The sequence below is a fragment of the Zea mays genome, chromosome 7 (assembly GCF_902167145.1).
Source record: "Zea mays cultivar B73 chromosome 7, Zm-B73-REFERENCE-NAM-5.0, whole genome shotgun sequence".
Classification (NCBI taxonomy): Eukaryota; Viridiplantae; Streptophyta; class Magnoliopsida; order Poales; family Poaceae; genus Zea; species Zea mays.
The window spans coordinates 142,193,670-142,264,573 of NC_050102.1; the positions used below are offsets into that span (position 1 = coordinate 142,193,670).

Here is a 70,904-nt window from a genome sequence, read left to right on the forward strand (position 1 = left end):
AATCATAACATGTTCTACACAAGAGTTAGATTTATTTGCTACTTCTAGTTTAGCATTTAAATCATCATTAACACCTTTTAAAGTAGAAATGGTTTCATGACAAGTAGATAGTTCACAAGAAACCATTTCATTCCTTTTAATTTCTAGAGCAAGAGAATTTTGTGCACTAACAAATTTATCATGCTCTTCATATAAAAGGTCCTCTTGTTTTTCTAGTAATCTATTCTTATCATTCAAAGCATCAATCAATTCATTAATCTTATCAATCTTAGTTCTATCTAAGCCCTTGAATAAGCATGAATAGTCTATTTCATCATCATCACTAGACTCATCCTCGCTTGAAGAAGCATAAGTAGTATTGTTTCGAGTACCTACCTTCTTCTCCTTTGCCATGAGGCATGTGTGATGCTCGTTGGGGAAGAGGGATGACTTGTTGAAGGCGGTGGCGGCGAGTCCTTCGTTGTCGGAGTCGGACGAGGAGCAATCCGAATCCCACTCCTTTCCAAGATGTGCCTTGCCCTTTGCCTTCTTGTAGTTCTTCTTCTTTTCCCACTTTCCACTCTTCTTTTCCTGGTCACTATCATTATCGGGACAATTAGCGATAAAATGACCAATCTTACCACATTTGAAGCAGGAGCACTTCCCCTTCGTCTTGTTCTTGTTGGGGTGCTCCTTGCGACCCTTTAGTGCCGTCTTGAACCGCTTGATGATAAGGGCCATTTCTTCCTCATTAAGCCCGGCCGCCTCAACTTGCGCCACCTTGCTAGGTAGCGCCTCCTTGCTCCTTGTTGCCTTGAGAGCAATAGTTTGAGGCTCTTGGATTGGACCATTTAATGCATCGTCGACGTATCTAGCCTCCTTGATCATCATCCGCCCGCTTACGAACTTTCCAAGGATCTCCTCGGGCGTCATCTTCGTGTACCTAGGATTCTCACGAATATTGTTCACAAGATGTGGATCAAGGACGGTAAAGGACCTTAGCATTAGTCGGACAACGTCGTGGTTCGTCCATCGTGTGCTTCCATAGCTCCTTATCTTGTTGACGAGGGTTTTGAGCCTGTTGTACGTTTGGGTTGGCTCCTCCCCCCTTATCATCGCGAATCTCCCGAGTTCTCCCTCCACCAACTCCATCTTGGTGAGCATGGTGACGTCGTTCCCCTCATGTGAGATCTTGAGGGTATCCCAGATCTGCTTGGCGTTATCCAAGCCGCTCACTTTATGGTATTCGTCCCTGCACAAAGAAGCTAGAAGAACAGTAGTAGCTTGTGCATTTTTGTGAATTTGCTCATTAATGAACATGGGACTATCAGTACTATCAAATTTCATTCCATTCTCGACTATCTCCCATATGCTTGGATGGAGAGAGAACAAGTGACTACGCATTTTGTGACTCCAAAATCCGTAGTCCTCTCCATCAAAGTGAGGAGGTTTGCCAAGAGAAATGGAAAGCAAATGTGCATTCGAGCTATGCGGAATACGAGAATAATCGAAAGAGAAGTTTGAGTTAACCGTCTTCTTTTTCTCGTAGTCGTTGTCGTCGTCCTTTTGGTCACAATCCGTAGTAGACGATCTCCTTGATGCGCCTCGTCTTCTTCTTCTTTCCATCTTTTTGTTTGTGGCCCGAGCCCGAGTCGGTAGGCTTGTCATCTTTCGGCTCGTTGACGATGGACTCCTTCTCCTTATCATTGATCACAATCCCCTTGCCCTTAGGATCCATCTCTTCGGGCGATTTGTCCCTTTCTTGAAGAGAACGGCTCTAATACCAATTGAGAGCACCTAGAGGGGGGGTGAATAGGTGATCCTGTAAAAACTTGAAACTTAATCCACAAAACTTGATTAGGAGTTAGCACAATTAAGCCAAGTGGCTAGAGAGGAGAGCTTGCACAACACGATAACCACAAAGAGATCAACACAGAGATGGCACAGTGGTTTATCCCGTGGTTCGGCCAAGTCCAACACTTGCCTACTCCACGTTGTGGCGTCCCAACGGACGAGGGTTGCAATCAACCCCTCTCAAGCGGTCCAAGGACCCACTTGAATACCACGGTGTTTTGCTTTGCTTTCTATATCCCGCTTGCGAGTAATCTCCACAACTTGGAGTCTCTCGCCCTTACAAAGTTGTTCACAAAGAAGCACGGAGTAAGGGAGGAATGAACAACGCACACAAGACACAAAATCAGAGCGACAACACACACACAAGTCGCAACAAGAGCTCACAACACAACCCGACGAGTTCACAACTCAAATGGAGCTCTAGTTGCTATCACTAAGAATCAAATGCGCGGAATCGAAGTCTTGGTGCTTAGGAATGCTTAGAGAATGCTTGATCTTATCCTCCATGCGCCTAGGGGTCCCTTTTATAGCCCCAAGGTAGCTAGGAGCCGTTGAGAGCATTCCAGGAAGGCAATTCTTGCCTTCTGTCGCCTGGCGCACCGGACAGTCCGGTGCACCACCGGACACTGTCCGGTGCGGATCTCTTTCCTTATTTGGCGAAGCCGACCGTTGCAGTCTTGGAGCCGTTGGCGCACCGGACACTGTCCGGTGCACACTGGACAGTCCGGTGCCCCTTCCGACCGTTGGCACTTGCCACTCGTCGCGCGCGGATTCCACGGCCGACCGTTGGCCCGGCTGACTATTGGCTCACCGGTCAGTCCAGTGATTTTTAGTCATACGCCACCGACGAAGTCCCGAGAGCAGCAAGTTCGCAGATGCCAGCCTGGCGCACCGGACACTGTCCGGTGCACCCAGACTGAGCAGACTCTTGGCTGCTTCGAGCCACGCTTTTCCAATTTCATTTTCTCTGATTCTAACACTTAGAGAAACATGTTAGTACACAAAAACCAATGTACTAAGTCTAGAATCTTACCTTTGTATTGATTTGCACCTTATCCATCATTTGGCATAGTTTATCACTTAAGCACTTGTGTTGGATACTAAATCACCAAAATACTTAGAAATGGCCCAAGGGCACATTTCCCTTTCAATCCTAATTAGAGGTCAAAGATTCTCCTAATTCTCTTCCCATCTGTTCCAGCCTTAACTAGGACACCTCCCGACCAGTCTCTTCCAATTTGCGGTACAAATCATTCCTCTCGGTTGCAGCTTGTTCAGCAACCACAGCCACCAACTCAGACTGCATCAACAATTGTTGTTGCACCCGCTCAACTTCCTTCAGTCTTCCAGTCATCGCCTCCATTGACTCGAACATGTGGTCCCAATTTCCCTGCACCAATCGATCTCTCTCATCCATCGCCTCAAGCAGGAAACGAGTTTGTACCGACGGTTTTGCTGGTGGAGCCGTCACACCTCCTCTTCCCAACGCCGACTCTGAAGGCTTTGATACCAATTGTGATGACCTATGGCCGAGGGTAGCAGATCTACTCCGACGTGAGCTCTCCTTGCTACGGACGAGGCCACCACGGTGACAACCAAGGAAGAACTCTCCAGGTAAGCAAGACTCAGGAATGATTCGAATCACTGGATTTCTGTTATTCAATTCGTATATGTCTTCTCAACCACCAGATCTAGTATTTATAGAAGTCTATCTTCCTATTACAAGCCTATTAACAGGCCATTAAGCAGATTAACAGGCCGCACACAGGCCCATCTCACAAATATAAGAATACCAATACTACTACTAGGTGATAATGTAACTTCACATACCTAGGCATCTGACATGATCATTGGGAGAGAGAGCTTTCTCGTTGGCAACATGAAGAGGCTGCAAGTTGGACCGTGGTTTCTAGACGCAGGAGGAAGAAGCACCAAAGGAGGGTCACTTTCTGCCGCAATATCGTTCAAGAATCCCCGAAGAAAAAATCCTCGCCAATTGAGCTTAATGCTGTGATCAAAATTGGAGAAATCTTCTGTCCTTTGAATCCCGCCCAAAAGAGAAAGCAATTTCGACATCCAAATTTTGAAATCCATAACTGCAAAAGACACCTCTGTTGACACGTTTTTTAAGCGTCTGAAGTCTACTGTGGGTGTTTTCACATTGCAGCATAGTAGGCAGCAGACGACAGGGCAACTTGCATGTTCACGATGCTTGGCCCCGGGCCATCTGGTCAGCGATAGTAGAAACCAGTTACGTTGCTGGTTCTGTGCTAGATATGGTCACAAGAAGAGATCTTGCTTACAGTGGAAGTGTGGTTGCCGCATTAAATGGGCTGAGAAAGCTGCCATGCCTAGTATGGAGCCGCGCGCCCGACAGTCTGATGGGATGGAAGCCGAATCGGCATTATCACCTAGTATTTGTCATGCGCCTGCAGCTCAACACGCTGGCAACAACAATAGCACTTCAAGCGCCTCCTCAATCATCTCGGAAGCTAGCAGTAATGCAGAAGAGCATTACAGTCCTGCCAATGGACTAGATATGCAGGTAAACCTCCCGGGCTTGAACACAGTCACAGCACAGATGCCAGCTCAACCCACTCGAGAGATGCAGCCCAACTCTGTTGTAGGGCAAGCCCAGTTAGTCAACCAAGGTACCCAAGAGGTGCAGCTCAATCAACACCACCGAGAAAACACTATGCTGACTCCCATAGTCCCATCATAAGCTTTCATAATAGCAACATTGTCCCAACCGTTGAGGTTACCTGGCTAAGTGCGACCATTCCTGAACTGCATAGTAGTTTGCAGTGCCTTCTGAATGAGTTTAAGTTCAAAATCAATTATCTGAACGCAGGCCCGGATCAAGCTCCCAAGCTCACTATCGATATTCTCCCTCGTGTCAAGACAACTTATGAAATGCCTGCCTTGTTTGGAAATGATCACCTCCTCACTTTGCAGAACCATGCTACTGATCCGAGTTCGGCAGCTGAGCCGATGATAACCATGCACAATCGGATAGTCTCCAAGTTCTATACCAGAAGGCCAATTCACTTGAGGAAAAGGAATGTTCAATCCCCTCAACCCCCATCTTCAGTGCCCCCTAGACGACTGAAGTTAGTAACACAGGTAAAAGAGTTACCCCGGATGTCTCTGACAATAAGCTTCGTCGTAGCACCAGGATCAAACTCGCTAATGACAGCTGCAAGACCCAGACTGGAACCCCCAGGTGCAGCTGTTGCAAGGAGGCCCCATCACAAGGGTAAGGCTCGAACAAAGAGAGGGCAATCAAGTTTCAATATTCCCCTTCCAAACTTGATTTCTGATATCACCTTTCCGTCTCTTGACGAGATCGACAAATCCACGAACTTCCCCCCTCTACCAGTGCTGGAACTGCAGAGAGTAGCAGCAAAGACATACGGCCTTGCTCCTGCGGAGGTGGCCACAAAGCTCCTGCTGTCTGAAGAGGAGCCCGCTGATGCTCAAAACAAGGAAGTGATCAATGGATAGCACCAGCCATAGATCCTGGAATGTCCTCAATTGAAACATTAGAGGACTAAACGCCGATGACAAGCATACAGCAATCCGAAACAAAATTGAGGAAAGTGATTGCTCTATATTATGTATTCAAGAAACTAAAATGAGCAACATTGATATGACAATGTTCAAAAAAGGCACCTAAGCGTTTCAATCAATTCGCTTTTGTTCCTTCCTGTGGTGCTTCTGGAGGTATTCTGATGGGCTGGAATGCCTCCATCTTCACCGGGCAGGTCCTTAGCTCCTCAAACTTCCAAATCACTCTTGGTTTCACGTCGATGCACAATGCTAATCAATGGAATCTCACTACGATTTATGGACCGTGCAAAGGGCAGGAGAAACAAAATTTTATTGACTGGCTATACAACCTTCAGATCGCAGATGATCAAGATTGGATGATAGTAGGCGACTTCAACATGTACTGTTCAACAGAAAATAGAAACAGGGAGGGTGGTAATATGACAGATGTGTTCACATTCAATGAAATTATTAGTTCGGTAGGCCTGCAGGAAATTCCCCTCAAAGGAAAAAATTACACTTGGTCCAATATGCAAGAAGATCCTCTCCTTGAACGAATAGACTGGTGCTTTACTTCAATTCACTGGATTAGTGCTTTCCCGAACACTTTGATGCTTCTGCTCTCAAGACCAACTTCTGATCACACACCGTGCAGAATTCAGATTGGCACTTCTATTCCAAAGGCCCAAATTTTCCGTTTTGAAAACCATTGGATCCAACAACCTGGATTCTCTGAGTTGGTTCAGCAGGTCTGGAACATTAACCAAAGAGCTAACAATATCGCCTCAAGAATTGCAGCTAAATTCAAGCTTTTGCGACAAGTGCTAAAACACTGGGGAAAAAGTCTATCTACGATTAATGACACCATAATCTCCTGCAACAATGTTCTCCTTGTATTGGATAGATTAGAAGAGATCAGACCCCTATATACACAAGAGTTCAACTTCAGAAATATTTTGAAGAAGCACACCCTGAATCTACTGGAAAGAAAAAAGATTTTTTGGAGACAAAGGTACACTATCAGATGGACCAAATTTAGAGATGAAAACATGGGTTTCTTTCATGCGGCAGCAAGAGAGAGGTTTAGGTTTAACACCATAACTGGCCTTGAGGATCAAAATGGTACGCTCATAACGGACCATCGCTGTAAGGAAGCAATCATCTGGGATGAGTTCAATAATAAACTTGGGTCTACCACAACGCCAACGATGCTCTTCGATCTGCATCATCTCATTGCCCTAAGACACTTAACCTCCCTTCCACAATCCTACACTCATGATGAGATTGACAAAGTGGTCAAGGAAATGCCAGCAAATAAAGCACCTGGTCCAGACGGCTTTAATGGTGCCTTTTACAAGAGTTGTTGGGAAATCATTAAGCATGGCATATACCAATTGTGTGATAAATTTTTCAGTGGCCAAGTTCAGTTGACTGCTCTTAACAGCTCTTTCATAACCCTAATCCCCAAAGTCAGCAACCCAACAACTATTGGAGACTACAGACCAATTTCCCTTAGTAGTTCAGCACTTAAAATCATCACAAAGCTTATGGGAAACAATCTCCAAAAGATTATTATACCCTTGGTCCACACTAACCAATATGGGTTCATTAAATCTAGAGCAATTCAAGATTGTTTGGCGTGTGCCTTTGAATACATTTATCAATGTCAAAAATCAAAGCATGAATACATTATCTTGAAGATTGACTTTATGAAAGCCTTCGACACCATAGAACACAATACAATCAAGATGATTATGAGGCAACTTGGGTTCCCTAATTATTGGATTAATTGGGTCACAGAGATATATTCTACAGCAACATCTGCAGTGCTGCTCAATTGAGTCCCAGGGAAGAACTTACAACAAAAAAGGGGTGTTAAGCAAGGAGACCCTCTCTCACCGCTACTTTTTGTTCTCGTAGCAGACCTGTTACAGTGCATCATTAACAAGGCTCATCAACTTTGTAAGTAGAGGGACTCTAACTCTCATAAAGAGGATGACACTATGAGTTGGGGCAATTTTCTGTTTATTTCCTCAAACACTACACAATGCCATACCCATCTAAGGGTTGGAGACCCATATTTATAGCCCTAGAGGCTGCACTACCACACCTTCTCACACACACTACACAACAGGATTGTCCTCTAGATGCTAAAGAGACTACAGAGGATAGTCAAAAGCGACTGTTGTCCTTTAGATGCTAAAGAGACTACAGAGGACAGTCAAAAAGCGACTGTTGTCCTCTAGATGCTAAAGAGACTACAGAGGACAGTCAAGCTATCCTCTAGATGCTAAAGGACTACAGAGGACAGTCAAAAGTAGGCTGTCCTCTAGATGCTCAAGACTTATTCCATCATTCTCCCCCTAAGTCTTGGGTGTCGTCTTGTGAGAAAGCTGGGCCATCCCGGGCCTGGAGCAAAGCTCAACAAACTTGATCTTCCCAAGGGGCTTGGTGAGCAGGTCTGCAAGCTGATCCTTGGTGTTGATGTAGCGCGCCTTGATGCTCCCTTCTGCCAAGCAGTCGCGGATGAAGTGGTATCTCAGCCGGATGTGCTTGCTCCGTTCATGGAACACGGGGTTCTTGGCCAATGCCAGAGCGGACTGGCTATCCACCCTGAGTTCCACCGCTCCAGTGTCTCTCCCGAGGAGATCACCGAGCAGTCGAGCAAGCCAGAGTGCCTGAGTTGAAGCTGTGGAGGCCGCTATGTACTCGGCCTCGCAACTGGACATGGCCACCACCTGCTGCTTGACCGACTGCCAGCTGATGGGGCACTTGCCGAGGAAGAAGAGGATCCCGCTTGTGCTCTTGCTAGTGTCGATGTCGCTGGCGTGGTCGCTGTCGCTGTAACCGACAAGGCGTGCCTCCCCAGGGCACCTCGGGTAGTAGAGACCGTGGTCGAGAGTCCCCGCAACATAACGGATGATTCTCTTCACAGAATGCTCATGCTCCGTCGTCGGTCGCTGCAGAAACCGACTAACGTAGCCGACGGAGTATGCCAAGTCAGGCCGTGTGTGGACGAGGTAGCGAAGGCTCCCCACAAGACGCTGGTACTGTGTAGCGTCCACCTCCTCCGTCGTGCTGTCGCGACTCAGCTTCAGCCTCTCCTCCATCGGAGTGAGAGCTGGGTTGCAGTCGGTGAGCCCAGCCAGCTCAACAATGCGCTTGGCGTAGGCGGTCTGGCGAAGTGTGATCCCGGAGTCTCCCTGGTGCACCTCAATCCCCAGGTAGAAGGAGAGATGCCCCAGGTCACTCATTTGGAAGGTGGCCTTCATCTCTTCCTTGAACGCTGCCACCTCTGCATCCTTGGCGCCGGTGATCACCAAGTCATCGACGTAGACACCCACCAGCAGGGCACTTCCTCCATTGCCCCGCTGATAGATGGCCGCCTCGTGCGGGCTTGGCGTGAAACCCATTCCTTTGAGCGTGGAATCCAGCTTGGCATTCCACGCCCTCGGTGCCTGTCGCAGGCCATAGAGAGCCTTGCGCAGGCGCAACACCTTGCCAGGGATCGCAAAACCTGGCGGCTGGTGTACGTAGACCTCCTCCTTTAAGTCGCCGTTAAGAAACACCGACTTGGCGTCCATGTGATGAACGTGCCAGCCCTGCTGGGCTGACAACGCAAGGAGGAGTCGCACGGATTCTATCCATGCCACGGGGGCGAAAGCATCGTCGAAGTCGATCCTCTCCTGCTGCAAGAAACCGCGTGCCACCAAGCGAGCCTTATGCTTGACGATGGCGCCAGCTTCATCCCTCTTCAGTTTGAACACCCACTTAAGGGTGATCGCGCGATGACCATGAGGGAGATCAGCGAGCTCCCAAGTGCGGTTCGTCTCAACCGCGTCCATCTCCAACTGCATCGCGGCACGCCAAGCCGCATGTTTCTCGGCCTCCGCGAAAGACCGAGGCTCACCATCGTCGCATGCAAGATGCAACTCTCCTGCCAGAATGCGAGACGCAGGGCCCGGCACCGACGGGTCGATGAGAAGGCCCTCCACCCTTCGATACCGCAACGGCTCGCCGTCGTAGCACGCGTCGTCGTGCTCCTCATCGCGGGAGAGCGGGGTCACGAGCTCCACTGAGTCGTGCTCGACATGAGCTGGTGTCGGAGAGGATGTTCCTGGAGAGGGTACCGTCGGTGCTGGAGTACGTGGTGGTGAAGAGCTCGCTGTAGCCGGAGTCGTGGCTGGAGTGCGTGGTGGTGAAGAGCTCGTTGTAGCCGGAGCTGGAGAGCATGGCGCTGGAGTCGGTGGAGACTTGGGAGATGGGGTAGACCTGCTCGGAGAAGAGTTGCCTACTCCCCCAGCTCCCTCAAAGTGGACGTACTCGATGGTGAAGTCGTCGTACGTCGGAGTCGTGTCGTCGTCCACCGCCTTGTCCCACGCCCATCCTCGCCCTTCGTCGAACACTACGTCGCGCGCCGTGCGCACACGCTGTGTTCCTGGGTCAAGGATGCGGTAGGCCTTCGAGCCCTCCGCGTAGCCAATGAACACCCCCGGGGTGCTCCTGTCGTCGAGCTTGCCAATGTGGCCAAGCTCCTTGGTGAACGCGAGGCAGCCGAAGACCCGTAGGTGAGAGACCGCCGGCTTGCGCCCATGCCAAAGCCTCGTACGGTGTCATCCCGTTGAGAGCCTTGGTGGGCGAGCGATTGAGGATGTAAACCGCTGTCACCACCGCCTCTCCCCAGAAGACAGTTGGCATTCCTCTCTGCTTGAGGAGAGCCCGAGCCATCCCCACAACCGTCTGGTTGCGCCGCTCGACGACGCCGTTCTGCTGCGGGCTGTATGGCGCGGAGTAGTGGCGCTGAACGCCCTCATCCGCACAGTACAACGCGAACTCAGCCGCCGTGAATTCGCCGCCGTTGTCGGTGCGCAACACGCGCAGCTTGCGGCCGCACTCCGCCTCCGCAGCGACCTGCACACGCCTGATGGCATTCGCAGCCTCTCCCTTGCTACCAAGGATCATCACCCACATGTTGCGGGAGAGATCATCGACGAGCAGCAAGAAGTAGCGTCGTCCTCCTGGTGTGGCTGGTGTCACCGGGCCACACAAGTCCCCATGCACGAGCTCGAGCCTCTCCTTGGCTCGGAAGCTCGACTGCTGGGGAAAGGGGAGTCGTCTCTGCTTTGTCAACACGCAGACATCGCAGAATTGCTCCACATGGTCAAGGCACGGCAGGCCTCGTACCATCTCCTTGGCACTGAGCCGCTTCAGGGCCTCGAAGTTAAGGTGCCCGAAGCGCTCGTGCCACTGTCATGCCCCGTCGTCTCGACGAGCAGCAAGGCAGCAAGGTTGTGCCACCTTCACATTGAGGATGTATAGCCGATTTGGACTCCTGCGTACCTTGGCAAGAAGGCGACGAGAGGGGTCCCAGATCCTCATGAATACATGCTCGACCTCCACGCGCGAACCGTTCTCATCCAGCTGTCCCAAGCTGATGATAGAGTTCCTCAACGCGGGGATGTAGTAGACTCCAGTGAGCAGCCTGTGCTCACCAGATGCGGCGGTGAAGACGACTGAGCCGGCGCCCTTGATCTCTACGCCGGAGGCGTCCCCAAACTTGACGGAGCCTTGGACGCTAGAGTCAAGCTCGGTGAAGAACTCCCGTCGGCCGGTCATGTGATGAGTGGCGTCGGTGTCGAGGCACCATCCTTCGATCATGTCTTTGCTGGAGCCGTCGTCGAGGAAAGCGCGTGCTTTCGACTCATCAAGGTGGAGGAGTGCCGCTGCGGCCGGTGCCGCTGGAGATAGCTCGATGCTTGCATGTGCTAGGAGCAGAGCCTCCTCCTCCGCCTCCGCCTGTGCGACGTTGGCCTGGCCACGTCGTGGCTGTCGACAGTCCCTGGCCCAGTGGCCAAGCTTGCCGCAGTTGTGACAACTGTCGTCTCGTGTCGGCTTCTTGTTGCCGACGGCGCCGCCTTGGGCACCTCCACGGGCACCACCCTCAGCATGTCCTCGCGCCCCAGCCTGGGCGCCTACACGCGCCTTGCGCGGCTTGCCGCGTTTGCGGCCTCGTGTCGAGGAGGACTCCCCCTTCTTCTGGTCACCCTGGCAGGCCTCCCACTGCTCCCGAGTGAGATGTAGCTTCCCGCCAATAGTGATAGGCCCAGAGGGAGCCTGTGGTTCGTCGCCGTCGACCACCTTGAGACGACCTATCGCCACTTCGATCGTCATCGTGGAGAGGTCTAGCAGAGACTCGATCGAGCGAGCGATCTGCTTGTACTTCTCAGGGATGCAACGGAAGAGCTTCTCAACAGCTCTCTCCTCATCGTAGGTGTCGTCGCCGAACTGCACCATCTTCTGCAACAGAGTGTTGAGGCGGAGAGCAAAGTCATCAACATCCTCACCTGGCTTGAAGGCCAGGTTCTCCCACTCCTTGCGAAGTGCCTGCAGTGTGGTCTTGCGGGCACGGTCGCTGCCGATGCGGGTCACAGCGATGGCGTCCCAGGCCTCCTTGGCAGTCCACTTCTGGGAAAGCGAAAACTGCATCTCGGACGGGACTGCAGCAATGAGGGCATCCAACGCCCATCGATCCTCGTGGTAGTCAACGTCGCCGTACCGAACTGCTTCCCACATTTGGCGAACCTGGAGCCGTACCCTCATCACCGCAGCCCACTCGACGTAGTTGGTCTTGGTGAGGGTAGGCCACCCACCGCCGGGACCGATGTCCCTGACAATGGCCTGGGCCATGCGGCGACCATGGTACCGATCCGGGGAGGGAGAGTCGCGCCGCCTGTAGAGGCCGCGATCTCCGTCGACCCGGTCGCCACCGCCGACGCGTCTACGCCCGTCTGGGCTGCCGTCGCGTGCACCCTCGCCCGGAGCGCCGTCAGCGTGTCGGCGCCTATCTGGGCTGCCACCACGCGCGCCTCCATGGGGATGCGCGGCTGCCCACTGTGCCGCCTGCTCTCGCACTGCTTCCCTCGCCAGCCTGAGCTCTTCGTCGGTGTTGTCGTCGACAGAAGCAGAGCTGCTAGCTCTACTGCCGCGCAGAACCTCGAGCTCTGCTGCCGCCACACGTGCAGCATCCGCCGCCTCCGCTGCTTCTACTTCCGCTCTCGTTGCTGCCAGTTCCGCTGCCGCCAGCCGTGCTGCCCTCGCCGCTGTCGCTGCAGCCGCTGCTGCTGCTCGCTCTCGTTCTTGTGCCGCGGCGACCTCGACTTCCTGCTGGCGCCGCGCACTCGAAGTGACCGAGCGTAGGGACATGGTGGGCTAGTGAGGGGTCGCTGCGTGTGGAAGAGGTTGTCTCAGACGAAAGGTTGCTCGTTTGAGCAGGAGAGGAAGGAACAATTGGAGCTCTTGCTGCCGACTGAGTGTGGGGAGAGGCGCGGGAAGGAGATGAGCAAGAGATGTTTAGGCTGCAGGATAGTTTGGCTCTGATACCAATTGTAAGTAGAGGGACTCTAACTCTCATCAAGAGGATGACACTATGAGTTGGGGCAATTTTCTGTTTATTTCCTCAAACACTACACAATGTCATACCCATCTAAGGGTTGGAGACCCATATTTATAGCCCTAGAGGCTGCACTACCACACCTTCTCACACACACTACACAACAGGATTATCCTCTAGATGCTAAAGAGACTACAGAGGACAGTCAAAACCGACTGTTGTCCTCTAGATGCTAAAGAGACTACAGAGGACAGTCAAAAAGCGACTGTTGTCCTCTAGATGCTAAAGAGACTACAGAGGACAGTCAAGATGTCCTCTAGATGCTAAAGGACTACAGAGGACAGTCAAAAGTAAGCTGTCCTCTAGATGCTCAAGACTTATTCCATCAAACTTGGCCTCCTTCAGCTCCCCTTGCCACCCAGAGATGGGGATGCATTTCCGATTATACAATATGCCGATGATACAATTATTGTCATGAAAGCCTCACAAAGGGAGCTTTTTTGCTTAAAAGCTTTGCTCGAGAGTTACGCCCTATCAACAGGGCTAAGAATCAACTACACAAAATCCTGTTTAGTTCCTATCAACACTGACAGTAAAAAACTGAACTTCTTGCTGGTCTCTTTGGTTGCAAGATTGAATCTCTTCCCTTTACATATTTGGGGCTACCGATGGGGACAACAAAGCCAAGGGTTGAACACTATGGACCCATTATGAGCAAGATTGAAAGGAAGTTGACCTCCATCTCTTCTATGTTGTCACATGCAGGGAGACTTCAACTTGTTAACTCTGTCCTCTCGTCTCTGCCAACATATGCCATGTGCACCTTACAAGTTCCAGCAGCGGTCTTGGAGTACATTGACACAGCCAGACGCCACTGTTTGTGGCGTAATTCTGATAGCAATGCAAAATCTAAGTCTTTGGTGGCTTGGAATAAATGCACATGACCGAAGAAAAAAGGTGGTCTGGGGGTCATCAACCTAAGAAGCCAGAACTCGTATCTCTGAATGAAATTTCTTGACAAGCTCTACAACAGGAAACAAATCCCTTGGGTTAACCTGGTTTGGAATACCTACTACTCTGACGACAAGACCCCTCATGCATCCAAGTTCATGGGCTCATTTTGGTGGAGAGACGTCCTTAAACTTTGTGATCTCTTCAGAGGAATCTCCAACTGTAAGGTTGGAGATGGTAAAACTGTTCTATTTTGGCATGATTTATGGAATGACAACATTCGTAGAAACAAGTATCCAAGGCTTTTCACCTTCGCAAAAAATTAAAGCATTTCGGTTGCTTCCTTTTTGACTCGGGGGAACTTGACAGACAATTTCCACTTACCCCTTACTGAGCAAGCAAACACCGAGCTGCAACAACTCCTGGATGAAGTGCAGCAAATTCGAGAATCAGTGATTGAACCAGAAGAGAAAGACTCTTGGAGTTATATTTGGGGGAATAGCACCTACTCATCAACTAAACTTTACCACTACACTTTCAAAAATGTGAATCCTCCAAAACCATTTCTTTGGATCTGGGAGTCCAGATGTTCAAACAAGCTTAAAGTCTTCACCTGGCTGCTGTTGATGGATAGGCTGAACACCAGAAACATCCTAAAGAGAAAGAACTTTAAGGTTCAAGGCGACAACTACAACTGTGCTCTTTGTCAACTTCAAAGAGAAGAAACTGCCTTCCATTTGTTCTTCAATTGCCCTTTCAGCCAAGACTGTTGGAGACATCTGAATATTCAGTGGAACCACCAGTTTGACTTCTTTGCAACCTTTCAACAAGCCAGTGACTTCCACGGTTCACCATTCTTTATGGAGGTCTTTATCATAGCAGCTTGGCAAATCTGGAAGCAAAGAAACAATTTTGTCTTTGACAGGGGACGACCATCTTTCATTGGCTGGAAAAAAGAATTCCGCGCTGAAGCTCTTCTGCAAGCTAACCGCTTTTCTGAAGAGAAATCAACTCTTTTCTCCTCGCTTGTAAATTCCTATAGATAGCAGATGGTTCTTTTCCCTGTGCTTTAGTTAGTTTCCGCCTTCTTCTTTATATTAATAAATATCTACCACAGCAGGGGCTTCCCCTGTTGTACATTTTCAAAAAAAAATTAGGAACTCTTGATCCAGTTCTTTTTTTACCCATAAGAGTTATGATCATGTCCTTATGTCTAAGAGGAGCAACATGCAAATACAACCTAAGATAAAGTTTACCTCGACAGCCTGTGTTGTGACGAGCTCTCACTGGAGCAGCACGTGGAGATGGGCATGAGCAGACCTTCCTGACAATATAATGGCAAAAATAAGCAAAAAAATAATAACACAAACAAAGCAGCAAGGTTTATCGTAAACACACATGAACATGAAAAATAGCAGTTAGGTGTGCATAATCATGTTTTCAAAAAAGTATGTTACAGAGAATTTTCAAATTTGACTATGTTTTCAAATTTCATTTATGGCCACCCTGAACTATATAAAGGTGATGTTCAACACTGCTATTCTCTTTAAGAGTTTTCATAGCAATGCCAAACTAAGACGACACAAACAACTATACAAAGATGACACTTTATTTATTGAAAAATCTTTCCATTTTAAACAAGCTAGCAGTCTAGCACACATGAACTGCAACATAGCCATTCAGCTCATTCCAGTCATTTTATCATGGATGTCCATGTCAAGGATCACTATTCATGGTGGTGTACAGACTAAAATTGAGTTAGGCATTACTGTATTGATCTTGCGGCAATTGAGGGGCTAAACAATTACCAAATGCAGGGTAGGGAAATATAGGGAATACATCAAAACAACTAAATTGAGTGTCTGCACTAAACTGAGTTTCTGCACTAAACTGTGGTCATAAGCTATGTATCAAAAGAGCAAGTTTCTAGACTCAACCGAGTTAGGCTGACGCAAACATCATTATGGCGTGGTCAAATCAATAGAAGTTTACACTTTATTATTACTTAGTACTCCCTCTATTCATCAATATTTGTCCATAGAACAGCACACATGCTAAATGTTTCTTGTATTCAATTTGTAAATCTAAATTTTGATAGGCAATGCAGGGGCTTTATTTTGTCTAGTAATTTATGCAGAAAAACAGTTTAAAGGAATTGGAGGAGTCAAATGCAGAAATCTGACATGGCAATCAACTCAATCCAGCAATTGGAGCAAGTTCTGCATTGCTGGATCTGTGTAAAAATGTATCGCTAAAGCAAAATTAGAGCAATAGAGCAAATATTTGTGAAGTGCATGAAAATTCATGATAGTTGTTTTAGTGTCGTGCGTGAATAGGCTCAAAACAGTCCTTCACTCATGAGAGCAGCAACTCGAATCAAACAAAATGCAAGCTAACTACCTAGCACAAGTGGCAGCAAAAATCTCTACACAAGGGTCTCCATTGCCTTACACTGTGGCTTACAAATGAGTACTATTTCACAAACTCAAAGAGTAAAGACTTTCCCTACGTGGAGAACCCGGAAGACCACAAACTCTATCGTTATGCCTTGTTCTCAGATAATGTATTGGCGACTGCAGTTGTTAACTCAACCCTTGTCTATGCTAAGGTATACCACTTGGCCTCGGAAAGATATTAAGTTGCCGATTAAGTGTTCAGTTAATTATTGTGAATGAAGACGCCACCTTCTTTTATGTTGAATATTCTAATCGATTTAATCATTTTTTACTACTAACCTTTCGATGCTATATTTAATGCATAAACCAAAAAACCATGTATTCACATTGTGACAAATAGGCTTAACTATGTTGCAATGAAAATGTGGTTCCTGGCTAATCCATTGGGTAAAGCTGCTATTTAGATTAAGAACATTGAAGACTTTACATGGTTAAATTCAATGTTGCAATGAAAATGTGGTTCCTGGCTAATCCATTGGGTAAAGCTGCTATTTAGATTAAGAACATTGAAGACTTTACATGGTTAAATTCAAGCTACAGTCAAGTTCTGAAGCAGTTGGAAACCCAGTGTATGATTGATTACTACTTCAGAACTGGGCATGCTAGGCATGATGTAAATCCCAAGTTTTGGAACCCCAAGTAACTGCCAATTCTCAACCATCTAAGATTCTATCTCCAAGAGATCTTCCTAAAGCTTAACAAGGTGTTATTTCTAGACGATGATGCTGTGGTGCAGCGAGACATAAGTGTGCTTTGGTTGGTAGATCTCGAAGGCAAGGTTAACGGTGCTGTCGAGACATGTAGACAGGCATCCCATAGGTTTGATAAGTAATTCAACTTCTCAAACCCTCCTTTTGCGAATCAGGAACAAAACCAGTCTCTTCTCAGCCTCTCCAACATACCAGTTTGGTTCAATCTAACATAAGCAACACAAATAACAGAACTATAAAAAAAGCAGCAATGTAGAACTGCTTTTGTCACACGCCAATAACTAAAACGTGTAGTTGTTGCAGTAAACTTTTCTCACCTTGGGATTCTACATCCGCTGGGTTGCCACTGGAGCCTCACGTAAGCTTTGTCAGGCAGGTCGTTGAGGTGGCAGTTGAAGGACTCATCGATGTGAGGGCATGATCCCGTAGGATACAGAGGGATCATGAGTACACCTGTGAAAACATCAGACATGCCACAAAATGATTAAAAGAAAGCATTGAACCCCTACAATGTTAGTTCAAAATTGATTTGAAATGAAGTTACAACAGAAGGCATCAGGAGTATCCACTCTAATTCTCCACCATCACAACCCAAACACAAAACTGATCTATGCAACCACTCGCAGGCACAACTCAATCTGGGAGCCACCACAGCCAAGCATTGCACATAAGGCCGAAACATTTCTGTCTCCCGCCTGCTCGAGAGGCCGAGATCAACATCCCAACCACAATGCAGGATCCATGGATAGGACGAAGCAAGATACGGTTCGTCACTCACCTGCTTCGTAGGACGCGGTAGCCGTTGCAGCTCCTCCGCATCTTCGCTCTCCTTCGGCTGGAGTTTCGGGACGAGAGACTTCGCGGCGATGCGCGCGATGGGCGTAGACGGCGTCGTCGCTGCTGCTCGGCGGGGGAGAGGATGCCCTAGGGTCGACATCGCGAGAGGGCCGGCGGGCGCGAAGGGGGGCATTTGCGACGGGCATGCGTATCCGGGAATCACACGACTACGCGAGTGGGACTGTCTCCGTGGATGCGGACCCGAGAAATAGCGAGCGGGGCAGGTGCCAGACGCCGGCTGGGGGTGATGACAATCTTGAGCCGAGGGGAGGCGCGACGGAAGTCTCGGGAGGGGGACGGGCACGGTTCTGCGGGCTGGGTTGTCTCGACAGGACGGGAGAAGACCAGGTCGTGAGCGCGGTCGGAGGCGGAGGGGCGACGACGGCAATCTGGCGAGGGAGACGTGGGCGGGAAACGGGGGCGGGAGCACGGAGCCGAGGTGTGGTACTAGATAAGCTTGATTACAGGTCCTGAATACGCCGGGCCTGATCCAGGCCCACTTCCCTGCGAAACCTTTGGATTTTCAGAGGACTCGAAACTTGGGGAGCTAGCTAACGTTTTTGGTAGGCCTAGTAGCGCAATGCGGGCTTCGAATTCCCCGAGGCGGCCCATAATGCTGGCTGGGTCGTCCTGACCAATTGATGGTTCTGCTTCTGCTTTACCACTCAATCTTGTTGAGAGTCGCCGGCGCCGGCGATTCCTCCTCCACCGATTCGCCCGGCGGGAGTCTCCGCAGGGCTCACCGGGACCGCGGGTCCACGATGGCCGCCAACTTCTGGACGTCGTCGCACTGGTAAGCCTCCCCCGGCCTCGTCGCCCCCCTCCTCCCCGTTCGCGCCTCTCGATTTGGTGGCTCCGCGGACCGCGGTAAGCTCAGCGGCTGATTAGGGCGGTGTCGCCCCTGGCTGCTGTTGCTGGGATGTGCAGCAAGCAGCTGCTGGACCCCGAGGACGTGGACCTGGTGCCGGCGGCGGACCGGGAGCGAGGCATCACGCCGGAAGAGTTCCGCCTCATCAAGATCCATATGTCGTTCCGTGAGCTCCTATCCTCGCTAGTCTTTTCCTGACACCTTGCATTATCATTTCCCGATGTGAATCAGCTTTAGATTCTACACTGCTTCTGTATTGTGCACTAAAAAAGATCATACCAAACTCTGAGCTGTTAGATGTTGGAACTGCTAATCTTTTATGATATTAGACGCATCAAATGCAGACTGATCTGATGTTCAAACGATTGCTGGTTTTCCACGACTGTGACAAGTAACTTGTGTATATGTAGTTAGACCCACGAGCATCCTGCTATGTGCCTTTATATCATGGGTTTTTATGTGACGCTAAGATCAAACGTCTGCCTGCCATTTCAGTTGAGAAAGAAAGAAAAATACGATGTTTTTCTTGTTTTCACCCTACTGATTTCAAACAAACAAGTTCATAGTCCTTGGTTGTGTTATTGTGCCTTTTTGCAATCCTTGCTTTTATTAATTCAGTGCAGTCTTAATTCATAGTATTAGTGTATCGCTAAATTAGACTCCATGTTTTTAAGGAAACCAAACACATAGTTCATTTTCATACATTTACATCCATCACAGTATCTCACATTTTCACATTATTGATGTCCATTTTGCATTAGGACACCTGGTGTATTTTTGAATGCCTTATCAATACAAGCATTTGATGATTTCAGATATCTGGAGGCTAGCACAGCAGGTTAAAGTTAGGCAAAGGTTAGGCCTTGTTTGCATAACCTGATTTATTTGCTTCTTTTGTGATGCTAAAAGGAACGTGTTTGCTATCTTGATTACTTACTATATTTTGCACTTCGCATGTTTCCTTCTACATCTTGTAACTTATATAGATGGTAAAAGAATTAGAGATCACATCATATAGGTTGTTGGTTTATTAACTGAAAATCAGCACACAGAGATATTTAGTTGGTGTTTGGCGAGTGGAAAATGATGACTGTGGATGGGATATGAGGAATCGGTTATATCTAAACCCCAAATTTGCATAGCGTGAAAGGGATGTGCTGTAGAATCGTGAATGGGAAATGAGGAGCTTTTATCCACCGATCTAAAGAGGCGAGGGAGGTGGGTTTTGGGTGGGGCCCTTTTAATCTTATACAGTAGATTCACAATTCTATTTGCTTGGCTACTGGGGACACAACTTACTGGTTGGATCTATGTTCACTTGTTTTGTCACTTCTTTTTTGTATGCTTCTTTGGAGCAATTATTTGCAGTTCCAGGTTGAAGAACGCTTCAGAGATGTCATGAAGAGAATCTTCAGATTTCGCAACAAGATTTGTTTTGCTGTGGTCATACTTAAATTTTCTTTCTGACTTAATGAGGAGCATCTTTATTATTAAAGATTGTTCCTAATCTAAAAACCCAGTGCAGAACATTGGAAAAGTACAGGATACTATCCTTCTCAAAACCCATCTTTTAATATCCCAGTCCCAGTCCATATCACAAACCCATGGTGCATCCAAAGTTCCAAACGCCACCTTAGTGTTTGTTCCTCCCCCATCATTTTGTTGCTGATGTTCCTACTCCAGGTGCAATAATAAGGGGGTGTTTGAATGCACTATAACTAATAGTTAGTTGGCTAAAAATTGATAGTAAAATTAGCTAGCTAACAAAGACCTACCTGACTATTAACTAATTTACCAAAAATAGCTAGTAGCTGAACTATTAGCTAGGTTGTTTGGATGTCTCAACTAATTTTAGCCACTAACTATTAGCTTTAGTTCATTCAAACACCCCACAAAATGTTGGCATCTTTAAGAGAAAGATGAGTTTGTCAAATAGAATTCTTATGTTACTGTATGCTCATCGACCATATGAGTGCAACAGTACTTACAGGATTACAGTAAAAAGTAATATTGAGTGCATCTCAAGTCTCAACAAATGAAGTTTTTACATAACATGCATGTTATATCCTGTCTTTAGCTTGTCTGCCAAGATGTGATCTTTGTGACCTTAAACTGTTGTTATTTCAGAGTTGTAGCTACAGCAATAGCTTACTTCAGGCGTGTGTATACAAGGTATGCTTCTCTATGTAAGGATACACTGCATGTGCATCTGTGTTTGTATGCATTGTAGAATTATCACTTCTAAATTCAACTGGTAGTCTTACTACTTAAGACGAAGGAAACAGTGTCATCACAAGATTTGTAGAATTGTGTCCTATTTTTTCGACTGTCCTCTATCGGATCGGATACAGATGGATATTACTCGCCCTATATTTGTTTTACATCTTCTCTTCAGCTTCGCATATGATACAAATATTATTGAGTTGTGTAGATAAGATTTGAATCGATATCGACGTCTTAAATATCCAACTTTGAGTATACGAATACGTATCGGATACTGAATATTTGGACTCAGATATGGATCGGATCTCAGCCCTCTTAGACGGATCGGTTTCGAATACGGACGGATAATATCCATACCATTTACATCCCTAGCCCTCTATTATGGTAGTGCTCATCTCTTAAAACTTTTTAACTTGAAATACAAAAACCATGTCTGAAACCTAATCTTCTGAGTCATTAGCTCGGTTAAATATATATTATTGTATCACTTTTTTCTATATGTTCTCCTGAAAAACATTGAATTATTTGTTCTAGTGGGGCCTTGAATTTTTTGTATGTGTATATTTTGTAGTGAGAACTTTGTTTTAACACAAAATTCGTTTCCAGGAAGAGCATGTCAGACTATGATCCTCGTTTGGTTGCACCTACTTGTTTGTATTTGGCATCTAAGGTGGAGGAGAGTACAGTGCAAGCCCGACTTCTTGTATTTTATATAAAAAAGATGTGTGGTGTGTCTTATAACCATATTTATCGCCATATTTACATGTAAAAACTGCAGTAGATGACCTTCTCTCTCTCTCTCCCTCTCTTCAAAGTGCAGGTTCCGATGATAAGTATCGGTTTGAAATTAAGGATATTCTTGAAATGGAAATGAAGCTCCTGGAAGCTCTCGACTATTATTTGGTTGTTTTCCATCCATATCGTCCTCTCTTACAGTAAGAATCCGTTTCCTGTGTAATCGCTGGTGTTTTTTCGTGGAACATTACCTTTCTCATATCTCCACAGCTTTCATTTATTTGTTCTAGCGGAACTCCAAGTTGATAGATGTCCTATCTGCAGGTTGTTGCAGGATGCTGGCATAACAGACCTGACACAATTTGCCTGGTAAGCACTGCTTTTACGAACAGCTTAATTCAGTATCAACAGTTAAGGCGAAAAGGAACTTTTATTCTGCTTAGGACTTTCAGCCCTCTGTGTTTTGGGTTTCGTTGTCTTGTTTTATGCTGTTGAAACTGAAGCCTAGGCTCTTGGATATTTTTGTTGGCCCACACTTGGACTTTTGAAACATTGTCACATACTCACATGAGTGAACAAGTTGGAGCAAGATAACTTCCCTCATTCCTTTCAGGGTTTATTGACATCAATAGTTTAAGACCAAATATTTTGCACTTGGTATGGAATACCCTTGGAAGCAGATACTTCTATCTCTTTTAGAGTTTCCTTTATCTTCTGAATTTGGCCCACTTTGGCAGGGCTCCGGCTCCTCCTAAAAGGGATTCAACTCTGGCTCCTCTTGTGGAGTACCTTCTTGGGCAGAGCTGAAGCGGTTTTGGAAAACATTTGGTAATAACGGCTCTAGTGGTAGTTTGTGAGGGGCTGGGAGAAGCTACGTTTTTGTGGCACCAGCTTCTAAATAAAAATGGCTCCTGCTTCTCTGGCGCTTCTTCGCCAGAGCCATCTCAGCACCCATCGTTTGGCATGGCTTCACGGTAGTAGCTGCAAGGAGCTGGAGCTGGAGCTGGCGCTGTGCCAAATGCTTATGTGATACGGTTGGGCACAATAACATAAATTGATTCACCTAGAATTGTTAGCATTAGTTTTAGGATGAGTATCTAATTATGGGTGATAATGTATGCTCAGTCTTCAGCTATTCCTGTTGCCTGTTGTTACATCTTTTTTTAAAGAAAAAACTGACCTTATGTGACTTGCAGGGGCCTTGTTAATGATACATACAAGATGGACCTTATCCTCATATACCCTCCCTACATGATTGCACTGGCCTGCATATACATAGCGAGTGTTTTGAAAGATAAGGACACCACAGCATGGTTTGAAGAGCTCCGTGTTGACATGAACATAGTAAGCAGTTCTATTATTGGTTTCCCGGCTATTTATTCTGTATTGTTTTCTTCACCCAACTCTGTGACTTGCAATTCCCAGGTTAAGAATATCTCTATGGAAATATTAGACTTCTATGACACCTACAAGATTGATCCTCAAAGGGGCATCCCTGAGGATAAGATAAGCCCCGTGATGAACAAGTTGCCGGCAAAGGCTTAACTCAGATTTGGCGAGCTTAGGAGTTGTAAACTAGTAGTAAACTACATCATACTTCCACCATGTGTGTACTCAGCCTGCACTGTCGCTTGAGACGTGTTGATGAACTACTTGATAGATTCGATGCAAAAACCCCATGGAATTGTTTGTGTATGCTGCTGGAGTTTATTCAAGTTAGTAGCATCTGCATCTATTAACTATTTATTACGATTGTTATTCCAGGGTTCTTGACATTAATATGAAAGGTGCTACTTTGTTTTACCCGAAGATGTTTTCAAGCTTTTGGCTGTTAAAACTGCATCACCAGCACCGGCGGTGTGCACGCTGGGATCCAATACAAGTGTAACAGACTAGGGCTGGAAAATAAGCTCGAGGCTCGCGAGTCGGCTTGAGCTCGGTTCGTTTTCAGCCCTATAACAGACAGTCTGCTCGCTGAGCTGGCTTTAATCTGAAGAGAACAGCCTCAAGGCTTCAAAAGTCATCAGTCAGCTGGACCCGCTCTCCTCGGCAGCCATCAGATCAGACACGTAGTAATGTCCCTAGTCGATTGTAGGCTGTGGACAGGAGGCCACATTCAGCCAAAATATTTCTAGATGCTAGAGACGGCGGTCAGAAAATATTACTCCCTCTTCTAAATAGATCGTTCTGTTTTTTAGTCAAAGTATAATCAATAACATTTATGATACCAACTAAGTATTATTAAGTTCTTCATTAATTATATTTTTATAATAAATATGCCTGATGTTATATATCTTTACTTGAGATATCTTGATTCTTCAAGAAAATTGGAATGGCTAAATGGAATAGAGTACGTACCAAACAAAAGCATCCAAAAATGCTAAACGTTTCAACTCGTCATTATCATTTTACAATGAAGCAAATCCCAGTTACACTAATCCACCACAGTAATAACCTAATACATACAACAGCGAAATAACATTATGAACCACGGATGCAATAAGAGGCCAGTAAAACTGAGGCTGATATCCACTTCCCTAGTCAGGAAGTTTTCATGATGAGCTCCTAGTGATGCTGTTAAATGATACAGACTAGGATGAAACATCTATCTGCTGTTCACCCAAGAACTTCTGATCCTCACTGTACATTGCACAGCCTTGTGTTACCAGAAGTTCCTTTGACAAAGCCAATCGACCTGTATTGGATAACAAGGAGGTTAAGCCAATTGCCACACACCCTCACCCCCCAAAAAAAAAAGTTTGCTGCAAGCCATCAGATATGTTGTAAAACAGCTCACCTTAACTAGAAGCGTTCGGAAGGAAAATACGATGAACACTATTCATTTTCAGCCCCTTCCTGCAAGTAGGGCATTTCTTCTGAACCTTGATGGCCTGTTTGATGCACGTGTCGCAGAAGATATGGCCACAAGTCGTTGTGGAAGGCTCCTCCATCTTATTCCAACATATTGGGCAGGTAAAAGATGGTTCCTTGGGAACCTCCTTAGCAGGCTCTTTGCCGGTTTGTACGCCATTTGGCTATTGAATAGAAACTCGTAGTTAGAGTTCAATGCCAAGAGCAATCTAAAAGCAATTGGGGCAAGCATCAAACACAGGGCAGCCTTTCTGCTGAAATTTTCGAATTGCACTCCAGATAAATAACATTATATGGGAATGTTGAAAGTGTAAGTTAGGTTTGAACATTAACAGGAAACCTTATACACATTAAATAGCTGAAAGCACACAAATAGGTCTACTATCAACCTAGCTTTAAAGTTGATGAAGTTATTCCCTTCAATCAAGACTAAAAAATAAATACCTGCAAGCTGGACCCTGCTCCCCAATCGGGAGAGAGGTGATCTACTGCCACAACCCTCTGGCGTTTGTTCCCTGTGGAGAAGATACAGATGCACATCATCACAAAACACATAACTGAATGCATGGTGGCAGATAGGAGTCTTGAATCACAAAGGAAGCTAGGAAATAAGATGTGTGTTGACAAATTATTTTTACGAAAGAGGATGATATCAGATATAGATGACAAGAGTATTTTGACAAATTGTTAAAGGGGAGATAGGGGATACAACCTTTTAGTTGGAAGACTCTTTTGATGACACCAATAGACACTTTATGTGTAGGATCCAAGAATTTGATATTAGAGACATTGAAAATGATGAAAGAGGTAAGACCATGGGACCTGATGGTATCTCAATTGAGGTATCGAGATGCCTCGAGGATGTAACTATATGGCTAACCAAGTTGTCTGTAACGCCCCGAATTTTGCAGTTGAATTTTTTCTTTTCTTTACTCGCCAAAATTCGGGCGTTACCTTTCCCTTTTCTTTTTCCCCTCGCTAAACCTTGACCTTTTTCAAAGTTTAGCGGGATTCGGTTTGGAATTCCCGTATGTATAAAAACCCTAAATACTTTATGTTGTTTGATGCACCATGCCGCCCTTGCATTTTTGGTTGTTTGAAAGTGCAATCGCATTCATCTAAAAGATCGGATTTCGAGAACAAGCGGAAAATCTTTTATCTTTCTTTCTCTCTCTTTCTCTCTCCCCTTTCTCTCTCTCTCCCGCGCCCTGGGCCGACCCCGGCCGGCCCAGCCGCCCCCTGGCGCCCCCCCTTGGGCCCAATTGGCCCAAGCCGCCCCCCCCACCCCCTCTATTTTTCCCAATTCTCTCTCCCTCCCTCTCATTTTCTCTCATTTTCTCTCCCTCACCCTAAGCCGCCGCCGCCCCTGCCCCCTACCCTAGGCCGCCGCGCCGCCCCCTGCCGCCGGCCGCCCCTCGCCGTCGATCCCCGCCGGTGAGCCCCCTCCCCCTCCTCCCTCTCCTCCCTCCCCTCTTCTCTCCCCACCCCCGCGCGCCCCCTGGCCGCGCCGGCAGCCGCCCCAGCCCCGCCGTGGCCCCTGGCCGCCGCTGGCCGGCCCTCGGCCGCGCCCAGCCGGCCCCGGCCGCCGCTGGCCCGCCCCGGCCGCTCCCCTGGCCGCCCTGGCCCGGCCGCTGGCCGCCCCCAGCCGCGCCCCGCCCGGCCGCCAGCCGCCCCTAGCCCGCGCCCCGGCCGCCTGGCCCCCTGGCCGCGCCCCCCTGTCCCGGGCCGGTTCAGCCGGCCTCGGCCCCGGCTCAGCCGCCCCCGGCCCCAGCTCGGCCGCCCCCCGCGCTCGGCCGCCCCAGCTCGGCCGCCTGCCCCTGGGCCGGTTCAACCGCCCCTAGGGCCGGTTCAACCGCCCCCCCCCCCTCTGTTTTTTATTTTTTTTATTTTATTTTATTTACTTTCTGTGATCATAATTACTGTATTTTAAGTAGGCTAATCACTGTTCATGCTATGGGAAAATAGGAAGTTTAATTTAAAATTCCGTTATGCTATTGATTCACGTAGTTAATTGTTTACCCTGTGCAATGTTGATCAACTAAAAGTGATTAGGTTTCCATTAGTATATATAAATATATATAACAGAATTATTTTGTTAAAAACCAATTGTGTCATTAGTGCATAAGATTTAACCCCCTGCGAGACCTTTCCCGTTTCTTTCTAACCATAACAAATGCGTTATCGAATGTCATACTTGATGCATATTCACTTTATTTGTTATCTTGTATGGTGTACTGTTCTTTTGTATTAAATATGTGGATGGATGTATGTATGTTTGCGCTCGCATAGAGAACGATCCGGTCGAAGAGCCCGAGGAATTCGCAGGAGAAGCCCCTGAGCAGCAGTCGGTTGGTGGAGGCAAGTGTCCTTTGACCTATCTCTGTCCTATTCATTATTTAATTCACCTCCCGCATTACACATTTATACCTAAGGATTGACTAGCTTTTGTTATCCATGTCCTTGTTTACCTATTTGGGTCGGATTATTACTACTTAGTCTGATGCTATTGCTCAACTCTAATCAATGAACATGATGTGATTATCTATGATACGCTGTTTTCCCGTTCTTCTTTATGATTATACTTGTGGCATTTAAGGGGACTCGAGCGGTTTCTCGAGTGCCTCTCCGTAAGGACCTGTTCTATGGATGACCGCCCGGGAAAACAGTGCAACCATGAGGGTGGAATGGGGTGCCCTTAGCTGAATAATTAGAGGATCCGGGATGTAGTTCACTTAGCCGTCGTGCCGTCAATGGGGCTCGGTGTATGCGGCTCGCTCTGCCAAGTTTGGGTTCGCCCCTTGGGGAGGAGTGCGGTGCATTTAGGAAACCTAACGGGTGGCTACAGCCCCGGGGAATCTTTGTAAAGGCTACGTAGTGAAACCCTGCCTATTCACCTTGGTAGTGTTTAAGGGTTTGATCGGCCCGAGGCAAGAGGGAATCACGGCTTGTGGGTAAAGTGCACAACCTCTGCAGAGTGTTATGAAACTGATATATCAGCCGTGCTCACGGTTATGAGCGGCCAAGGGAGCTCCAGAGATTAGTGATACTTGATCAGAGATATTTTGGTACAGGTGGCAATGAGATTGATGGTTCTGGTTATGATTATGGTATTGGTAAGTGGTATTCTTTCCGTTTGGAAAGGATACATTGGGTTAATAACTTGGGTTAATGTTAAAACCTGGCTTTCTACTAGTAAGTAATAACCTGACCAACTAAAAGCAACTGCTTGACTTATCCCCACATAAAGCTAGTCCACTACAGCCAAACAGGATACTTGCTGAGTATGTTGATGTGTACTCACCCTTGCTCTACACACCAAACCCCCCCCCCAGGTTGTCAGCATTGCAACCACTGCTCAGGAGAAGATGAAGCTGTGGAAGGAGACTTCCAGGAGTTCCAAGACTACGACGAGTTCTAGGTGTGGGTTAGCGGCAACCCCCAGTCGGCTGCCTGTGAAGGCCGTGTTATCTACGTTTCGTTTTCGCACTTTGATTTATTGTAAGAACTATATGGACGTCTCAGACGTATGATGTAATCGACTATTATTTCCCCTTTTAATACTATTTGAGCACTGTGTGATGATGTCCATGTTATGTAACTGCTGTGTACGTGAATAACTGATCCTGGCACGTACATGGTTCGCATTCGGTTTACCTTCTAAAAACCGGGTGTGACATAAGTGGTATCAAAGCCGTGCTGACTGTAGGACCGCTAACCTAGAGTAGAATGGTCGTTCTAAGGATTATAGACCTCTGTCCCTGCCTTGACTTTGGTATCCCTTCAAAAGTTGGTCCTACTGACCAAACCTATGTTCTACTACATATTATACCTTGCTGAAAATTATGTTTTATTCTGATCCTTCATTTATTTATGATTCATTACTTGCTGGTCATATTAATTCTATTCTCACCCTTCTGCTTGCGATGTCTTTTATAGATGGCTCGACTTAGACACACTGCACGAAAGTCCGTCATCCCCTTCTTACCCTCCCGCCTTGCTGAGCGTCCGCTTCGCCGTCCTGTGGCCGGACAGTCCAGCCACTTGGAGAGACTACACCACCGCCTGCGTGAGGAGCAGGAGCGTCGACGACAGGAGCAGCAGAGCTCTTCCTTCTCGCTCCACCAGGAGATAGAGTCTGTGAGGAGCTGCTCTCCTGTGCTTCCCCTGGAGGCGCCCCCTGCACCACCACTGGGCGTCCCAGCTTCTGGAGTAGCTGCTGGAGGAGACCCAGACGACGGAGATGGCGACGACAGTTCGAGCCACGACACCGACTTCTCTGCTAACCTTGAGCCGGAAGGATGGGTTGCTCGACCCATCACTCGCGACGCCGCTCGCGGGTGTCACTTCCACGATGCGCTCGACACCCTGCTACGTCGGGCATTTGACCGGCATACTTGGTCCGTCGAGTATCGCTGTGTGGTCTACCAGCACAGTCGCGGGGTCTACCCGGACCGCTGGGAGGCGACTTGCTTGGTGCGCTGCCCGGAGAACAGTCTCCAGGGAGCGGAGGCTTGCTCAGAGCACTATTCTATCTCTGAGCGGGACTCAGCTGAGGCAGCCATGCAAGATGCTGCACGGCGTGCGCTTTCGCACTACTGCTCGGTTTTCGGTGGGGCAGCTGACGGCCTTGACCTGAAGTATTACCCCCGCCGTTCATCTGGCAGCACAGGAGGCGTGATTGTCTCACCTGTCGGTGAGGGCAATCCTAGGTTGAGCAGCACAGTCAACCTAGCCGCCGTGCTAAACACGGAGCTGGACCATGCATTAGACGAGCTGAGTAGGGCTCGTGCTGAGATCGCCCTGCTGCGGGCTGAGCGCGCGGAACGTCGTCACCTGGACGGTGGTTCCCCCGCTCCCGTCGGGACTCAGCACCCGTACCGCTCACCTCAGCGTGGACACCAGTCTTATGGCAATCCCGACTGCAAGACCAAGATCAATCTAGAACCATAGATCGTTAGAGTTGGATCTTGTAATTAATACGAAATAAATATATACATGGAAGCTTCAGTCTTAGCGTTAGTCTCGGTCTTAGTTAGTTTTAGTTAGACAGGGTAGTTTGCTATATCCTGTGCATTTATGTTTGTCATGATGAACTATGTTTGGTTTGGATCTTTGTAATGATTGTCACCAGAGTGTGGGTATCCCCTGCATTTTGGTTTACCTATTATGTTAATAAAGTTAGTTATATAGTTGGGAAAACCTTTATTCTACTTTCCTCTTTATCTGAGAAGCTGTGTGGTCTGTGTTGGAGATCAGTGAAGATGCTCATCTGTTCAGTGCTGTTGGAGAATTCTATACTCTTTTCTTATGCTGCAAGATTTGCCAGATCAGTTCTGATGTGTGGTTGCGTTCTGCAGATGTCAGAGAACAGGCGCAGAGGAGGAAGGCGTGCTCAGCAGGAGCAAGCCGGTCAGCAAGATGAGGCGCCCCAGCAGCAGCAGCTGCCGCCCCCGCCCCCGATGTCGATTGAGCAGATGTTTCTGATGCAGACTCAGGCAGTTCAAGCCATCGGTCAGACTCTGGCTGCCATTCAGCAGCAGCAGCAGCAGCAGGCTCCACCCCAGCCTCAGATGCCTCAGATGCCTAGAGATAAGCGTGCTGAATTCATGAGAGGTCATCCACCAACGTTCGCTCACTCTTCTGACCCCATGGATGCTGAAGATTGGCTGCGCACTGTGGAGCGAGAGTTGCATACCGCTCAGTGTGATGACAGGGAGAAAGTCTTGTATGGTCCCCGTCTGTTGAGAGGAGCAGCCCAATCATGGTGGGAGTCTTACCTCGCCACCCATGCCAACCCCGACACCATCACCTGGGAAGAGTTCAGAGGTAGCTTTCGTCAGTACCATGTGCCTGCAGGTCTGATGACAGTGAAGAAGGAGGAGTTCCTGGCCCTTAAGCAAGGGTCATCGTCTGTCAGTGAATACCGAGACAGATTTCTGCAATTGTCTCGCTATGCTCCTGAAGATGTCAACACTGACGCCAAGCGACAATACCGTTTCCTGAGAGGCTTGGTTGACCCTCTGCAGTATCAGCTGATGAATCACACCTTCCCGACATTCCAGCACCTGATTGACAGAGCAATCATGACAGAAAGGAAGCGTAAGGAGATGGAGGATCGTAAGCGCAAGATCAGTGGACCCCAGCCTGGAAGCAGCAGCCGTCCCCGTTTTTCAGGCAATCAACCTCAGCAGTTCAGGCAGAACCAGCGTCCACCTCAGCAACATCAGCAGCGTCAGCAGTATCAGCAGTTCCAAAGGCAGTATCCTCAGCATCAGTACCAGAATCGTCAGAGCAATCAGTCAGGAGGAGGTCAGTTTCAGAGGCAGAATCAGCAGACACCTCGTCTTCCTGCCCCAGCAAATCAGCAGAACAGTCAGGCAGCACCAGCTCAGGTTGGAAACAGGGCATGTTTCCACTGTGGAGAGCAAGGCCATTGGGTGATGCAATGTCCGAAGAAGGCAGCCCAGCAGCAGTCAGGCCCCAATGCCCCAGCAAAGCAGAATGTGTCTCAGCCTGGAGCAGGCAACCGCTCTCAGCAGCGCTATAATCATGGAAGACTGAACCACTTGGAGGCTGAAGCAGTTCAGGAGACCCCCGACATGATAGTAGGTATGTTCCCAGTCGACTCCCATATTGCAGAAGTGTTATTTGATACTGGAGCAACACATTCTTTCATTACTGCATCATGGGTAGAAGCACATAATCTTCCAATTACTACCATGTCAACCCCTATTCAAATTGACTCAGCCGGTGGTAGAATTCGAGCTGATAGCATTTGTTTAAATGTAAGTGTGGAAATAAGGGGGATAGCGTTTCCCGCCAACCTTATAGTAATGGGTACTCAGGGAATAGATGTCATCCTAGGGATGAATTGGTTAGATAAGTATCAGGCAGTTATCAGTTGTGATAAAAGGACAATCAAGTTGGTGTCCCCACTAGGAGAGGAAGTGGTGACCGAGTTAGTCCCGCCTGAGCCAAAGAAAGGAAGTTGTTATCAGATGGCTGTCGATAGCAGTGAAGCAGACCCAATTGAGAGTATCAAGGTTGTGTCTGAATTCCCAGATGTGTTTCCAAAGGATTTACCGGGTATGCCACCAGAGCGGAAAGTTGAATTTGCTATAGAGCTTCTTCCTGGAACCGCCCCCATCTCTAAGAGAGCTTACAGAATATCTGGACCAGAGTTGGTTGAGCTTAAGAAGCAGATTGATGAGCTGTCAGAGAAAGGTTACATCCGGCCAAGCACCTCGCCTTGGGCCGCCCCTGTCTTGTTTGTGGAGAAGTGGCTTATCAGCTCATCCTGCCAGAGAATTTGTCTGCTGTGCATGATGTCTTTCATGTGTCTCAGTTGAAGAAGTGTTTGCGTGTGCCAGAAGAGCAGTTGCCAGTGGAAGGTCTTGAAGTCCAGGAGGACTTGACCTATATTGAGAAGCCAGCTCAGATCCTTGAGGTTGCAGATAGAGTCACCCGAAGGAAGACCGTCAGAATGTGCAAAGTCAGATGGAGTCACCACTCTGAGGAAGAAGCAACCTGGGAGCGTGAAGATGATCTGATGGCCAAGTACCCGGAGCTCTTTGCTAGCCAGCCCTGAATCTCGAGGGCGAGATTCTTTTAAGGGGGATAGGTTTGTAACGCCCCGAATTTTGCAGTTGAATTTTTTCTTTTCTTTACTCGCCAAAATTCGGGCGTTACCTTTCCCTTTTCTTTTTCCCCTCGCTAAACCTTGACCTTTTTCAAAGTTTAGCGGGATTCGGTTTGGAATTCCCGTATGTATAAAAACCCTAAATACTTTATGTTGTTTGATGCACCATGCCGCCCTTGCATTTTTGGTTGTTTGAAAGTGCAATCGCATTCATCTAAAAGATCGGATTTCGAGAACAAGCGGAAAATCTTTTATCTTTCTTTCTCTCTCTTTCTCTCTCCCCTTTCTCTCTCTCTCCCGCGCCCTGGGCCGACCCCGGCCGGCCCAGCCGCCCCCTGGCGCCCCCCCTTGGGCCCAATTGGCCCAAGCCGCCCCCCCCACCCCCTCTATTTTTCCCAATTCTCTCTCCCTCCCTCTCATTTTCTCTCATTTTCTCTCCCTCACCCTAAGCCGCCGCCGCCCCTGCCCCCTACCCTAGGCCGCCGCGCCGCCCCCTGCCGCCGGCCGCCCCTCGCCGTCGATCCCCGCCGGTGAGCCCCCTCCCCCTCCTCCCTCTCCTCCCTCCCCTCTTCTCTCCCCACCCCCGCGCGCCCCCTGGCCGCGCCGGCAGCCGCCCCAGCCCCGCCGTGGCCCCTGGCCGCCGCTGGCCGGCCCTCGGCCGTGCCCAGCCGGCCCCGGCCGCCGCTGGCCCGCCCCGGCCGCTCCCCTGGCCGCCCTGGCCCGGCCGCTGGCCGCCCCCAGCCGCGCCCCGCCCGGCCGCCAGCCGCCCCTAGCCCGCGCCCCGGCCGCCTGGCCCCCTGGCCGCGCCCCCCTGTCCCGGGCCGGTTCAGCCGGCCTCGGCCCCGGCTCAGCCGCCCCCGGCCCCAGCTCGGCCGCCCCCCGCGCTCGGCCGCCCCAGCTCGGCCGCCTGCCCCCGGGCCGGTTCAACCGCCCCTAGGGCCGGTTCAACCGCCCCCCCCCCCCTCTGTTTTTTATTTTTTTTATTTTATTTTATTTACTTTCTGTGATCATAATTACTGTATTTTAAGTAGGCTAATCACTGTTCATGCTATGGGAAAATAGGAAGTTTAATTTAAAATTCCGTTATGCTATTGATTCACGTAGTTAATTGTTTACCCTGTGCAATGTTGATCAACTAAAAGTGATTAGGTTTCCATTAGTATATATAAATATATATAACAGAATTATTTTGTTAAAAACCAATTGTGTCATTAGTGCATAAGATTTAACCCCCTGCGAGACCTTTCCCGTTTCTTTCTAACCATAACAAATGCGTTATCGAATGTCATACTTGATGCATATTCACTTTATTTGTTATCTTGTATGGTGTACTGTTCTTTTGTATTAAATATGTGGATGGATGTATGTATGTTTGCGCTCGCATAGAGAACGATCCGGTCGAAGAGCCCGAGGAATTCGCAGGAGAAGCCCCTGAGCAGCAGTCGGTTGGTGGAGGCAAGTGTCCTTTGACCTATCTCTGTCCTATTCATTATTTAATTCACCTCCCGCATTACACATTTATACCTAAGGATTGACTAGCTTTTGTTATCCATGTCCTTGTTTACCTATTTGGGTCGGATTATTACTACTTAGTCTGATGCTATTGCTCAACTCTAATCAATGAACATGATGTGATTATCTATGATACGCTGTTTTCCCGTTCTTCTTTATGATTATACTTGTGGCATTTAAGGGGACTCGAGCGGTTTCTCGAGTGCCTCTCCGTAAGGACCTGTTCTATGGATGACCGCCCGGGAAAACAGTGCAACCATGAGGGTGGAATGGGGTGCCCTTAGCTGAATAATTAGAGGATCCGGGATGTAGTTCACTTAGCCGTCGTGCCGTCAATGGGGCTCGGTGTATGCGGCTCGCTCTGCCAAGTTTGGGTTCGCCCCTTGGGGAGGAGTGCGGTGCATTTAGGAAACCTAACGGGTGGCTACAGCCCCGGGGAATCTTTGTAAAGGCTACGTAGTGAAACCCTGCCTATTCACCTTGGTAGTGTTTAAGGGTTTGATCGGCCCGAGGCAAGAGGGAATCACGGCTTGTGGGTAAAGTGCACAACCTCTGCAGAGTGTTATGAAACTGATATATCAGCCGTGCTCACGGTTATGAGCGGCCAAGGGAGCTCCAGAGATTAGTGATACTTGATCAGAGATATTTTGGTACAGGTGGCAATGAGATTGATGGTTCTGGTTATGATTATGGTATTGGTAAGTGGTATTCTTTCCGTTTGGAAAGGATACATTGGGTTAATAACTTGGGTTAATGTTAAAACCTGGCTTTCTACTAGTAAGTAATAACCTGACCAACTAAAAGCAACTGCTTGACTTATCCCCACATAAAGCTAGTCCACTACAGCCAAACAGGATACTTGCTGAGTATGTTGATGTGTACTCACCCTTGCTCTACACACCAAACCCCCCCCCAGGTTGTCAGCATTGCAACCACTGCTCAGGAGAAGATGAAGCTGTGGAAGGAGACTTCCAGGAGTTCCAAGACTACGACGAGTTCTAGGTGTGGGTTAGCGGCAACCCCCAGTCGGCTGCCTGTGAAGGCCGTGTTATCTACGTTTCGTTTTCGCACTTTGATTTATTGTAAGAACTATATGGACGTCTCAGACGTATGATGTAATCGACTATTATTTCCCCTTTTAATACTATTTGAGCACTGTGTGATGATGTCCATGTTATGTAACTGCTGTGTACGTGAATAACTGATCCTGGCACGTACATGGTTCGCATTCGGTTTACCTTCTAAAAACCGGGTGTGACATTGTCCAACCATATCTCTTGATCAAACAAGATGTCTGATGTGCAGAGAAGTATATTGGTACCAAGCTAAAGGGAGATATTCAAAGTTGTACTAATTACCAAAAATTAAGTTGACGAGTCATACTATATGAAAGAACCTAGGACCCTAGTTAGGTTTCGATGATTAATGACAACACTAGGTTATTGTGACTAACGTATGTTTTGCAGAGGCAAATTGAGTTAGGTCACAGTAATGGTGATCGATTAGGGTTATATGGTTTTTGTGCTCCTATTGGTGGAAAGTTAATTATCGGTTTTCAAAGGATGAGCAAGTAGGTTAAGGTCAGCTAGTTCTAAGTGTTAATGGAGTTGATGGACACATATTTTACCGATAAGACCTTTATTTTTTTTCTTTGGTGATACTATAAAGGGGGCATGGTTGAATATTTTGACCTAGGTAAGTATAGTTATGAGTGGTGATGCACACTTGTGATATCTAGTGTTAAATAACCTTAAAAACCCAAGTGAAGTTTAAAATCAAAACCAACTCAAAGTGTTTCAAACAAATGAGTTGATGGTGCAACAGAGGCACCAGACGCGTCCGATGTGCACCGGATATGTGCCATCACGCAGGAGAATAACACCGGTGTGTCCAATGTGCACCTGCCCAGAGAGCTGTGTAGACGAGTGTGAGAGGCCATACACTCACTGGACGTGTCCAATGTATCACTACCACTGGATAGGGCATCTAGAGAGGATACAAATGAGATGTGGCCGAGTACTCACGAGACGTGTCCGGTGTGACACCAAACATGATACTCGGATAAATTTGCAACTGTGCACCTCGAACATTACACTTAGCAAACATGTGAAGTGAGGCAGCAGATACTAATACATCAAAAACTAGCTGTTAGAACTGCACCAGACGTGTTCGGTGGAGAGGCAACGACCATTTCCTTTGCTTGAGGCTATATACCCCTCAATCTCATTCATTTGAGGTCTCTTGCCTATTTGTTCCACTGAAAAATCCATTTGGAGAGAAAGGAAGAGCCTTTTCCATGTGAGGTTATTGAGATTTGATAATCACGACTCATGAGATTAGTGCTTTATTAGTGTATCGAGTTGAGAGAAGCAAATGTGCATCCACCGTTCTCATTAGCCTTGGTTAGGTCAAGTGAGAGTTTGTGCTTATTAATCTTGGTGATCAGCATCATATAGACAACTTACTGATAATCAGGAGTTTGGTGATCGCCTGATGGAGATTGTGGATGGATCAACTCAATATGTAAATGGTTATGGGTGATTCACCGTGCCAGAGTGATAAAGAATCAAACCGTAGACAACATTTTGTCCTTATGTGGATCAAGGAGAGCAGCACCCTTATGCGGGTGCTCCAACGAGAACTAGCGGAGAATGCCAACTCTTCGATACCTCAACAAAACATCTCCATATTTCTAACCCTTATTTTACTTTGGGCATTTACATTTGGTCAATTCAACACTTGCCTTTACATTACTAGAATGTCATGCTACAATAGGATTGAAACCTAGGGTGTAAAACTTGTGTAAAATAGACAACACTCTTAGGCACAAGGGGCAGGGTGGACCATCCAATAGGATTTAATTGTCACAAGAAATTTTAGATTGGCCCAATTCACCCTCCTCTTGGGCAACTTGATCCTTTCACTATGAAGCTATGGGAGATAATCGAGCATCGTCCGAGAGGAATAACGAGAATCTCTATGAAGTATAAACCAATTTGGTTTCATGCCCATAAGGTCAACCATGGAAGCTTTCTCAATAAGACAGGTGATGGAGCGGTATAGAGAGCAGAAGGAATTACATATGGTTTTCATTGACTTGGAGAAGGCTTTCTGTAAACCCCGAATAATGCCTTAATGAGTTTTAGCTAGTTCTTTATTACTGTATAAGTAGTTAAGTACAATAGTAAAAGTCTACTTGAATCTGAGTGTTATTTTGAGGCATATTCTTCTTCTAAAATGCATATTAAAAAATATAAACAAAATAATAATAATAATATGCATCATGCTGGAGTTTCCTTATTTGTGCACTTAATTAGAGAATTTAAATCCTGAAGTTTGAAACTGGTCCAATTCAAATTTGAAATTGAGAACTCAAATAAAGGAGAAATCAAGAAAATGGAAAAAAAAGAAACAAAGAAACTCGCGCCTGGGCCGTTTTCACTCCACTCGGCCGGCCCATGAAACAACCGTGCCTCAGCCCAGCGCCGACAGGCGGACCCGACCTGTCAGCCACTCTAGCGTGCGTTACCTCCTGAGTCCCGAGCTCCGACACCAGGGTCCCTCATGGCAGCCGCGCACACACCCCGTCTTCTTTATTCCACTGACTGCCCAAGCCCGCTTCCTAGCGGCCCTATACACGGCGCGCGCCCTCCCACTCACGTCCCTGCCACGCGGGGCCAGATGCACCTCATCAGCCCCAAGCGCGTCCGGCCGTTGACCGGTAGGGCCTGCTTGCCAGCCTCTGCTCCGGCCGCAACTGTGTATCTTCCCCACGGCGCAATCTGCTTGTGAAGCATAACAGATCCGCCGCACCTCCCGCCCGAATACCGTCCGTGTGCAACTCGTTCGGGCGTTGTCCATTTATATACTGCCCCTAGCCATTGTCATACGCCGCTGTAATTGGGTGAAGGTCACCATTGCGCGCTGCGAATTGAGAGCCATCACACGCAGCCCACGGCTCGCCACCGATTTGATCCGGTTACACGCTGGGGAGGTCACCAGGAAGCCGCAGTAGCTAGAGCGGAGGTCGCCAGGGATCGGAGATGCCCTGCTCACGGCGAATTACACATTGGCGGGAGTCTCTATCGTGTTTCCGCCCCACACCGCGGGTCGATCAATTCGCGGCGTCACCACCGATGAAGATCTCCCACTGCCCCTTCCTGCTTCTCCATGCGATGTACCATCAAGTGTTATAGCGTATAAGCGCCTTATCAGCTGTGAATTGCTCACCAGCGCTGGATTGCGCCGTGGCGCAGCTACTCGCCGTGACCGAGGTCCGTGGAGCACTATCTGATACCATATGCGGGGCGTACCAGATCTAGGGTTAGGGGGTGTTGCGTTGGGCGGATTAATTTGGGGTATAGAGCCCTGGCACTTAGAACCCGATGTCGCCAGTGAAGGCTCCGCCGCTGCAGACTTGACAGCGCTGCCAGAGTCGTGCAGGATGGGGGTCGCGGATTCACGATCGTTGATTCGTGGAGAGACGGTTAAGATTAGGTATCTAGGCGGATGTTGGGGGATTAGTGTCAAGTCATTGATCCGGTGATAGACGGTGTGGATTAGAACCGGATTGCCGCGTTGATCCGACCCGATCAGGGTCGTAGATTGGTTGATGTGCAACTCTGGTCGAGTCCCTCCGCGCCTGTGATCCGGATAGTCTGACCTTGATCTGACGGTCGTTATAGCGTTATGGTTCGTTACAATGAGAATCTAATTCTGACCACAGATTTATCATCGGCCCTCGTACATGGATACCCCTTCAACCCGGATAGTATGCAGTTTAGCCCCTACCCTTTTCTACAATTGAACCCGTCGTCCCGACAGTAGTAGGGAATTGCATAGAGGCCCCTGGCGTTTGCAGAAAATCCTCTGGAAGCAATTCCAGATATAAAATTTACATCAATTAACTCATAAAACTTATTTAGTCCATAACTTTGGCATTGCAACTCCAATTTAATCCATTCAAATTGCGTTAGCTTCATATTAGTATTGTCTACATGATCACAACATTTATTTTAATGTTTTCAGAAATAATTAAATACTTTTTTATTACATTGACTTTTCTAATCAAGGTTAATGTGACATTATAAATTAATCTATGACTACAGCCTAACAAAAATATGAATCTAATACAGTTATAACATAGACTAAAGTTCAATTAATCATAGGTGATATATTCTCACATGATTTACATCAATCAATCTAAAATATAATTTAGTATTTAATTACCTAAAACTTCGGAAAATCATATCTCTTTAACCGTGACTCCGAATTTAGTGGTTCTCGAACCTACGATCTCGTTGCGACGCGTAGATCAATATTATGCAGTGTGTTCTTATGTTTGATGTGATGTTAATTTCTCCTGTGCAATGTTTGTTTGTATTGTTGCGAGTAGACGAGCAAGTGACCAAGGAGCCCGGAGCTCAGCAGGTTGAAGAAACTGAGCAGGAGCTCGCTGAAGGCAAGTTGTGCCCTTGATCACTCTTCTTTACCCAATAATGTTCTCTATAATCACTGTGGCATGTTTAGGTTTAATTTGATGGGACCCAATAGGTCACCCTAGTTTGATTTACTTCACTCCTTGCTTACCTCTGAACTTTTGGGTAGTATATGCTATTGCTTCATGTGGTTTTGGGTGTTAAGATACATATGATTAATGATCATGCTTTATTATTGTGATTATATTAATGTTCATGATAAGATTATGGTGTTAATTGGAACATGGAGCTGAGCTTAACTTGAGATAACAGTGCCACCACAAGGGTGGAATGCGACGACCTTGGCCAAGTAATTAGAAAAGTTAGGGAGAGACTACCTTACCTGAAGAGTATAGGGAGGTTCTCGGGTCGGACTGCCTGTTTAGCTTCTTGGACGAGGGATTCCTATACTTTCTTCTTCCTGAATCCGTAGCGGCTTTTCTCGAACTAGTGAAACTTTGAAAAGGCCTCGTAGTGCTACCCTGCCTCGTCTCCTCGGTAGAGGTGTATGGGATTCATGACCCCATGGCAGATGGGTATCACGGCTTGTGGGTAAAGATGTGCAACCTCTGCAGAGTGTAAAACTAGTATATCAGTCGTGCTCACGGTTAAGAGCGACTCAGGACTCTCTCATGATTAACTTATGGAAGTAAACTTAATTTGCCATATGCATTGCACTGTGGGTTTTATTATTAATTTTGATCTCTTATTATTTGGGATGGCATATACTTACATTTAGTAATTGCTAATAAAATTTGACCAACTTATTAAAAGCCATGCTCAGCTTTAACCATTATTTGTTGATCAGCCTTACACATCACATGAGCCTCCACCGTAAGTGAGCTCATGCACATTATTCTCCACACTTGTTGAACGATGAACTTTTGTGAGCTCACCCTTGCGATAACCCCCCCCCCCCCCCCCACACACACACACACACAGGTGAAGAGCAGGTGGCCCCAGATGAGAACTACTATGAGGAGTTCGATGAGGTCAAGGTGGCGTCTCGTAGTCAGCTTGATGGCACCGAGGAAATAATATTAGTTCGATTTATTTATTATCATTTATTTTTGTAAGACATTTCCGCTATGTAATAAAGTTTGTGACATTTATCTCTATACACAGAGCCATTGTATGTGTTAGTCTTCCTTGGCGCACATATGAGACGCACCCGGGTTTGTAACTTAAATCCAGGTGTGACACTTTCAAAATGTTATATGGTGGGGTTTGGGCAAACACAATTCCAATGAAATACATTGGACTCATTAAGGACATGTACAACAAAATGTTGTGACTAGTGTTCGAACAAGTGATGAAGTCACAAATGACTTCCCTATTATAGGACTACATCAAGGATCAACTTTTAGCCCTTACCTTTTTGCCTTGGTGATGGATAATGATTGTGTCTTCAATGGGAAGCCTCCTCGACTGGGAGTTGCCATGGTGATGGCAGGTGGAGAATTCTGGTTTTGAGCTTTGGCCAAAGCTAAAGGGATACGCTTGCTGGCTGCTGCCAGTGAAATTTCTTAGAAGGTGGTGTAGTCGGTCAGGTAGCCTCTCTCCACTCAACGTCTTGTAATCTTGTTGTATGTGTTTAAGTGTCTTTGTGTCCGTGTATGTGGTGGTGGTTTTTTTGGTGTGTGAGTGTTAAAGAGTTGTTTGTGTGCGTGTGTGGGTGCTTTGATGTTTTCTCTCTCCTTTTAATGAAATGATATGCAGCCCTCCTGCTTTGATGTTTGCGGATGATGTAGTGTTAGTTGATGAAAGTCGAGCAAGAGTAAATAGAAATCTGGAGTTGTGGCAAGAAACTCTACAGTACAAAGGTTTTAAACTCAGTAGAACTAAAACTGAATATATGGGATGTGACTTCGGCACCACTACACATGATGAAGTGATAGTTTGGAAAGTCAAGAGTGACAAGGAAGAATACCTTTCGGTATTTAGGATCAATGCTACTGAGAGATGGTGAAATTTGATTAAGATGTTAGTCATAGATACATAACAGGTTTGATGAAGTGACGTTAAGCATCTAGTGTTCTATGTGACGAGAGGGTACCATATAAGCTAAAAGACATGTTTTGTAGGATGGTGATTAGCCTGCTATGTTGTATCGTGCAGAATGTTGGCCTACAAAAGGCGAAATATTCAACAGATAAGTGTTGCGGATGCGTATGTTGCTTTGAATTTATGGAAATGGCAATACAAGAAGGGATCGAGTCCGGAACGATAATATATGTAATAGACCAGAGGTATCATCAATTGAAGAAAAATTTATCCAACATCGGTTGAGATGGTTTGGACATATCCAACATTGGTAGTGACACCCTAAGGCTCTGAATAAGAGTGTATGGAAAACAACTATCTAGGTTCCTAACTCTTGACTTGTGGTGACTTCTGGTTTCTGTTGAATTTCAAATGTAGACTATCCCAACTTGTTTGGTACTAAAATACTTTGTGTTGTTTGTTGTTGTTCAACATGAAATATCATAGAAGTTAGTACATTAAAAAATGAATATATATAACACGCAGATCTCCTACGTTGTTCAAAAAAAAAGAAATTAGAAAATGAGAAATATGAGTCTAACTTCCAGCACAGCCTAGAGATGTGTCATCACTATCGCAGTAGCTTATGTCCTAATGTGAGTAATCTAGATACAGCCATCGGCACATTGCAAGCACTAACCCAAATTGTCTGTGTTGTTGAATGTGACTTATGAAGAATTTAACTGTGATTTGATATTACATTAATGAACAAACACCAATACAAAGGCCACAACAATTCTACAAGCACAGTGATACGAAGACAGTAAGCTAACCTTCCTGGCTAGCGTCAACCTCCAAGTCAACCACTGTTATAGGTTCCCTCCTGGTTCTCCTGTCCCTCCTCTGTAGAATACAATATGCTTTGATGTAAGTGCTAGCTGATGGTGCACCATATTAGCATAACTATCATTCATAAAAGTTCTTTTATAACAGAAATAACTGCAGTAGTGAAGAGTTTGAGAAGTCCTTCATATTAAAAGTATTAAAAGGCTGCTCCTTAAAAATCACCAATTGACCTAATAATGGCATGAAAGTAGCATAACAAACAACGCTATTGAAAAGTGGATTGCTTGTTTAAATTCAAGACAATGAGAATTATACCGGTGGGGGCACTCGCGAGGGAGATACTGCCTGAACTTCATCTTCGATGGCCTCCACATCAATGGGTGAGTTTTGGGCGCCAGGAACAGGGGTCGGTGGTCCACGACGGCTCCCCACCACCGGGGAGGTTGCTTCGATGATCACCACTACTTTATCAGCAGACCCATCTTGCGACTGTCTTCTTGGTGCACGCCTTGTACCACTGGCAGTGCTCATGCTCTCTTCGATGCTTATACCACCCACCTCAACTTCACAATGAACCTGAAATTCACGGGGACATGGTTTAGTTACTTATTCTACTGTTCTACAGTCTTTTTACTGCTCGGCAAGTATCAGCAGCCGGGGGGGGGGGGGGGGGGGGGGGGGGGGGGGGCAGGACTAACAGTTCGCAGTTTGAAATTACGGTTCCCATCAAAGATCTACCGAATCAACAAAGATCCATGGTGGGGAAGTGTTGCAAGAAATGAGAAAATTCGACCTAAGGACCGGGAGAATCGGCGGCGCAGCGATCGAACCCCTCCATCCCCCGCGATTGCCTCGCCAAATCAACGTTGGTAATCAATCCACGCGGTAGAGGGACGAGAAATTCGCACGTACCTGCCGAATCGGAACTGAGTTCGATCGAGCGGAGGAGTTCAAGAAGGGAGGGGCAAAACCGCGACCAAACTCAGAAGCGAGTGTTTCTTCCCCGTCTTTTCTTCTTTCTATTTTGGCCCTTTAAAGTTTTTTCACAAACATGTCATTTTTAGTTTCAATTAAAAAAACGTACACTCCAATCGCCGTTGTTACTATTAACACCAACATAACACGTCTAGTCATCAATTCTGTCATCGAAGTTGACATGATATACACGTGACTGTGAGATAGCAGGGATAGACGTCAAAATCTATAGCACCGTAGGTAGGTGTTATAGATCTTGGCGTCAACCCCTTTTCATACGGCCCGCGTGTAGTTTTCTTTTCCCTCTCTTCACTCTCCATCCCGTTCGCGATGCTCGCCTAGCTCGTCGTCTTCGTTCCTCTCCCTCACTGCGTTTAGCCGTCGCCACCCTTCTCCCTCGCTGCAGCTCGTCGTGGCCGCAGCACGGCAGCGCCGTCCCGCTGCCTCGCCGCTTCAGGAAAGTGAGGCAGTCGAGCAAACCCACTTCAGGCGAGTCTGTTGGGGGCCTTCGGCTTCCGAAGGTCCTCAAAAACATGATTTGACAATGTTTTCCAAGTAAAATGTGTGAACAGGTATCTTCGGAATTGGATTACGAGTATATAAGAGTATGGTCAAGACGAAGCTTGAGTGGGACGGAAGGCGATTGTGACGAAGGAAAAAATCAACACGAAGCTATGCGCAGATAAGCTTCGGCATGATAGAAGAAAAGGGGAACCGACTTAAAGATGAAAAGTCAAATTAGACCCTGAAGAATTATTGTAGAGTTATTGATAAATGTAAAGGGCATTAATGTAATTTTACACGGGCTGTGTCCCGTGCCTATAAATAGATGAACAGTACTTCCGTACTGTTCACGCTGACTTGGCATTTGCATCACGCTTGTACCCTCGCTTTCCTTCAGACCGAAGGTACATTTGTAATTTGTCATCGTTTATACAAGTAAAATGAAATAGAAATAAATCAATAATAATGTTTAAAATAATTATGTTATTCTCTCTATTTCATGCATAAATCTTTTCTTGTCTCTTATTATGATTATGAAGGTATGACCTTCATAACCTTCGTCCGAAATTCATTATACCCAAGGGGAAATAATGTTTCGAAGGACGAAGGGCTTTGATATTTAATATTCTATGTTGCCTTGTTCTTAATTCATAGCATTTGAGAACAAGTCCCCAACATTGGCGCCCACCTCCGGTGAACTCACTTCCATTTCTTGAGCTTTGAACACCTTCGGCAAGCATCACCTTCATCATGCCGCCGAAAAAAGCTTCAGCGACAGGGGCTGCTACTCTGCAGCCGTTGGATCCCAATCAGGACGTCCTTTCTCTTAGAGAGACCCGAAGCCAGAAGAGGAAGGCTGTTAGTCCAACGCCTCCGGAAGATGACTTGGATCAGGAAATCCAAAACCTGGAGATCCTTCAGCAACAGGTGCAACGCAAGAAGGAGAAGATGGCTCGTTTAGCTGACCTTCAGAGACAGATATATGAAGCTTCCGAAGAGGTTCGTCATCTTGTTCAAGATGACCAGAGCCGAAGGCCTCCGCGCAGAGAGCTCCATCAGGAAGGCTTTTACAATGAGAACGACTGGTATGAAGATTTCCATCATGGAAATTTTGCTTTCGATGATGCTTCTCCTCTATCAACAGAATTGCAGGCTACACCATGGCCCCAGTCTTACAAGCCACCCCAGCTCCCCATGTACGACGGTCATACAGACCCGAAGCAATTTTTGATGAGCTATGAAGCAACCATATATTCGTATGGTGGCAATACTGCAGTCATGGCAAAGTCTTTTGTCATGGCCGTCAAGAGTGTCGCTCAGACCTGGTACTCCTCTCTCCGGCCAGGGACAATCACCTCTTGGCAGAAGCTGAAGGATATGTTGATAACCAGCTTCTAAGGATTTCAGACAAAGCCAGTCACCGCTCAGGCTCTATTCCAGTGTACCCAGGACCATGAAGAATACCTTCAGGCGTATGTCCGAAGGTTTCTGCGTCTGAGGGCACATGCGCCAACAGTGCCCAATGAAATTGTCATTGAGGCCATGATTAAGGGGCTTTGGCCGGGACCTTCAGCGCAATACTTTGCTAGGAAGCCACCACAAACTTTGGAGAAGCTGCTCCAGAAGATGGACGAGTATATTCGAGCTGACAATGACTTCCGCCAAAGAAGGGAGGAAGCATTCAGGTTCTCTGAGATGACCAGGGGCTTCGGAGGAAGATTTCACCCAAGGAATGTTAGGTCAATTCATAACTCTACTCAAAGTGATGATCGAGTGAGCCAGCAGCAAAGGCCACAATACTCTTCACAAGCTTCGGGGCAGCAGCAAAGTTCTTTTCGGCCGTCAGCGCCAAGGGGCAGAGGCGCCAGGGGCTTCGGGGGAAGGTTTGGAGATCAGCCAAGAAAAATTTACTGCCTATTCTGTGGTGAAGACAAGGGCCATACCACCAGGATGTGCCACGTTACCATCCAGAAGCAGAAGGAGATAGCAGAAGCAGCAGCGCAACAAAGTCAGCCGAAGCAGGTCATGCATACTGCTTCGTATCATTCGTCTTATATTCCAGAATATGTAGGCAACCACCCTGCAGCTTCTGTTGCTTCGGCAAGCCAACCCCAAGCATCTTGGCAACAGCCTCCAACGCCACCACCGACGCAGCGAGGACAGCAGCCAGAAGGGAGTCAGCACAATCACCTTCAGAGGGACTTCAGAGAGGAGTCCGAAGCTCGCACAGTCAATAGCACTGTGCCAGAGTCGAAGCACATTTATTGATAAATACCCTACCTCAACAACAGTTTTTTCGCATTTTTACATTCAGTATTACTTTTTTGTTAATAAGGAACAATTATGGGAAGTTTAAGTGTCTTTTATCGTTTTTCAATTTCTTGTAACACTTTCGTCTTTTACCATAATAAAAATATGTCTTTTCCATAGGCTTGAGTTGCCGAAGCATACGAATTTATGGTGGCATGAAGGACCTTTGTATTATCAAAATTTGTTCTAACGGACACAGTGCAAATTGTTCGAAACAGTAAAAAGTCGTTCCTAAGGGAGCGCAGTGTAAGTTTTCTGAGCCTACAGCGAAAAGTCAGCGCTGATTCCGCCGAAAGTAAAAGGCGAAGAAGCTCCTAAGGGAGGCTTACATCGAAAAATAAACGCTGATTCCGCTGAAAGTAAAAGGCGAAGAAGCTCCTAAGGGAGGCTTACAGCGAAAAATAAACGCTGATTCCGCTGAAAGTAAAAGGCGAAGAAGCTCCTAAGGGAGGCTTACAGCGAAAAGTCAGCGCTGGTATAAAAAGTGTGTGTGCTCTATTACAGGGATATGTATCTGCGGCACAAATATCATTTTGCATAACATAACATCATCACATCATTCTGCATAACATAAGCATCATACAACATATTGCATGTAGAGATGGCAACGGGTACAAACCCGCCGGGTTTTGCTATCCCAAACCCGTACCCGTGAAAAATATTTACACCCATTAAAAAACCCGTACCCATGACGGGTTTGAAATTTTGCCCAAACCCGTACCCATCGGGTTTGCGGGTACCCATGGGTTACCCACGGGTTTTTATCTCCAATATATTTATTCTTTTTATAATTAATAAGTATTGTAATGATTAATGAGATCATGATCCAAAATTTATGTAATGAACAACGAGTTCATGATTTGGTATAAAAAATATTAGTAGAGAGAATTAAATACAAATAATAAGTTGTATAATCAATTTACATTGCACTAAGTTATACATCCAGCACATATATAACGCTAGTAATAACTATAATAGCAAGCAACACTATCACCAACTACTTATACATTCACTATTTGATAAAAATTAGGAAGTAAATAGGTAGATAACAAGTTTGTTGTTCGTTTATAAAATAAAATGACAATATGCACTAGGTTTGGTCGGGTTTAAAAAACCCACGGGTTCACGGGTTTGGGTACTATAGGAACAAACCCGTACCCATGAACCCGTCGGGTATACATTTATGCCCATTAACAAACCCATGGGTATGAAAATTGACCCAAACCCGTACCCTAATGGGGTAAAAACCCATCGGGTTTCGGGTTTCGGGTACCCATTGCCATCTCTAATTGCATGTGGAACAAGAAGGGGATACAGTGTTGATCTTCGGAGAATATTTTGGAAAAGAGAAAATCGTGCTAAGGCACAAGATAAATCGAGAAGTGTAGCTTCATTAGAGAGGCAACATAAAACTTTTTTATAGCTTCGGAGAATATTTCACGAAGCTTGGATATTCTTCATCAGAGAAGTATGCAAATTCTTGTGATATAGAAAAGATTTTCTTCACGAAGCATGAAAAGAAGGGAAGGTGTTTTTTCGCCGAAGGCTCAAAAAATGGTATGTATGCAAAATTTCATGCATCATAAAGAATTAAACTATAAATAGATTATATATTACATTCAAAGTTACAATGTATTACACATGTTACGTTCCAAATGTTTCTACAATAGCATTTAATCCTCCTTAAGAACTATTTCTGCAGCTTCGTTCAGTAGCTGATCGACAACCTTGTCCATAATGGCTTCGGCCATTTTTCTAATTTCATCGTCCCCCTTCGGGTGGGGGCCCGGAGATGCCTCAGCAGGTTCTGAGGGAAGAGAAGATACGGCTATATTACTATTACAAACCGCGAACAAAGTCCGGAATCAAAAATTACAACATAATAAAAACCACTAATTAATACCTATTTGCCCTTAGGGCTCTGTACTTTTCTCGGCAGCTTCTGCTACTTTTCTAGCATCGTGGATGCCTTTTTCGCTCTTTTGAATAATTTCTTGCGCCATTTCTCGGCCGCCGTTGTCCCAGATATCGGTGAAAAATTTTCCGTCGATCATGCTTGCTTCGGCTGAGGGGTCTTTAATGTCTTCGGAGGACAAGGTAGCTTCGGATTGCGCTAGAGATTTTACATGCTCACAACCTTTCTTCTCCAAAACAGTAGCAATTCCTCTAGTACCCGAAAAAGCACATATGTCTCCGCGGCTATTCAGGATTTCTTCGAAGGCCTCAGCTTTGTGACTGATCCATTCCATCGGACCTTCGGGATCGCCTCTTGAGAAATTCTCTTCGCTAGATAATGCGCCAACGTTGGCGAAGCTGGATTTTATCTTCTTGACACACACTATGGATTTATCATAGCATCTTCTCTGGGATGCACGAAGCTCTTTAACATTTATTTCTAAATGATTGGCCCATTGATCACTAAGCTCCCGTTTTGTCTCTTCAAGAATACGCTCTTCCTTAGCTCTGGCTAGCTGTTTCTGAAAATCTTTAATTTCGTGTTTTTGGGCTTCAACTTGAGCCTTAGAGGTAGCTTCGTCTTCCTTTATCTTGTCCACCAATGTAAGCAGAATTTTATCTTTTTCCAGAGCTTCGTTCCTCAGCTTAATAACCTCTGATCGTAGATTGTTGAAAGCAATATCATAGCTCTCGTCTTCGGCATTCTTTTGCGCTCTCAGCGCGTTGCTCAATATTAAACCCTATATATACAAGAATTAGTATAAGAATAAAAGAATGATTCAAAAATTGTAAATTTCTAAATATACAATTCTCGCACCTTCAGGCTATTGTATGCAAGGCTATCCGCAAGATCCTCCTTCGTCATAGCACATAATCCAGCTTCAAGCTTCGAAAACCCCATACTCCTAGCCATCTCCCGGCAGACAGATAATTCTTTGTTGTCAGGGAGGCAGTATAGGAAGTCATCTTCGTCTGTTCCATTGAACACTAATGCTCCCTTAGGATATTTTAATTCTCTAGCATAGTGATTAGCTTCATAAATCTCTTCTTCAGATAGTTTTTTCCCTGAAGCATGTCGTACAATGTAATCGCTTATGTTGGAAGGTGCTTCGGGGGCAGCAGTGTCAATTCCTTCAACCGAAATTGGCGCTGACATTTTTATTTTTTTGGCTTCCAATGCTGCCTTTGTAACCTTTGTTTCTTCGGTTTCCAAAGGTTGTTCCTTGGAGGGCTCTGAAGGCTCAGCTTCAGCTTCAAGTTGTTGCTTCGAAGTTTCAGCAACAAAGGCTTCAGTAGACACTTCAGAAGTTCCAATGGTTTTCTTTGGAGTTATGCTCGAAGATTTAATTGTCTCCAAAACATCTAACACATTAACCATCCTTTTTCTTTTCGGGGTCACTATTGGACCCTTCTGGCTTTTTTCTGACTCAATTTTTGCTGAAGGACTTAAAACTTCTAATGTTTTCGCTTCTTCGGTCTTTGCTTCTTCTATCTTTTCTGTTGCTAGCTCTTCGACCAGCTCTTTGATTCCTGGCAGCAGAGTTGATTCTTTAGCTTCGGTGGCCGAAGAGGTCTCACCGGCGAACTCAGGCACTGTGGCCAGTTCAATGTAACGTGGCCGGTGTGTGAGAACCTTTACCCTTTTCCTCTTCGGCGTCGGCTCACTAGGAGCGGCTGAAGTAGTCTCCTTCGCAGAGGAAGTGTTCTTTCTTTTTTGACCCCGCGCCGGATAGTGGTAGTCGGGGTACACGAACCCAATTGCGTCAAATACTCGGTTCAGTCTCTTCTTTTTTCGGCCTCCGAAGGCTGCTGACAATGCAGTATCTTCGGCCTTTGAATATACCCCAAGCAGTTCATCACTTACAGTTTCAATGCTTTTTAGCCAGTCATCATCTGGCTCAACGAATTTATCTCCGAACTTAAATGTGTACTTCAGCCTGACTAGTCCACCTTCGTCAGCCTCTTTAATGGTCTCCTGCGGCATTTCCCATTTTTCCACAAGCGGCCATACTCTGAAGGCAATGTGTTCTTGGACCAAATCCCTCGTCCCAATAAAAGAGCAAACAACTCCGAAGGCTCTCTGGCATTCTTCGGCTGCTTCATTCATTTCCACCTTCGGCCTCCGATGGCCGAAGCGTTGCCAGATGGGACGCATAATGATCTTCTTTATATCTTCTCGTGATTTCAAGTCATTCTTCACGTAAAACCATTCCGTCATCCATTCGCCAGGCCACCTCTTTCGAAAGGTCGGCACTGGGCAGCTTGACCCAGACCGGGAGCCGAAGCTGTAGCAGCCAAAATTGTTGTGATACTGTTCCTTACCCCAGGGTTTTGTCTCATATAACAATTCGTGTATGTTGCAGAAACTTTTCGCATCAGGTTCCAAGCCTTGGCTTCTCACGGCCCACACGAAGATATTCATCCTTATGATTGCTTCGGGGGTAAGTTGGTGAAGGTAGATTTCAAATATCTTCAGCACCTCTACAACAAAGCTGCTTAGGGGAAATCGTAGTCCAGCTTTCAAGAAGCTTCGGAATACCACGACTTCATTTTCCTCAGGAGTTGGACAAGTCTTCTCTCCTTCGTCGGCCCTCACAACGGACAAGTCCCGGAAATATCTTCCCCTCATGTTGACAAGATGATTTTCTTTAATACTTGATTTGCCAAAAACCGCATGGCTTGGTCGCCAAGGTCGATCTTCGGAGTCTTCACCACCACTATCCACATCATAGCTGTCGCTGTCACCAGTATCTTCAGATAAACCTTCCAAAATTTCTCTAGTAATCTTCTCTGTATTAGTCTTCAACATAGATTGAAGAAAACCCAGATGCATTTCCTCAGAAAGACTCAGCTTCGAATCACCAACAACTTTGTTATCTTCAGACATCCTTGCAAACGCTGAGAAAGTGCTCTCAACGCCGAAGCCTTAAAATCTAAAAGGCCGAGCAAAGCTTGTTGCGCGTAGGCTAAAGGTTGGGTGAGTAAAAACAGTTGGCAAGAGAGCGTGTCAAATAACTCGGGGTGAGCCCTTATTTATACGCTCAGAGCGTTGAAAACTGGAGGGTCCCGCTTGTCAAAGACTGATTGCTATTCTAGCAAGGAGAAGGTGTTTTTTCGGACCTTCGGCTTAAGGCCTTCGTCCGTATCGCAATATGAATTTATCAGTACAACAAATTAATATTGCGAGGGGCTACTGTTGGGGGCCTTCGGCTTCCGAAGGTCCTCAAAAACATGATTTGACAATGTTTTCCAAGTGAAATGTGTGAACAGGTATCTTCGGAATTGGATTACGAGTATATAAGAGTATGGTCAAGATGAAGCTTGAGTGGGACGGAAGGCGATTGTGACGAAGGAAAAAATCATCACGAAGCTATGCGCAGATAAGCTTCGGCATGACAGAAGAAAAAGGGAACCGACTTAAAGATGAAAAGCCAAATTAGACCCTGAAGAATTACTGTAGAGTTATTGATAAATGTAAAGGGCATTAATGTAATTTTACACGGGCTGCGTCCCGTGCCTATAAATAGATGAACAGTACTCCCGTACTGTTCACGCTGACTTGGCATTTGCATCACGCTTGTACCCTCGCTTTCCTTCAGACCAAAGGTACATTTGTAATTTGTCATCGTTTATACAAGTAAAATGAAATAGAAATAAATCAATAATAATGTTTAAAATAATTATGTTATTCTCTCTATTTCATGCATAAACCTTTTCTTGTCTCTTATTATGATTATGAAGGTATGACCTTCATAACCTTCGTCCGAAATTCATTATACCCAAGGGGAAATAATGTTTCGAAGGACGAAGGGCTTTGATATTTAATATTCTATGTTGCCTTGTTATTAATTCATAGCATTTGAGAACAAGTCCCCAACAGAGTCCATGAGGCGGACCAGCCCAAGCCCAACAGCGCAAAAACAGCCCTAGCCACGAGCTCGACTCTCCGGTTGGGTCCAACCTGAGCAGGATTGCAGGAATAGGCGAATAACAGTGAAGGCGAGGGAGAAATATGCAGAGTCATGCTATATATATATATTCTTTTTATATCTGTTCCCAAGCAACCAAATCGAGTTGGCTTAAATAGCTGAATCGAACAACTTCGAGTCATTAGACGGAAGAATTTTAGAATCATTGAATGGCGTATAACTGGTGCTCCACGAGCTTCAATATATATAGTACACTTTTTTAGGCTAAGAGATAGGAGCTAGAGGAAGGGCATTGGACATCGTTGCAGATTTGCGGAAGGAGGTAAAGAGGTAAAGGCTAAAGGCCATTGGTGAGGTATCCTACCTAGTGATGATTTCGGGCCTGTTTGGTTCAGCTTTTTTCTGACCAGCTTTTCTGAGAATCTGGTTGTGTGGAGAATCTAAGTATTATCTCTACTACACCTTAAGGCTGGAGCGAGGGCGTCCACCACCCTCACCGTGCCCCCGCTCCAGCCCCTGCCCGCACCGTCTTCCTCCCTGCAATCCCGCCCCCGCCCGCGCCCTCCCTTCCCTGCAATCCCGCCCCCGCCAGCGCCGTGTCCCCGCCCCCATCTCCCGAAGCCGTTCGCGACCGCTGCCCAACTTTCCTCGCCCTGCGCCGAAGCCGTCCGCGACCACTGCCCTACGCCGCGTCCGCCGTGACAGGTCTACAGGCGCGCTCCCGCACGCCCCGCGAAGGCCTTTCTCGACAAGCTTCAGCAGCGGCGCAGCGACCACCAGCCCACCGCCAAACGTAGGATGGCGGCGGAGACTAAACCGGCTGCGGCCAGCGGGGTTGCCGGCGAGATGGAGGTGGAGGCGTACCGCCGCCTTTTCCCGGTGGCCTTCCTTGAGCGCCACCTCGGCGAGTCCATCCGCATCGATTCCCGCCGCCTCAGAGAGGCCCGCCCCACCACCGTCGCCCTCGGCGCCGTCTCCTCTGCGCATGGTTCCGCTCTCGCCCGCCTTGGCGACACCGTAATACTACCCCGTTCCTCCCCCCTCTCTCCTATGCTTCCCGTCTTGCTTGTCTCGTGCTCTTGAACTGTTCGACGAATTGTCTCTGTAGGCCATGCTCGCGTCGGTCAAGCTCGAGGTGATGTCGCCCCCGGCGGAGCACCCAGACGAAGGATCCGTCGGTTCGTGTTCCCCCTTTCCCTGCTGCTGCCTGCTTCCTATTGCCTTTGGTTTTTTATTCTTTTGTTGATGGACATATGTGTGTTTTGCGTAGCTATTGAGTTCCACATGCCGCCTATCTGCTCCCCGCTAGTTAGGCCAGGCCGACAAGCTGACGTTGCACCCGTCATCTCCAAGGCCCTTGAAGACGTTTTGACGAGGTTTTTTGTTTCTCCGTTAACTTCAGCTCTTTAATTGAATGGTGAATAGATAAATAAATGCAGAATCGAATCCTTTCCATAGAAGAGGGCAGAGTTCATCAGGATAAAATTTAATTGTTCGACATCTACTATATAGTTTTTAGACCATGTAAAATTTCAGTTACCAGTGCGTGTCTCAATATATATTTTAATGTGAACTTAGGATTGCATGAACTGTCATGTTTTTCTTGATAGCCATGCAGCATTGGTCTACTCATTCTGTCCACTACTGAATCATTATACCTATGGAATAGTTTTTCTTTGGGCACTCTTTTTTATTTAATGATTATATTGTCAATAATTCATAACAGGGAACCATAGAACTACTTTATTTATGTAATGATGCTTTGTTCATTGTATTAATATGTATTTGAGAGCACCTAGAGGGGGGGTGAATAGGTGATCCTGTGAAACTTGAAACTTAATCCACAAAAACTTGATTAGGCGTTAGCACAATAATGCCAAGTGGCTGGAGAGGAGTCTCAACAAAACACAATAACCACAAGAGATCAATCACAGAGATGGCACAGTGGTTTATCCCGTGGTTCGGCCAAGACCAACGCTTGCCTACTCCACGTTGTGGCGTCCCAACGGACGAGGGTTGCAATCAACCCCTCTCAAGCGGTCCAAAGACCCACTTGAATACCACGATGTTTTGCTTGCTTTACTATATCCCGTTTGCGAGGAATCTCCACACTTTGGAGCCTCTCGCCCTTACACTTGAAATTCACAAAGAAGCACGGAGTAAGGGAGGGATGAGCAACACACTCAAGACAAGAAATCACAGCAACACCATGCACACAAGTCGCAATAAGAGCTCGCAACACAACTCAATGAGTTCACAACTCAACTAGAGCTCTAATTGCTATCGCAAGGAATCAAAAGCGCGGAATCGATGTCTTAGTGCTTAGGAATGCTTGATGTACTCCTCCATGCGCCTAGGGGTCCCTTTTATAGTCCCAAGGCAGCTAGGAGCCGTTGAGTGCATTCCAGGAAGGCAATTCTTGCCTTCTATCGCCTGGCGCACCGGACAGTCCGGTGCACCACCGGACACTGTCCGGTGCGGATTTCCTTCCTTATTTGGCGAAGCCGACCGTTGGCAGCCTTGGAGCCGTTGGCGCACCGGACACTGTCCGGTGCACACCGGACAGTCCGGTGCCCCCTCCCGACCGTTGGCTCGGCCACGTGTCTCGCGCAGATCGTGCAGCCGACCGTTGGCCCGGCCGACCGTTGGCTCACCGGACAGTCCGGTGAATTATAGCCGTACGCCGTTAATTTCTTCCCGAGAGCAGCAAGTTCGCCTGAGCCAGCCTGGCGCACCGGACACTGTCCGGTGCACCACCGGACAGTCCGATGCACCCAGACAGAGCTGGTTTTGGCTGAAACAAAGCTATCTCTCTCCAATTTGTTTTCTCCTGTTTCCAGCACTTAGACACAATATATTAGTCTCTAAAACAATGTACTAAGTCTGAGAAACATACCTTTATACTTGATTTGTACTTTGTCCACCATTTGACACTTAGGCACTTGTGTTGGACACTAAATCACCAAAACACTTAGAAATGGCCCAAGGGCACATTTCCCTTTCAATCTCCCTCTTTTTGATGATTAATGCCAACACAACATAAAGCAAGTAGAACAAGTACAAAATCAATTCAAATAAGAACTCAAATTTGTTTTGAATCAAATTTGGCATATATGGATCATTCTTTGCCACCACTTCGTTTGTTTTTGCAAATCAAACTCAATTTTCTATTTCTAAGTCAAACGCACATGTTGAAACATAAAGAGAGATATTTCACGAAAAATTGATCAAGGATTCAAAAACTCCCCCTTTTTACCATAATTAAACATTCTCCCAATTTTTGACAATAAGAGCAATTAAGAGTATTTTGACAAACAAAAACTCTAACTCTATTATTTTCAAAATTCACAAGTGGTAGCTGATCCATTTATTGCTTTGGCCTTATTTTCTCCCCCTTTGGCATCAAGCACAAAAACGGGATCAATTTTGGCCCTAGAACCCCATTGCCTCACCAAGATCTTCAAATAAGAGTACAAAGGCAATAAGGTCATAAAGATGAACTTGGAATAAGTTACCCTCTCATCAGAGTGCAGTGGAAGTCTTGCATGGTCCAAGTCCACCTTTTCCCTTTCAATCCTCCTTCGAGACTAAATCAAGCAAACTCAAGCACATGGTTAGTCTCAAAGGGTCAAGTTGTAACACATCTTCCCCTAAATACGTGCACCACTTTGCAACGGACTTGTGAGGTCCGGGGAGTGTTTGTACAACTTGAGCACCATAAATAAGCAACAAAATGCATAAGGAACATGATCAAAGGCATAAACACAAGTATGCTATAATTCAATCCAGGTTCCGCGAATCTAAGACATTTAGCTCACTACGCAACCTGCAAAAGGTCTTCTCATCTAGAGGCTTGGTAAAGATATCGGCTAGCTGGTTCTCGGTGCTAACATGAAACACTTCGATATCTCCCTTTTGCTGGTGGTCTCTCAAAAAGTGATGTCGGATGTCTATGTGCTTTGTGCGGCTGTGTTCAACAGGATTTTCCGCCATGCGGATAGCACTCTCATTATCACATAGGAGTAGGACTTTGCTCAGATTGTAGCCAAAGTCCCGGAGGGTTTGCCTCATCCAAAGTAGTTGCGCGCAACACTGTCCTGCGGCAACATACTCGGCCTCAGCGGTGGATAGGGCAACGGAGGTTTGTTTCTTAGAATTCCATGACACCAGGGACCTTCCTAAGAATTGGCATGTCCCCGATGTACTCTTCCTATCGACCTTACATCCAGCATAGTCGGAATCTGAATATCCAATCAAGTCAAAGGTAGACCCTTTTGGATACCAGAGCCCGAAGTAAGGCGTAGCAACTAAGTATCTAAGGATTCGCTTCACCGCCACTAAGTGACACTCCTTAGGATCGGATTGAAATCTAGCACACATGCATACGCTGAGCATAATATTCGGTCTACTAGCACATAAATAAAGTAAAGACCCTATCATTGACCGGTATGCCTTTTGATCAACGGACTTACCTCCTTTGTTGAGGTCGGTGTGTCCGTCGGTCCCCATCGGAGTCTTTGCGGACTTGGCGTCCTTCATCCCAAACCGCTTCGGCAAGTCTTGCGTGTACTTCGTTTGGGAGATGAAGGTGCCATCCTTGAGTTGCTTCACTTGGAACCCAAGGAAGTAGTTCAACTCGCCCATCATCGACATCTCGAATTTCTGCGTCATCACCCTGCTAAACTCTTCACAAGACTTTTTATTAGTAGAACCAAATATTATGTCATCGACATAAATTTGGCACACAAAAAGATCACCGTCACAAGTCTTAGTGAAAAGAGTTGGATCGACTTTCCCAACCTCGAAAGCATTAGCAATTAGAAAGTATCTAAGGCATTCATACCATGCTCTTGGGGCTTGCTTAAGTCCATAGAGCGCCTTAGAGAGCTTACACACGTGGTCGGGGTACCGTTCATTCTCGAAGCCAGGGGGTTGCTCTACATACACCTCCTCCTTGATTGGCCCGTTGAGGAAAGCGCTCTTCACATCCATTTGGAACAACCTGAAAGAATGGTGAGCGGCATATGCTAGCAAAATACGAATGGACTCTAGCCTAGCCACAGGAGCAAAAGTCTCCTCAAAGTCCAAACCTGCGACTTGGGCATAACCTTTTGCCACAAGTCGTGCCTTGTTCCTTGTCACCACCCCGTGCTCGTCTTGTTTGTTGCGGAAAACCCACTTGGTTCCCACAACATTTTGCTTGGGACGAGGCACCAGTGTCCAAACTTCATTTCTTTTGAAGTTGTTGAGCTCCTCCTGCATGGCCAACACCCAGTCCGGATCTAGCAAGGCCTCTTCTACCCTGAAAGGCTCAATAGAAGAGACAAAGGAGTAATGCTCACAAAAATTAACTAATCGAGATCGAGTAGTTACTCCCTTGCTAATATCACCCAAAATTTGGTCGACAGGATGATCCCTTTGAATCATTGCTCGAACTTGGGTTGGAGGTGCCGGTTTTGCTTCTTCTTCCATTACATGATCATCTTGTGCTCCTCCTTGATCACACGCCTCCTGTTCATCATCTTGAGTTGGGGGTTGCACCATTGTTGAGGAAGAAGGTTGATCTTGCTCATCTTGTTCCTGTGGCCGCACATCTCCAATCGCCATGGTGCGTATTGCGGTCGTTGGAACTTCTTCTTCATCTACATCATCAAAATCAACAACTTGCTCTCTTGGAGAGCCGTTAGTCTCATCAAATACAACGTCGCTAGAGACTTCAACCAAACCCGATGATTTGTTGAAGACTCTATACGCCTTTGTATTTGAGTCATAACCTAACAGAAACCCTTCTACGGCTTTGGGAGCAAATTTGGAATTCCTACCCTTCTTCACTAGAATGTAGCATTTACTCCCAAAAACTCAAAAATACGAAACATTGGGTTTGTTACCGGTTAGTAGCTCATACGACGTCTTCTTGAGGAGGCGATGAAGGTAGACCCTGTTGATGGCGTGGCAAGCCGTGTTCACGGCTTCCGACCAAAAGCGCTCGGGGGTCTTGAACTCTCCAAGCATCGTCCTCGCCATGTCTATAAGCGTCATGTTCTTCCTCTCTACCACACCATTTTGCTGTGGTGTGTAGGGAGCGGAGAACTCGTGCTTGATCCCTTCCTCCTCAAGGTACTCCTCCACTTGAAGGTTCTTGAACTCGGACCCATTGTCGCTCCTTATCTTTTTCACCTTGAGCTCAAACTCGTTTTGAGCTCTCCTTAGGAAGCGCTTGAGGGTCCCTTGGGTTTCAGATTTACCCTGCAAAAAGAATACCCAAGTGAAGCGGGAAAACTCATCAACTATAACAAGACCATACTTACTTCCTCCTATACTTAGATAGGCAACGGGTCCGAAGAGGTCCATGTGAAGCATCTCCAAAGGTCTTGATGTGGTCATCACATTTTTGGTGTGATGAGAGCTTCCCACCTGTTTGCCTGCTTGACAAGCTGCACAAGGTCTATCTTTTTCGAATTGCACATTAGTTAAACCTATCACGTGTTCTCCCTTTAGAAGCTTGTGAAGGTTCTTCATCCCCATATGTGCTAAGCGGCGATGCCACAGCCAGCCCATGCTAGTCTTAGCAATTAAGCATGCATCTAGACCGGCCTCCTCTTTTGCAAAATCAACTAAGTAAAGTTTGTCGTCTAATACACCCTTAAAAGCTAGTGAACCATCACTTCTTCTAACGACAGACACATCTACATTTGTGAATAGACAATTATATCCCATATTGCATAATTGACTAACAGATAACAAATTATATCCAAGAGACTCAACTAAAACACATTAGATATAGAGTGCTCGGATGAAATAGCAATTTTACCTAACCCTTTTACCTTGCCTTGATTCCCATCACCGAATATTATTGAATCTTGGGAATCCTTGTTTTTGATGTAGGAAGTGAACATCTTCTTCTCCCCCGTCATATGGTTTGTGCATCCGCTGTCGATAATCCAGCTTGAACCCCCGGATGCATAAACCTGCAAGACAAATTTAGGCTTGGGTCTTAGGTACCCAACTCCTGTTGGGTCCTACAAGGTTAGTCACAATTGTCTTAGGGACCCAAATGCAAGTTTTGTCTCCCTTGCATTTTGCCCCTAATTTTCTAGCAACTATCTTCCTATCCTTTCTACAAATAGCAAATGAAGCATTTAAAGCATCATATATTGTAGAAGGTTCATTAACTTTCCTAGGAACATTAACAACATTTCTTCTAGGCATATGAACAAAATATCTCCTAGACATATCTTTACCATGCATATAGGAATAACTAGAAGCAAACATGGCATGAGAGCCAAAAGTATCATAAGCATTACAACTCTTATAAGACTGTCTTCTATCATGGTACCTAAAAGCATGGTTCTTTTTAGCACTACTAGCCATAGGGGCCTTCCCTTTCTCCTTGGCGGGGATGGGAGCCTTATGGCTTGTTAAGTTCTTGGCTTCCCTCTTGAAACCAAGTCCATCCTTAATTGAGGGGTGTCTACCAATCGTGTAGGCATCCCTTGCAAATTTTAACTTATCAAATTCGCTTTTGCTAGTCTTAAGTTGGGCATTAAGACTAGCTACTTCATCATTCAATTTAGAAATTGAAACTAGGTGTTCACTACAAGCATCAACATTAAAATCTTTACACCTAGTGCAAACCACAACATGTTCTACACAAGATGTTGATTTATTAGCTATTTCTAACTTAGCATTCAAGTCACCGTTTATGCTTTTTAAACTAGAAATAGAGTCATGGCATGTAGACAATTCACAAGAAAGCATTTCATTCCTCTTTATTTCTAAGGCAAGGGATTTTTGAGCTTCTACAAACTTATCATGTTCATCATATAAGAGATCCTCTTGCTTTTCTAGCAATCTATTCTTATCATTCAAAGCATCAATCAATTCATTTATTTTATCTACCTTGGTTCTATCTAGACCCTTGAATAAACATGAATAATCTATTTCATCATCATCACTAGACTCATCCTCACTTGAAGAAGCATAAGTACTAGTGTTACGAGCGCTTACCTTCTTTTCTCTTGCCATGAGGCAAGTGTGATGCTCGTTGGGGAAGAGGGATGACTTGTTGAAGGCAGTGGCGGCGAGTCCTTCGTTGTCGGAGTCGGACGACGAACAATCCGAGTCCCACACCTTTCCAAGATGTGCCTCGCCTTTTGCCTTCTTATAGTTCTTCTTCTTCTCCCTCTTGTTCCCTTGTTCCTGGTCACTATCATTGTCGGGACAATTAGCAATAAAATGACCAACCTTACCACATTTGAAGCATGAGCGCTTCCCCTTTGTCTTGGTCTTGCTTGGCTGCCCCTTGCGACCCTTTAGCGCTGTCTTGAAGCGCTTGATGATGAGGGCCATCTCTTCATCATTGAGCCCGGCCGCCTCAACTTGCGCCACCTTGCTAGGTAGTGCCTCCTTGCTCCTTGTTGCTTTGAGAGCAATGGGTTGAGGCTCATGGATTGGACCGTTCAACGCGTCGTCGACATATCTCGCCTCCTTGATCATCATTCGCCCGCTTACGAATTTCCCAAGAACTTCTTCGGGCGACATCTTGGTGTACCTAGGATTTTCACGGATATTGTTCACCAAATGTGGATCAAGTACAGTGAAGGACCTTAGCATTAGACGAACGACGTCGTGGTCCGTCCATCGTGTGCTTCTGTAGCTCCTTATCTTGTTGATGAGGGTCTTGAGCCAATTGTATGTTTGGGTTGGCTCCTCTCCCCTGATCATTGCGAATCTTCCAAGCTCGCCCTCCACCAACTCCATTTTGGTGAGCAAGGTGACGTCGTTCCCCTCGTGTGAGATCCTGAGGGTGTCCCAGATCTGCTTGGCATTGTCCAAGCCGCTCACCTTATGATACTCGTCCCTGCACAAAGAGGCTAACAACACAGTAGTAGCTTGTGCATTTCTATGAATCTGTTCATTGATAAACATAGGACTATCCGAGCTATCAAATTTCATTCCACTCTCCACAATCTCCCATATGCTCGGATGGAGAGAGAACAGGTGACTACGCATTTTGTGGCTCCAAAATCCATAGTCCTCTCCATCAAAGTGAGGAGGTTTGCCAAATGGAATGGAGAGCAAATGAGCATTTGTACTTTGCGGAATACGAGAGTAGTCAAAAGAAAAGTTCGAATTAACCGGTTTCCTTCTCTCGTAGTCGTTGTCGTCGTTGTCCTTTTGGGAAGAAGTGGACTCGTCGCTGTCGTCGTAGTAGACGATCTCCTTGATGCGCCTTGACTTCTTCTTCTTCCCATCCTTTCGTTTGTGGCCCGAGCCCGAGTCGGTAGGCTTGTCATCCTTCGGCTCGTTGACGAAGGACTCCTTCTCCTTATCATTGATCACGATTCCCTTCCCCTTAGGATCCATCTCTTCGGGCGGTTAGTCCCTTTCTAGAAGAGAATGGCTCCGATACCAATTGAGAGCACCTAGAGGGGGGGTGAATAGGTGATCCTATGAAACTTGAAACTTAATCCACAAAAACTTGATTAGGTGTTAGCACAATAATGCCGAGTGGCTGGAGAGGAGTCTCAACAAAACACAATAACCACAAGAGATCAATCACATAGATGGCACAGTGGTTTATCCCGTGGTTCAGCCAAGACCAACGCTTGCCTACTCCACGTTGTGGCGTCCCAACCCCTCTCAAGCGGTCCAAAGACCCACTTGAATACCATGGTGTTTTGCTTGCTTTACTATATCCCGTTTGCGAGGAATCTCCACACTTTGGAGCCTCTCGCCCTTACACTTGAAATTCACAAAGAAGCACGGAGTAAGGGAGGGATGAGCAACACACTCAAGACAAGAAATCACAGCAACACCACGCACACAAGTCACAACAAGAGCTCGCAACACAACTCAATGAGTTCACAACTCAACTAGAGCTCTAATTGCTATCGCAAGGAATCAAAAGCGCGGAATCGATGTCTTAGTGCTTAGGAATGCTTAGGGAATGCTTGATGTACTCCTCCATGCGCCTAGGGGTCCCTTTTATAGTCCCAAGGTAGCTAGGAGCCGTTGAGTGCATTCCAGGAAGGCAATTCTTGCCTTCTGTCGCCTGGCGCACCGGACAGTCCGGCGCACCACCGGACACTGTCCGGTGCGGATTTCCTTCCTTATTTGGCGAAGCCGACCGTTGGCAGCCTTGGAGCCGTTGACGCACCGGACAGTCCGGTGCACACCGGACAGTCCGGTGCCCCCTCCCGACCGTTGGCTCGGCCACGTGTCTCGCATAGATCGCGCAGCCGACCGTTGGCTCACCGGACAGTCCGGTGCACACCGGACAGTCCGGTGAATTATAGTCGTACGTCGTTAATTTCTTCCCGAGAGCAGCAAGTTCGCCTGAGCCAGCCTAGCGCACCGGACACTGTCCGGTGCACCACCGGACAGTCCGGTGCACCCAGACAGAGCTGGCTTTGGCTGAAACAAAGCTATCTCTCTCCAATTTGTTTTCTCCTGTTTCCAGCACTTAGACATAATACATTAGTCTCTAAAACAATGTACTAAGTCTGAGAAACATACCTTTATACTTGATTTGTACTTTGTCCACCATTTGACACTTAGGCACTTGTGTTGGACACTAAATCACCAAAACACTTAGAAATGGCCCAAGGGCACATTTCCTTTCAGTATTGCTTACAAAAGAAGTAATAATCTATTATAAAACAAAAAAAGAGAAGATGATGTAATGACTATTGTCTTACACTCGAGTTCATTAACATGTAACAAAGCTTTCTTCTCTGAAAATATATTTTATACAATACAGTTTGTATTCAATGCCACTGGGATTGATTTTATTATGCAATATATTTCAGATCCACTTTGGGGTCAATAGTGGCACAACAAGGTTCTTCGTCGACTCAAGAACCAAGCTGTTAATGAGGACACCTTCCGGTGTTCAGATGAGTTTAGATGGAAACCTCGGGTTGCTTTGTTGTCCAATTCCTGTTAATGTTATTTACACTTACAAATAAACGTTGCCGTTGCATTTTGATGAGTTTCATTTGTTCCTGTGCAGAGGGCCTCCTATTGTGCCACTCTGACAAAAGCATCTCATGGACGAGAGAGGTAAGGATTTGATATGTTTGATTTGATGGATGCTTGTTGAATTATCTGTGCAGTCTTCGTTTAATGTGTCCAAATATTTTCTTTTTTCCATGTCGACAAATATCTTGTGTTGGCACAAACCACACATGAGAGAAGTCTGTTTAGCTACAGCTGCAACTATCTATGCCAGCAAAGAGGCTGCATGGGGGAAGAAGAAAGATTAACAATGGAGAAGAAACAACGGTGACGGTGGCTGGTGATGCATTCGTGAGCTGGAGGTATCTTAAGGTCTCTAGATTCATGGATGAGCTAGCAGGCCAGCACATGGAAGCACATCTTGTCTTTTCTCTATTATTTTTTCTTCCCCTTTATCTTCGGTAGATCTACATTCAGAAATAGATTAGTTGTTCCGGTGTTCATTAGCATCCTATTTTTATGCTTAAATACTTAATATTGAATCAATAAATTTAAAATAATACTCCATCTCTGGTTTCTTAGTGTACCATTTGGATCTTCTACTTATCAATATCGCTAAAAATGATTAAATTAATGCACGACTGTCGATATATTTGCGTATCATTCAAAATTCTATATTGATTCTTTAAAAATAATTTGTGCGATATCATAATGTTTGTTCGACACCAGTTTATTCTATTTGAGTGTGTGTATTTATAATAATATTACCTATTTATATCATCAATATAATATTAGTGTTACAACGATATTGTTGGGACCATGCTTCGTCGCCGAAGGTCCTGCAGGAAGAAACACCTTCGGCAAAACCTGTTTATACGTGATACCGAAGCTATTGCTCATAAAGCTTTCATATTATAGCGTATCCGAAGATGAAGGATCGAACCGACTTAAAGATGGAATGACTTTTTAGTCCATAAGGGTCTGAGTCATAGTTGTAATCTTTTGTAAGGGGTATAATTGTAATTTCTTATAGGTCGCGTCCTGTGCCTATAAATAGTGAACAGTACTCCTTTACTGTTCACGGAATCCGGTAATTGCTAACGCATTACTTTGGTATTATTGTTTTCTGCCAAGGCGAAGGTATAAATGTAATTAAACATCATGCTTTAATATTTCAATTTACATCGTAAAATAAGTAAGTGATGATGTTTATTCTTGATATTCTTTAACGTTTTATATTCTATTTTACATTTCTCATTATTTTATCTCTAATCACGAAGGTAGGACCTTCGTGGTTTATCATCCATAACCTTCATCCGAAACTCATTAAATCCTCAGGGAAATAATGTTTCAGCGGACAAATGGCTTTAACATTTAACATTCTATGTTGCCTTGTTCTTAATTCATAGCATTTGAGAACAAGTGACCAACATTGGCGCCCACCTCCGGTGAACTCACTTTCACTTTTTTGAGACGATGGCTTCGTTCAAGAATCAAGCTGGAACTGCTTCGGCTCCGAAGCTAATCCTCCCGATAACAGGCGGTTCATGTTCAGAGCCGACCAACAAGAAACAGAAGAAGGAGGCACAGAGAAGAGTACAACATGTAGGGGTACAAGGACCCTTCATCAAGTCAAGATGGTCTCACATTCCAATTACCTTCTCTCAAGAGGATCTTCAGCTCAAGGATTACCCACACAATGATGCTATGGTTATCTCTTGTGTGATCAAAGGATTTATGGTCCACAATGTTTTGGTTGATACAGGCAGTGCAGCGGATATTATATTTGCTAAGGCCTTCAGACAAATGCAAGAGCCTGAAGACAAGATTCATGATACTACGCACCCTCTTTGTGGCTTCGGAGGAAGACATATTGTAGCACTTGGTAAGATTATCATGCCAGTGACCTTCGGATTCGTCAACAATACAAGGACTGAGCAAGTTGTGTTTGACATTGTCGACATGGAGTATCCTTACAATGCCATCATCGGTCGCGGAACACTCAATGCTTTCGAAGCAATTCTTCATCCAGCATATCTTTGCACGAAGATACCTTCGGATCAGGGACCTATTGCTATTCATGGAACTCAGGAAGCTGCCAGAAAGGCCGAGGGAAATTGGACTGATTCAAAAGCAATTCACAATATAGATGAAGCCGAAGCTTGTGACCAGTACAAGTACAGAAGGGAGAAGGCTGCTTCGGCCGATCAGCCAAAACCCATGCTTTTACGCGAAGATATCGCAGAGCAGAAGGTGCTGCTGGGATCTCAATTATCTGAGCAACAAGAGAAAACCCTAATAAAGTTTCTCTTCAACAACAAAGATGTCTTTGTGTGGTCGGCTAACGATCTCTGTGGCGTCAACAGGGATGTTATTGAACACTCGCTCAATGTTGATCCATCTTTCAAACCCAGAAAGCAGAGGCTTCGGAAGATGTCTGATGACAAAGCCGAAGGTGCTTGAAACGAAGTAAAAAGACTCCTCAGCGCCGGAGTCATTAGAGAAGTGAAGTATCCAGAATGGCTGGCTAACACTGTCATGGTAAAAAAGGCCAATGGTAAATGGAGGATGTGTATTGATTTTACTGATCTCAACAAGGCCTGTCCGAAGGATGAGTTTCCATTGCCAATGATAGATTCCCTAGTTGATGCAGCAGCTTCATCAGAACTTATGAGTCTGCTGGATTGTTATTCAGGCTATCATCAAATTTGGATGAAGAAGGAGGATGAGCCAAAAACCAGCTTCATAACCCCTAGCGGAACATATTGTTACCTTCGGATGCCTGAGGGGCTCAAGAATGCTGGAGGAAGCTTCAGCAGAATGACAGCATAAGTTCTCCATTCTCAGATAGGCAGAAATGTGCTAACTTATGTTGATGATATCATTGTAAAAAGCACGAAGCAAGAAAATCACATTGCTGATTTGCAGGAGACTTTCGCTAATTTTAGACAGGCTGGTCTAAAACTGAATCCAGAAAAATGTGTTTTCGGGGTGAAGAAGGGGAAATTCCTTGGCTGCCTAGTTTCAACAAAGGGGATTGAAGCTAATCCAAATAAAATCGAAGCTATCCTTCGAATGGAACCACCAAGCACAAAGAAGGGGGCTCAACGATTGACAGGAAGACTGGCATCTCTCAACAGATTCATATCTAGATCAGCAGAGAGAAATTTACCATTCTTCGAAGTGCTGAAGTCAGCCGAAGTTTTTCAATGGGGACCAGTTCAGCAGAGAGCCTTCGAAGAGCTGAAGCAATATTTGATAGACCTAACAACACTAACTCCACCAACGCTAGGGGCTCCTCTGTTGTTATATGTGGCAGCTTCGCACTCAGCGGTAAGTGCAGCACTTGTCCAAGAGAAGCTTGAAGGGCAAGTCAAAAACCAAGCCCCAATATACTTCGTATCCGAAGTTCTTAGTTTATCAAAGAAAAATTATACAGAATTGGAGAAGGTGTTGTATGCTGTTTTGATGGCCTCCAGGAAGCTTCGGCACTATTTTCAAGCATACAATATAATTGTCCCCTCTTCACAACCATTGAAGGATATTATGAGAAATAGAGAAGCTACTGGAAGGGTTGGAAAATGGGCTGCGGAACTCAATGAGTTCTGCATTGATTATGTGCATAGATCTTCGATTCAGTCCCAAGCGTTAGCAGACTTCATTGCTGACTGGACGCCAGGGGCTCAGGAAGAAGAAGCGAGTAAAGACGCTGAAGTTTGGATAGTATTCTGCGATGGTTCTTGGGGAACCTTCGGGGCAAGAGCAGCCGCTGTATTGATCGCACCTTCCAAAGTTAAAACTTGTTATGCAGCAAGGCTTGATTTCAATTGCACAAATAACATTGCTGAGTACGAAGCTCTGCTCTTAGGTCTTCGGAAGTTAAAGGCAATGGGAATTAGAAGGGTTGTTCTTAAAACTGATTCCCAGGTTATTTCTGGTCATATCGACAAGAGTTGTAAAGCAAGAGATCCAAAGCTTGAGAGATATTTAGACACGGTCCAAAGGATTGAGGCTTCCTTTGAAGGGTTTTCTGTCAAAAATATTCCTCGAGGAGAAAATGAACATGCTGATTTGCTAGCCAAGTCAGCAGCACAGGGGCTGCCCTTACCTTCGGAAGTATTTTTCGAAACAATAAAAGCATCTTCGGTTGAACTTCTTGAAAGAGCAGTCCTCAATATATCTCCTGTTTATAGTGAAGACTGGAGAACTGAGATCATCTCTTTCCTGCAGGGTAACTTTCTTTTAGACGACGAAGCTTATAACAAGAGGATAGAGGCAAGAGCTCGACCATATGTTATAATAGAAGGGGAGCTATACAAGCATGGGGTCTATTCTCCACTACTCAAATGTTTATCGAGAGCCGAAGGTATAGAATTGATGAAGGAAATTCACGCAGGCCTGTGTGGATCTCACATTGGATCTAGGCCTTTGCTGGGAAAAGTTTTTCGTCAAGGATTTTATTGGCCAAAGGCAGCTTCGGATGCAGCGGAATTAGTCCAAAAGTGCGAAGGCTGTCAGAAATGTGCAAGAGATAAAAAACAACCTTCGTCTTTAACCCAGTTAATACAACTCACTTGGCCATTGCAAAGATGGGGTCTTGATTTGTTAGGCCCGTTACCGCCAGCACAAGGGAACTTAAGATATGTTGTGATAGCAGTGGAATATTTTTCTAAATGAATTGAGGCAAAACCTTTAGCCACAATAACTTCGGTCACTATTCAAAAGTTTTTCTGGCAAAATATTGTCTGTCGCTTCGGAGTGCCGAAGGCTATTACTGTGGATAATGGAACGCAGTTTGATTCCGAAGCTTTCAGAGAATTTTGTGAACAAATTGGCACGAAGATCCATTTTGCATCAGTTCGGCATCCGGAGTCAAATGGACTTGTTGAAAGGGCTAATGGCATCATAATGACAGGAATAATGAAGTTAATCTTCAATCAGCCCAGGAGAAAGTTGCCAGACGAATTAATCAAAGTGGTGTGGAGCCACAACACAACAATATCAAGATCAACAGGTTTTACACCATTCAAATTATTGTTTGGTGACGAAGCAATAACTCCGAAAGAAGCAAAAGCAGGATCAATAAGAATAGTAGCTTCGGCAGAAGACGAAGCTGAAGCTGATTACTCTGTGGAAAAAGATGTTATAGAAGGGATCAGGCTTCAAGCTATGGAAAACATCAATAAATACCAAGCTGAAATAATAAAATGGCGTGATAGAAAGGTTCGGCTAAAGCATATTGAACAAGGACATTTGGTGCTTCGAAGAGTAGCCAACCCAGAGACAGTAGGCAAGTTACAGCTGAAGTGGGAAGGACCTTTTCTGGTAGTATCTTTGTCAAGACCCGGTTCCTACAGATTGAAGGATATGGACGACAACGACATTCCTAGATCATGGAATGCGGATGAGCTTCGGCGATATTATGTTTAGCTTGATGTAATTTTTTCTATTCTTTCTTGTGGCACCCTTTTCCTTTCCAAAGGGGGAGAAAGATTTTTAATGGGGCCACAACATGTAATTTTTCTTTTTTCTTATTTCAATTCTATAAGAGCAATATCCCCCAAAGATGTAAATGTAAAAGCTGAGAATGCACCATCGAGTGCAAAGGAAAAAGAAAAAGAAAACAAGGAGAAGCTCAAAAGTCGTTCCTAAGGGAATGCAGAGCTTGCAGCGAAAAATAAACGCTGATGCCGCCGAAGTAAAAGGCGAAGAAGCTCCTAAGGGAGGCTTACAGCGAAAAGTCAGCGCTGATACACCAAAAAGTAAACGGTGAAGCCGAAAAATAAGCGGCAAAAAGATTTGAGTCATTCCTAAGGGAATGAAGGCTATGATTATGGTTTCGAACATATATTCGGATATTCATTTGCACGATACATTACATCATGACATTTGCATTCATAAACATTCATTTAGACATACATAGGATCATTATCATCATATCATACAGAAAAGACAGATGCTTCGGCTATGAGGATAAAGCTTCGGAGGAAAAAGAAATTTTCATGCTTCGTTGTGCACGAAAAGAAGGAAAGGTGTTTTTCGCCTTTGGCTCAAAAATAAATTTTCGTCCACAGCAAAGCAGATTGTATGCGGACAAAGGGAAAAAGATATATTACAAGGTATGCATAAATTTACATAAGTTTCTTTACAATTATATTACAAAAATCTCTCTAGAATCTTATGCAGAAAAGTCTTTCGGAGCATCTGTTAAGCTTCAGCTCGTCATTCTTCAACTTCATCATCTTGTACATATTAGAACGGAATGAGAAAGGTGCAGAGTTCAAGGAGAAGGTAAAAGTAACAAGTATAAGTTTCTCACTGGCTTAAGGTGGCTCCGAGCTTCGTCACCAGCCATTTTTCGCCCGTCGTTTATCCAAATCTGGGTCATAAACCTGTTTCCTATGCTTCGAGCTAGGCTGGGGATGTCAACCAAATCTGCCGGCGATAAACTGAAATTTGGCCTATTTACAAATTTTCCCGTGCGTGCAGCCAGCCTTCAGGAAAGCAGTAGCCGTGCCTCGAGAAGCTAACAGGGTGCAAAAATCGGCATGCCCAGCGATAACTTCGTCAAGTGCATCAACTTCGCCCTCAATGAATTCAAAGGTGCTTGGCAGGTTTTTAGCTGAAGGTGTAAACTTATCAGAGCTGGCTCCAATTGAGTAAAACACATCCTTGAGCCGCTGCACACATCGGTTGCCGAAATCCAAGCATTTTTCCTGAAGCTCCTTCAATAATTTCTGCAAATTTGAATTCTTCTCAATTTCGGTCTTGAGACTGGTTTCGAGATTCTTCTTTTCTTGCTCAGATTTTTCTGATTTTATAAGTAATGTGTTGTTTAATTTGTCAATTTCGGCTTGAGCTTCAGCCAGTGAGCCTTCCACAGAATGAATGACGAAGTCTTTCTTCTCCAAGGCAGCTTCGTGATCTTTAACTTTGTTTTCAAGGTCTTGAATGACGAAGTCCTTTTTCTTCAAAGCAGCTTCGTAACTTTCGACTTTGTTTTCTAGATCTTTGATGGTAGCTTCGTTTTTCTCGTCTTCAAGATCTTGCTGCATCCTCAGCACTTTACTCAGTAATATACTCTGCCAAAACAACCTTCGTCAGAAAACAACTTAATTCAAAAAACAATAAAAAATTGAGAGTTTTTTTACCTTGAAATTAGCATAGAGCAAGCTACCGGTGATATGCTGTCGCTGGTACCTGCAGAGGTCCGCTTCAATCTTCGGCAGGCCAACGCTCTTTGAGAAAGTCCTAACAACCTTGGGCTCGGTTCGATTCTGAAGGCATCTTAATTTTCCTTCGTTGACTCCGCCAAACAGCAGAGACCCTGGTTTATATCCACAGGATATAACATATTTATTTAGCTCTTCTTTTTCAGTTTCTGATAATTCTTGTCCAAGTATATCTTGAAAATTAAAGTTTTCTTCTTCCGAAGTGTCTTCAATGTGCTCTTTTCCTTTCTCAGTTGTCGTGTCCACAGCGACCGCAACAGCTTCTTCTTCAGCCATTTTCAGAAGTATGTTATCAATATCACCAAGTGTGGTTTCTAGATTAGGATCTTCGGTGGTCTCGGTTTCGGCTCCGGTGGCCTTGGCTTCGGTGGTTGCTCCGGTGGCTTCGGCTCCGATAGTTTCGGCTCTGGTGGCTGTGGTTTCAGCAGTGACAACGCTTTCAATAAATGGTATTTTTGACGCCGATGTCGGTGGCGGTGTCTGATGAATGACATCGGCCACTTGGATGATTCTCCGTTTTTTCGGCTTAGCAGGACTTTCTGTTGCCGAAGGTTCTTTTTCCTTCTGAAAAAACTTCGTTAGTTCTAGCGCCAGCGGACTTAGCTTGATAGGCAAAGGTTCAGTCATTACCTTTAGAATCTCTTCCACTTCGACAGCAGAAGGTGTTGCAGGAGCTTCCTCCTCTTGGGTCGACGTCTTTGGTTTTGGGGATGCGGCTTTTCTTTTCTTTGGAGCAGCTATCTTCGGCTTAGGGCTCAGTTTTCTTTTCTCAGAAATCTCTTTGGCCTTTTTAGCCAATTTGGTGCCTTCTTTGTCAAGGACGCTGGCAATCCTTTTTCTTTTCTGACCTTCGGCATCTCCGCCCAATTGCTCACAGTCAGGGTAATCAAAGTTCAAGGCATCCAGCACCCGATTCAATCTTCGTTTCGGATGAGTGCCGAAGGCCGCAGTCATTAACTGATCCTCTTTCTTAGAGTAGTTGCCGAGGATATCGTTGCACATAACCTCAATTGTGTCCAACCACTCTTGGCAAGGTGCTTTAAAATGTTTCTTAAACTTGTAGTGATAAGGCAATCGAACAAGTTCTCCCTTCTTCTTTTCTCCCTCTAGCTTCGGCATCTCCCACTCCCTCAGTGTTGGGAACACTTTAAAAGCCAAA

The 70,904-nt window shown here is 45.9% G+C and overlaps 3 protein-coding genes across 5 annotated transcripts; 1 reads left to right on the plus strand and 2 right to left on the minus strand.

Moving 5' to 3' along the window:
- Window positions 1-14,179: 14,179 nt before the first annotated feature.
- On the minus strand, window positions 14,180-18,127 carry LOC103632982 (protein trichome birefringence-like 4). The gene is made up of 4 exons (XM_008654685.2): window positions 17,668-18,127; window positions 17,207-17,342; window positions 14,980-15,047; window positions 14,180-14,852 (listed from the first exon to the last, which is right to left on the minus strand). The coding sequence occupies exons 1-4, from the start codon at window positions 17,870-17,872 to the stop codon at window positions 14,821-14,823; spliced, it is 441 nt and encodes a 146-aa protein (XP_008652907.1). The 5' UTR covers window positions 17,873-18,127; the 3' UTR covers window positions 14,180-14,820.
- An 85-nt stretch (window positions 18,128-18,212) lies between these two features.
- Window positions 18,213-23,355, plus strand: LOC100193909 (uncharacterized). 2 transcript variants are annotated; one of them, XM_008652706.3, is made up of 9 exons: window positions 18,213-18,519; window positions 18,654-18,760; window positions 19,410-19,449; window positions 20,722-20,766; window positions 21,424-21,545; window positions 21,638-21,752; window positions 21,877-21,921; window positions 22,749-22,896; window positions 22,978-23,355. In XM_008652706.3, the coding sequence occupies exons 1-9, from the start codon at window positions 18,368-18,370 to the stop codon at window positions 23,095-23,097; spliced, it is 894 nt and encodes a 297-aa protein (XP_008650928.1). In that variant the 5' UTR covers window positions 18,213-18,367; the 3' UTR covers window positions 23,098-23,355.
- A 543-nt stretch (window positions 23,356-23,898) lies between these two features.
- On the minus strand, window positions 23,899-42,904 carry LOC100282619 (ubiquitin-protein ligase/ zinc ion binding protein). Of its 2 annotated transcripts, none has more exons than XM_020540532.3 (6): window positions 42,674-42,904; window positions 42,196-42,456; window positions 41,868-41,937; window positions 24,868-24,938; window positions 24,350-24,587; window positions 23,899-24,247 (listed from the first exon to the last, which is right to left on the minus strand). In XM_020540532.3, exons 2-5 carry the CDS (start codon window positions 42,409-42,411, stop codon window positions 24,351-24,353), a joined length of 594 nt encoding a protein of 197 aa, XP_020396121.1. In that variant the 5' UTR covers window positions 42,412-42,456; window positions 42,674-42,904; the 3' UTR covers window positions 23,899-24,247; window position 24,350. The 2 variants fall into 2 exon arrangements, with proteins under 2 accessions (XP_020396121.1, NP_001148999.1); NM_001155527.1 differs by having other exon boundaries at window positions 23,925-24,247; window positions 42,793-42,883.
- Between the last annotated feature and the right edge of the window lie 28,000 nt (window positions 42,905-70,904).

Excerpts from the sequence above, each read along its gene's own strand:
- LOC103632982 (XM_008654685.2), bottom strand. The coding sequence starts at position 17,872 with ATGCCCGTCGCAAATGCCCCCCTTCGCGCCCGCCGGCCCTCTCGCGAT. Across the intron at positions 15,048-17,206 it reads AGCGGATGTAGAATCCCAAG|GAAGGTCTGCTCATGCCCAT; the intron begins GTGAGAAAAGTT and ends TTATATTGTCAG. Across the intron at positions 14,853-14,979 it reads TCACAACACAGGCTGTCGAG|GGGAAGCCCCTGCTGTGGTA; the intron begins GTAAACTTTATC and ends AATGTACAACAG.
- LOC100193909 (XM_008652706.3), top strand. The coding sequence starts at position 18,368 with ATGGTTCTGCTTCTGCTTTACCACTCAATCTTGTTGAGAGTCGCCGGC. Across the intron at positions 21,546-21,637 it reads TTATATAAAAAAGATGTGTG|GTTCCGATGATAAGTATCGG; the intron begins GTGTGTCTTATA and ends TTCAAAGTGCAG. Across the intron at positions 21,922-22,748 it reads GACCTGACACAATTTGCCTG|GGGCCTTGTTAATGATACAT; the intron begins GTAAGCACTGCT and ends TGTGACTTGCAG.
- LOC100282619 (XM_020540532.3), bottom strand. The coding sequence starts at position 42,411 with ATGAGCACTGCCAGTGGTACAAGGCGTGCACCAAGAAGACAGTCGCAA. Across the intron at positions 41,938-42,195 it reads CCTCGCGAGTGCCCCCACCG|AGGAGGGACAGGAGAACCAG; the intron begins GTATAATTCTCA and ends TGTATTCTACAG. Across the intron at positions 24,939-41,867 it reads GGTTGACGCTAGCCAGGAAG|GGAACAAACGCCAGAGGGTT; the intron begins GTTAGCTTACTG and ends TCTTCTCCACAG.